General features: G+C 43.6%; 1 protein-coding gene across 1 annotated transcript; it reads left to right on the top strand.

Moving 5' to 3' along the window:
• Positions 1 to 24,866: 24,866 nt before the first annotated feature.
• Osmr (oncostatin M receptor) lies at positions 24,867 to 70,167 on the top strand. The gene is made up of 17 exons (XM_051150930.1): positions 24,867 to 25,285; positions 33,243 to 33,412; positions 38,232 to 38,403; positions 41,486 to 41,764; positions 43,096 to 43,231; positions 43,906 to 44,057; positions 50,231 to 50,373; positions 50,961 to 51,114; positions 55,988 to 56,064; positions 59,345 to 59,567; positions 59,999 to 60,178; positions 61,614 to 61,718; positions 63,466 to 63,639; positions 65,118 to 65,285; positions 68,153 to 68,234; positions 68,656 to 68,728; positions 69,397 to 70,167. The coding sequence occupies exons 1-17, from the start codon at positions 25,213 to 25,215 to the stop codon at positions 69,937 to 69,939; spliced, it is 2,904 nt and encodes a 967-aa protein (XP_051006887.1). The 5' UTR covers positions 24,867 to 25,212; the 3' UTR covers positions 69,940 to 70,167.
• Positions 70,168 to 72,089: the final 1,922 nt, after the last annotated feature.

Here is a 72,089-nt window from a genome sequence, read left to right as displayed (position 1 = left end):
TACCAGAAAATATCTAAATGGGAAGGAGGCTAATGTTCATGCCAGGCTTGATGTTAAAAAGAGCTTCAAATGAACCACCACAATACCATAGAAACGTCAAGCATGAAAGTGGCATGGAGGAGTGGGATAGAAACAACTGCCTGAGTCTTCCTCAGTCATAGGCTAGGATGACACAGTCAAAGGAAGCATCACAGTTAACCCTTTGTGAGGAGTGAGTCAACTGAAGAAAACATTGGGGGAGGTAATTGTTTTCTGCTTTTGTGAGGGAGTTGGGGTGTTTTGTTTTAACATAGTTTCCACTGTGCAGTTGAAGGAAATTTTTAGATAAATAGTAACGAAGCAATTGCTTTCAGGACTGACTTATCTATACCACCTGCACAAGGTTATGCTGAAGACAAGAAGCCATGACAACCAGAAGGGAAATAAAACTCTTTCACAGACAACCCACAGCCCAGCTTGGCCCTACCTGTGGGCACAGTCCTGGGGCTGGCCACTTCAGCTCACTCTGTCTTCTGTCAGGGCTGTGGAAGCTGAACTCTACAGACCCAAAGGAGATGGCCACTCTCCAAAGCTCCTGGAAATACTGAGAAATCATTCTTTAACATAAGAAAAAGAAGCCATTTGAGGCATTTTCATGTAGCACACAAAGTCACAATAAGCTTCTGAAAGGAAAACTAAATAACTAAAGTTATTTGCAGTGTCAGTACAAAGCCTTGTGTTAACCAAATATTGGCTTTTAGAAAGGCTAAAGCACATGCACTGAAAATGATGTGATAGTTTTACCAAGATCAGATGCCTCCCTCCCTATGTGTTGACTTTAAAAGGGCTCATAAACATTTTAGAACTAATTCCCTGACACAGATTTTAAAGGGGGGGGGAGGGTGGGAAATATAGGGAGGTAGAAGGGTATCTGGGGGAACTCAGTGAGGACCTAAGTTTATTCTCCAGAACTCGTATTAAAAACCAACAACAAAACAAACAAAAAGTCAGCTTTTTTTTTTTTTGACAAATGAAGAGAAGATAGAAAAAAATTTCATTCACAATAAAATTAAAAACACACTTATCCCCTGAATAATGTTACAGCAAAGGAGTTGTGGAGTGAGATACAAAAAAAAAAAAAAAAAGTCACTGAGGTTAATACACAACCACAGGCAGGGGGACTTGGAATTCATAGAGCAATGCTTACACTGCACAGACCCTTTTAACACCGACATTACACCCTTGCCATAGCAAGAAGGGGAACAGTGCAGCGGCCCCAGGCTGCTCTGCTGATGACTCTGACTATGGTAGGACCTAGGATGGCAACCACTTACCTAAATACACTCCTCGCCAGTGACCTCTGTCACCTAAGTGGCTGTGATGTTCATTTCTTATGCGACAGGCAGTTCGCTTAATGGTGCCGCTAAAATGTGTCAGGAAGACAAGAGGGCTTGCCCCTTGGTTAATTATTTTTATTTGACTTTCTATAAAAGATGCTTAAATAGAGTCAATGGCTAGGAATTAAGTTGGCATCTACACCAATTGCAAATGGAGTGAAGGATGTCTGGAGAAGCCGCCTTCTGATGGTGACAGAGGGCGGCATGGCGCTGCAGCATCTGATGGCCACAGAAGGCAGCATGGTGGCTGCAGCATCAATATAGAAGCATTGAGTAACCGGAAGCTACGGCCACCCTCAGGAAGGTGCCCTACCCCCAGGGTAAGTCTAGTCCCCTTCAGTCAAGTCCTCATAGAAATGCTATCATAGAACTAAGCAGAGGAATGTCTCCAGTTTAATCCAGATCTAATTGAATTAACAACCAATATCAGCCATCACAAGCTAAGTGGATCAAGGTGGTGTTCAAACATTTTATACACACACACACACACACACACACACAATTTTACTTCACATTCACCATTTCATAGCAAGCTTTATTAACTAAAGTATCATTCAGGACATCTGCAGCATTTTCTACATAACCCTTGGCAAGGAACGAACGTCTGGGTCTCCCTGGAGTCGTTAGGTAGTGGTGGCCCTTAATCAGACAGCACGGCATGGATGAGGGTGCCCCTAAATTAGAGAAGTTCTGCTGATTACCCTCCATGCTGCGGGCCTTTCCTCTCCCTCGATTGACCCAGGAGCTGAGCGCTCTTGGTCTCCTAAAACCTGCATCCTCCACCATCAGTTTGGCCCGGATACCAAGCCCCTTCTGATGACCCGGGTGTACAGTAGTTTCTCTGCCATTAAGGACATGAGATTTCACTGTGCTGGATGGTGAAACTCAAGCATGCTTCAAAGGCGGCCGCCTCTTTTTGTTGGGTGTGGGGGGGGGGGGACAATGACCTGAAGCCTCAATCACCTAAGGCAGATAGTCCACCCACGCTGGACACTTCTGCACTTTGAAGTTATCCTCCCTAAATCCTTAATCTAGTCAGAGATAAAAGAAGCTCAAATAAGGAAGTAACCGCTTTAAGCATCCGTTCTCAAAATGGCCTATGCAGTAGAGAAATCTTGAACTTTCTCTTTGCAGACACTAAGGTAACTTGCGTGGACCGTGACAGAATTACCCATGAAATCTTTCAAGTCAATAGGCACTGTCTCGGGGATCCGAGGTCGGGGTGGGAGGCGGAGAGGTGGCTCCGCACTTCAGAGTTTTCCCCACTCTGGTAGGAGACCTGACCTCGGTTCTCAGACCCCACGTCTGTGGTCCAGCTCCCAGGACCCAGTGTGTTCTTCTGGGCTTCAGAGGCACCAACACCCATGTGGTCATGGACACACAAAAATAAAACAAAAAATTAAGTATTTAAAATATAATTGTTGATTTTAAAGATGATAACAACCAAAAGGGTTTGTTGTTGTTTGTTTGTTTGTTTGCTTGCTTGCTTGCTTTTTGTGAAGAAAGCTTATTCATTCTTAGCAAGCACTGGGCTGGGCCAGCTCTGTTTTCTAGTCTTAGATTCTGTCTCTGGGTCTTGTATGTCTGCTCCTCTGCCTAAGAGTTAAAGAGAATTCTCCAGAGGGTGGGCTGTGGCTCCCGACAGCCCATTTCACATTAACTTCTGCTGAGTGGAGAAGTACCATCTGCCTCCAGGCTTGGGGACCGACCATAGCACTGTCTGTGCTGGGATGCTGTGCTCCCCTCAAATCTCAGAAACTACGTTTTGATCTACTATTTATAAACAGTTATTCTGATAAGCACCTGTCTGCATGTGAACACTGTGTTTTGTAACTATGAATGCCTGTTAGCCTAAATCTCCAGTCAGCTAAGCAGCTCTTTGTTTCTGAGAACAAGGAAATTGTTCAGAAGAAAATAAAGCGCTTCTTTTGGGGAAACACTTATGTCTTGATTCTTATGCTCCTGCTCCGATGACTTCTAGGAAGGCATGTTCTTACTGTTAACAGGGAAGCAGTGTTCCAGTTTGTGGGCGCACATGGTCTCGTAAATCAAAGAAGTTAAAAACAGACCCAGAAGGAAGCTCGAGGGCCATCTTATTAGTATTTGAGAGAGAAACCACAGGGCAGGGAAGCTACAAATCACTGCAACTGCTGGAAGGGGTGTGGCTAAGAAGAGAGCCAGGTCATACTGTTTTCAATTAGGGTCCAAGAAAAACAGGCTGGTTCCACAGTGGAGGTCAGTAAGCCTGGGCTGTATGAAGAAGGTGGGTGAACTTTACAGAAAAACTGAGAGCCAGGCAAGCAAACATGCTCAGATTTTGTCTTGTGACCATGAGGGGAAAAGGGGGGAGGGGGAGGGAAGAGTTGCCCTTTTGGAGTTAGAACAGGCAAGTTTAGTGGAGACTGCTAAGCATTGAAGGGGGAGCTAAAGTGGGGAAGAGTACATTATGGAATTAATGGGATAATTACCCCTCTCATCTCCTTGGCGTGTTACAGGTGAATGAGCTTCCTTGAGGGGTGGTGGTCTTATGGCCAAGTGATTGATGGCCACAGCTGAGTTAGCGCTTAAGACAGGGGACAAACATAGGCAATGCTAAGAGAGATCAGGCCACAGGAAGAATTCAGTTTTGTTGTTGTTGTTCGTTTTGTTTTTGTTTTTGTTTTTGTTTTTTTTTTTTTTTATGAAGATGTAGGTTTCCCTTAATGAGCTCCAAGAAAGCCCTAATGTCTCCATCTTTTCCCTTGGTGTCAAGGAGGGGCAAGATTGATGGTAGGGGAAAGTCCCTCCTCCGTGCCACACCCCTGGCTTGCTATTGTGTGCTTAGGTGACCAGCATTATGGATACTTATTTTTGCAAGACCTAGGAAAATCGATGGCACAGCCTTCCTCTTTCTTGGGTGTGCCATCTTTGCCTGTTCCACACAGAAATTCTAAGGAACACTTCTCCCCAGCAGGTTTCTCACAAACTTCCCTGACAGAATGCAGATTACCGGAGGGAAAAGCATCACGTGGCAACAGTCTCTGCGGTCACAAGAGTTGCTGCTGTGTTATCATCAGATAAATGAGGCTGATAAGAAGCCACGGGGGGGGGGGGGGGGGGGGGGGGGGGGGTAGGGGTGGGGAGGTGAGGGTAGGGGTGAAAAACTTCACAAAGTTTGCATTTCAGTCTCCTAAATGGGATCACAGAGATCAGGTGTAGCTCACTGTGACTCTCTTAAACACTGTTTAGCACTCCCACAGAGTTCAGAGGGGGAGATAGGAGCACACTCAGCACTTCTTTATTTAAAGCCCTCCCCTTCCAATACAGTGCTAACACATACTAACCCTACTGCAATGGGCTTTTTAGTCATAACCTTATGCAATGTTAGCAGATTTTTATTTGGTTTGCTCTGATCTATTTCCATATTTAAACACAGGGTAAATATATTCTGATGTTTGAAAAAGAAAGAAAAACAGCTGAGGCTATTTCATGCTACAGTTTGAATATTAACTGTTCCTGAAAAAACCTATGCATTAAAGGCTTGATTCCCACAGTTCTGGGGGGGATTGGGACCTGTAATAGTCAGTGATCTGTAGGAAGCCTTCTGTGCACTGGCCTTGAAGGGGATAGTGGGGATAGTGGGTCTCTCTCTCTCTCTCTCTCTCTCTCTCTCTCTCTCTCTCTCTCTCTCTCTCTCTCTCTCTCCCCCCCAGGGAAAGAGGTTTCTTTAGTCACATTGCTATCATGCATGATGTGTGGCTTTGACACAGGCCTATCATCAATTGAGCCTACAGATACTAGGTTAAAATATCCGAATCGTTTCTCTTTATAAGTTGACTCTCAGACTTTTGCTACAGTAACAAGAAACTGACCAATGCTAAGTTAAACTTCGTTTTAGGGGGAACTCTAACCCAGGAGAGGAAAGAGCAAGAACTCACAAGAGTATGGAGGAACATGCCTCTGACAACTGAACAGCTCTGTTAAACTAACCATCCCATAATAACATGGAGCACAAAGAATTGTGTTTACATAAAATAGGGGCACTTTAAAAGGCACTGAAGAATGACTAGCGGGCAGCAGATTGTGAACAGAAGGCTACATCTGACTGAAGGAAAGATGAGAATGAGTTTTCCACACTCAGTGCCTTATGTCTGAGGCTAGCCCAAAATAGAGGGGGTGGGGGCTCATTTGAAGAGCCAGAAGTCAAAGGGCTCGACAGCCACAGCTCTTATAGTGTGAAGGGACGTCACAGACAGGAGAGAAACAGAGAAGAAAAAAACCTGGATTTCGTGTTTAGCCCCCTTGTGTTGTCTCTGAACAGTGCTGCTTCTGGGTCTACTCAGGAAACCCAAGTCTAGAAACATAATTCAGATGTGAGCTGTTTCAAGCCTGTGCTTTGTCTCACCTTACTAACTGACCACAGCGAAAGTTGATATTATGGGAGGAATACAACAGACCCACCATCTTCACTCACATGATGTATTTAAAGTCCAAATGGCACTCCAAATTATTTGACAACCCATTAATTAATTAATTACAAAAATATAAATGTGACCCTTTCTCATAAGAGAAGCACGTGGTGGAGAACACGCCCCAGATGACATAAATGGTAGAATAACCAGGCAAGCCTTTAAAAGTAGTAGCTGCAATAACTGTGCTTAGTGAGCTAAAGGAATATATGAACATAGTGAGTCAAAGAGCCAAATTGGTAGATAAATATAAAAAGCATTTTCCAAAGGTATTTTCAGTTCTGAAGCAATAGAACCTCTGTGGCACTGGACTTACCAGATACAGTTAACAAGAGAATGACCATGACAGAAGAAATGAGGAAACTTAGTGATAACGCAATAGAAATTATCCAAGCTGAAGGGCACAGAGAAACGGTGGAAGCGTCAAACTCTCTGGCCATTTCGATCTATGCCAAGGATCCTACCAAATTTATAACTGGAGTCTAGAAAAAGAAAAGAAAGATGAGTGGGCACGAAGTGCTTCTGAAGATACCCTGACTGAATTTTCTCAAGTTTGATTTTAAAAGAATAATTAAATTTAGAAACTTAAGATCAGCAAATGTCAGTCAGGATGAATAAAGTAACACGTTTTAACTCCTTAAGTATGTCAGTGACCAATAGTGACAACTAAAGATGCAAATGAAATATGGAAAATGATCAGAGAAAATAGGATACATTTAAAAATATATTATTTATTACTTGTATAAGTGTGTGTGTGTGTGTGTGCGTGTGCGTGTGTGTGTGCATGTGCGTGTGCGCATGCGCAGATGAGAGCACACCAAGATGTGATTGCCATGATGCACATGTGGACATGGGGATGTCAGATGACGATTTTTGGAAGTCCTCTCCTTCCCTCTTGTTTTCAGGCTGGCTCTCCATTCCTGCTGCGTACTCTAAGGCACCAAACTGTAGAAAAGTCAGGACTGCAGATATGGGCACTCACATCTAGCCTTTGAATTGGGGTTTTAGGTACCGAACTCAAGCTTTGTGTCCAGGGCTTTCATGCAAAGCCACTTCTCCAGCCCTGACACATTTTTTACTCTGTGCAAAGATTCCAGCTCTAGCTGGCTTCTCCTTAGAAGCAACACGGTCCAGAAAACTGTGAAATTCTTTAAATAACTGAAAGATAAACACTATCAACTCAGAATTCTAAATAAAGCAAAGACATCCCTCAAGGATGAAGAGAAACAAACACATCTTCGGGTGAAAGGAAACTCAGTGTACATGTTCCAGCAGATCTGTCCTAAACAGCTGATGCAGCAGCTTCCTCAAGGAAATGGTACTGGACAGAAACTCAGATTTCTGGGACTAGTTTCAGATTATTGTCAAAGTGCATGAATAAACACAAAAGACCAACTTTCTTTTTGACTTGTTTAAATGTGTATTACAACTTTGTGTGTGTGTGTGTGTCTGTCTGTCTGTCTGTCTCTGTGTGTATGTGTGTGCACATGTGTGCATGCATGTATGTGTACAAATTAACTTTGATATTACAGTAATAAGATCTTTGTCAAATTAAACTGCATGTATTATTTCAATAGATGTTTATAAAAGCCCCAACTACATACTATGCGATCTATAACTAACAACTACAAGAGAGACAGATTTTAAAAATTCATTTATAGACCTGTGTTTGTCAGCTTTTCTGTTGCTGGCACAAAATACGGGAGATCAACAACTCGAATGGGAGAAACTTGATTTTGGTTTGAGATCTCAGAGAGCTCAGTCATGACTTGGCTCTTCTAACTTTGAGGCTCTGATGGCACAGTGCATCGTGGTTCTGTGGCAACATGTGGTGGAGAAAGACTATGTTCATCTCTTAGTGACTGAAAAGCCAAGAGAGAGGGGGAAAAGAAAGGGGGAGGGAGGAAGGGAGGGAGAGAGAGAAAAAGAGGGAGGAGAAGAGAGGAGAGAGAGAGAGAGAAAGAGAGAGAGAGAGAAACGGGCCAGGGTCCCAGTCATCCCCTGAGGGCATGCACCAGTGACTTCATTCCTTATACTGATTCCTCCATCTTAGGCTTCCACCTCCCAGCAGCAATAGCTGACAAGTAGCCTTCAACACACGGTCTTCGGGGAGGCATTTTTTGATCAATCACAAATAATTTATTAGGTTTCATAATCATAGGCCAAGAGCTCAAAGGCATCTAAGGAAAGAAATATGTCCAAAAAGTCCTCCATATTACCTTGTTTCCAGTGATCTCCAAAACAAGATGTGAGCATGACTGCAACAAGACCTCTGAGAACTGCAACAGGACGCTCTCCCTCGTGACAACCCACCTCTGCTCTGTTCAGGCCCTCGGACTTCAGTCCTCTGGCTGCCTCTTGGTTTCAGTATGGATGTTTTGCAAGAAAGACTGGAAGTTTCCATGTGGCCTTCTCCCATCCAGCAGCTTCTTCTATCATTGTGGCGCTCCCCTTTTGGATGTTTAGACTGGTTAGATGTCCCATAGCTAAATTTTATGACGTATGTTACTATGTAAAGATTTGGAGAAAGGCTAATTGGTTTTTCACAGTAGAAAGATACATTGATAAAAATCTTATTTTAAACTCCACTAAGTTTTATTATAAAAAAAAAAAAGTCAAGACTACCACTGGTCAGACATAAAAAAGATACATTGTTAAAAAGTCATATTTTAAGTCTCATTAAGTTTTATTACAAAAAAGTCAAGATTGCCACTTCTATAATCATAGAAGTATGCTCCACTCAAGGTCTAAAGATAATCTATGGGACATCAGGTGTGAAAGCAAGGAATTCTTATAGATGAAAGTAATTATTGACCATCATTCATTGCTGAGTTATGAAGACAGTTATTTTCCTCAGAAAACTCTCAATCAGTTGGGCAACAAATATCACCCAATATGCAATTATAGGTCTTTAAAACAGTTGAAAAGCCATATCTGCATTTCACAATTTACATAGATTTTTATATCATATGAAATATATATATATGAAATACACATATCTCTGTTATGATTTGATAGTAGATCTACCTTTCCTCTGGGAAGTTGAACACAGTAGCTGTCCCTTTCATGCTTGTATTTCCTATATAGCAGCTGCTCATATGTGACTCTGGTGGAGACAGACAATAGGTCAAGGACCAATTGAAAAGATACTGGATTAAGGCTGGACTATTGCTTTAATAATGACTGAAGCTTAGAACATTGACTTAGTGTAAAAGAACCCAGTGAGAAACAATGCTGAATTTGAACTTGAGCATACAGATTTCACAGTAGAAAGAAATTGGTCTGGAGCGCAGATGAAGGAATCACAGTGGAAGAGAATATTGCAGGATCATTGTACCCAAGTGACAGCTGGTGTCACATATGATCATTATGATTTAGGAAACTATGAGGGATGAGGCAAATGTTTGTGGTGGGAAGCATCCTATGATGGATCAAGTTCTTGGGGGCCAGGGAGAATGAGAAGGCCAGCAAGGTGGTAGAGAGAAGAGGACTGGGCATGGTGGTGCATGCCTTTAGTCTCAGCAGAGGCAGGTGGATCACTGAGGTCAAGGCCAACCTCATCTACAGAGTGAGTTCCAGTACAGCCAGGGCTACACAAGAAAAACTCTGCCTCAAAAAAACAAAACAAAACAAAACAAAACAAAAACGGATAGAATGGTCAAAGACACTAGAAATGAAGGTTATTGAGGGGTTTTCTACAGAAATAAAGAGGTAGCCAGAGGACCAAGGAGGACGGGCTAAGAGAAGAGAAATGTGTGGTCCCGCAGTCCACTTATACCAGTGCTAAGCAAGGATGGAGATTTCAACCTTCAGCTTAATAAGCCATGGCATTTTTTCATCTTTTTGTTGCTGCTGTTTTCAGGCCACTTTTAATAACTAACCCTTGGCGTGCAGCCTATGATTGGGTCGCCTAGGGTGCTAGAGCAGTGCAGACTTGACAGCATCTTACTGCAGAGGCCACCTTCTCACATCTCTGGAGGCCAGGAGGGTGAAGCCAAGCTGTTGTTAGCGTGGATTCCTTCTCAGGGGCTCACAGAGGAACTTGTTACACACCTCTCTCCCAGCTTCTGGTGGGTGTCAGCAGCCTTGCCCTGTCAGGCTTTGTCACGAAACAGAATAGGTTCAGAATCTGTCTTCACAGGTATACAGTGTTCACCCTGGAGACCCATTTATATCTTCTTATAAGCATGGCCTTCCGTTGTGGTAATCCACAGTGACCTTGTCTTAATTCAATTAACCCAGAGAGACCACCGATTTCAAATATGGTCACACTCTGGGCTTTGATGTGAATTGGGGAGGATCATACTCAGGTACTGCACCTGAGGTACTGGGTCTGAGGTACTGGGCCTGAGGTACTGCACCTGAGGTACTGCACCTGAGGTACTGCGCTCAGGGGAAGAGCACCAATGTGCAATGTACATAACAACAAGAATGTTAAATAAAGGACACACTTAAGAAGTTAGAATGGGACAAACGTAAATGATTTATATGTAGTCACTAGGTTTTTGTTTGTTTGTTTGTTTTTATTTTTGTTTCTTTGACAGGCTATTATGTAGACCAAGCTGACCTGGAACTCATGGGAATCTGCCTGTCTCCCGAGTACTGGGATTAAAAGCATGCACCACCATTTTGACATTTTAGTCTCTTTCAACAATACTATTAACTGGAACCCAAATTTAGTGGACTTTTATCCAATGAACTCAAAGCCAACATACCACAGAAATCCTTGTATGTCAGTGTTTATTGCATCACTGTTCACAATGCCTGCGTTATGGAACCAACACACGTGTCCAATAGTACAGGAATGGGAGAGGAAAACGTGTGCGCACACACAGTCAAACTTTCTCTCTGACACAAAAAAAAGAGAAATCATGTTCCTTATAGGATAATGAGGACAAATGAAGATGATACTAAGTAAATTAAACCAGTCTCAGGAAGACAAATGTCACTACTTGTTTTGTTTTAATTTGTGGTTCCTAGATTTTATATAGATACATAAAATTGTGCGTTCATATATGACACTGAAGAGGAATTAGAGCTGGCTTAAGAAACACCAGTGGATGAGGGAGGGAGGGGAGATGTGAGGAAGATAATTCTCCAGATACATGCATGGAAGCTAAAAGGATTGTTCTAGCATGCCTCTAGTATGGCATCTGTGATAAGAGCCGCCTCTCTCAGCTGTTGCTATAAAGGAGATACTGACACACCCACACACCATTTTCTTTCCTTAGTTAAATGGAACCAGAAAGCCTTTCTAGTGGATGAGACCTTGGCTCGACAGTGTCCCTGAGACATCACTAATGGACTTTTAAAAACCAAGTAATGAAAGGTGTGGCAAAGGACCATGCATTTATTCACTAGACACATACACCTTTTCCTAATTCTCTTCAAACATTTACTGTGCACTCCACTTTGTGGGGCACCATTGGGTATTAAGTATTGAGAGAATTAGTATCTTTTAAAAACAAAATCCTTTCCTGTAATGTCATTAGGGAGGAAGAAAAAGCATGCACAGATATGAAAATAGGAGCTTTGGAATAACTAACATTTCTGACATTGTTTTGAGATGTCCCATTAACTCAATTATTGATTCTCAGGCTGATTTGTGGATCCGCAAATCCTGATCTGTCACGATTCCAGTCAGCTCCCTTCCATTTCTAACTTTTAGGTGGTTTCCAAAGGTGAACCGAACCAGTGTTAATTGGCCTGGAGCAAGGTGTAGCGTGCAGGTGGGCGGTTCTCCTGGCTTCTAGGCCTGGTCACTGAGGGGAACTTGTTACCACACGTGTCGCGATCGCTTCATGCCAGTTCCCAAAGTCGATTTGGCTGTGGACATTTTATCATGCAGCCATAAAGAGAGACCAAAAATATCTTTCAAATGCCCAGGCAGTAAAGATCGGATGCCACTTTAAGGAGAAAAAGCACTTCGGCTCTTCCTGGACAAAGCACTCAGGTCCATAGCGGCAGGAGGCGTGGTCAGAAGGTGTTTCCATATCCAACAGGGGAAACGAGGGCCATAGACATCTGTTTCAACATGTTTGTCTTACTCTGAGTGCCTAAAACAAGTTTGGCCCAAGAGTTTGTCATTTCAGGCAACTTTCTGACAGAACTCCGGGGTTGGGTCTCTCGGGCATTACAGGTGGGTCCGTGCAGGACACCTGGCACTGGGTATAGGCTCCATGCTCTTCCTCGGGTCCCCCCCCCCACCCCCCGAAACAGCAGGATGCTCTGGGCGCACTTTTTTTCCTTCCCTGGCCTCTCCCATTTCCCTTCTCATCGGTCCCACTCACCCCGTCCCCGGAACCGCGCCCGTCGCAGGGTCCCGGTGTGCCCCCTTCATCCTCCTGGGAGCAGGAGGCAAATTCCTGTGGGTCCCAGGAGTGCCAAAAGTGCTCAGCGAGACGGGAAATTGCAACAGTGCTGCCCCCTCGGCCCTCCCCTGGCGCCTTCCCGTAAACTCCCGCCCCTGGACACTTGCCCCGCAGCTGATTCATAGCCTGGGCGCGGGGCCGCCTCTACTCGCCGGAATAGACGTCCGCACCCTCCGTGAGGCCGAAGACCCGCGGGGCTCCGGAGCAAGTCGCCAAGCGGGTGAGTAGGGGACCCGCGCTCGCGCTGCCTGCCGGTGTGCCCTTCCTTACACTTTGTCGCCAAGCAGCGCTTTGATGCCCCGCAACCTCCTGGCTCCAGCTCTGCGCAGCCTCTGCTCTGTCCAGCGATGATTTTACCTCTGCACTCTCAGAAAAGTGCAACCTACCTAGCGGGTAACTCTAAAAGACCAGATCTTCTCCACCACCAGGCCCAGGCCTGCTTTGAGAGTCACCATTCCCTGCCCCCCTCCTCTCTCTCTCTCTAGTGGTTGGGGAAATGTTTGCTGAATTAGGATTTAGGATTCCCGTTTGTTTAGGCCACTTTGGTGTTTGTCTCCCAGTTCTCTGTGGAAGCTGATGGCTGTCCCATCCCGTTGCTTTCCAATCCTTAACACCCACACCGCCCTGCCGTTTCTCTGGGAGTAAGTGATTCCCTCTCCACTCAGAGGAGAACACTAGCACGCAGATGTGAGGGCAGCGGTTCTGCACAGCTGGAGAGAGCAAGAAACTCTTCTCAAGCTCCCTGAATGGAACTGGTGCCATTAATAATCTCGGACACCAGGCAATGAGGGTCAGTGTCTCTGAGACTAGAGAGGTAGCAGCGGGATGCTGAGATCTGAACGTGAAAACAGATTCCTTTCAGCAGTTGTTGACCCGCCGCTTGTCCACCCCCTCATTCATCCGTGCTTCTACCTGCCTTGTCTGGCACGTGAGTGGCTAGAGGCACACACGTAGGGATCGCTTTCAGACAGACGCTGGATACCCCAGGCGCCTGCAACACAGTGTGAAATCACTTTGAGATCAAGCTATTTCCACATCAGGTCACCTGGTCATGAGGGTGGGAGCAGGCAGAGCAGATAGAGCCGAAAGTGGACGCTAGGTGCAGGCCAGAGGCAGCCTGCTGGCGCGGTGAAAGCAGCAAGACCAGCAGTTGGTCCTTAACCCTGATGTCAACAGACTTGAAACCTGGTCAGGCTACTTTTTAGTTTCAGTTTTCTTGTTTACATAATAATAATGCTTCCTATTACTTTTAACCAGGAACTGTGTACCTTATTTTTAATCAATGAGGAAAACCGAGGTCCAGAGTGGTAAAGTCAAATAAGTTGATGATCACACAGTTAGGTGACAGAGTCGAGTCAAGGTTCATTCACTTCCGAGTCTGGAAACCTCTCTGCTCTACCTGCAGTTCTAGGAGTTGTTGGAGTAGGGCCGGCATAGATGATCCAGCCCTGTCTCTGTCCTGCTCTGCTTTACCTGAGTGAGTCACCGGAGTTTCCCAGTTGAGCTGCATTTGAGAATAATCCTGGGCATTTTCCAACCACACCTACCCTATGGCTGACACGTCCTGGGGCTACCTCAGTACCGTGAGGAATGCTCAGCTGCTCTCGCAGTGGACACCACCAGGTCTATGCCTCCACTTGGGCCTGCACCTTGATACCAGTTCTGTCTATTGTCTCAGTTCTCTCCTCAAAGGCAGTTGTGAAAGAATGGGCCCGGTGTCGAGTGTCCAGAAGGAGCTCGAGGCACATGAGGAGCAGCCACAGTTGATGGCGTTCCCTTTCACTTCAGGGCACAGACCCGAGTGTACCCATTTCTCTACTCCTCAGCCCCCACCCCGCCGTCACCCTCTCAGACCCCATCCCCAGTGCACAGGAGGAAGTCCATGGGCGCTGATGTTTCCTACTCCTTTGTGCTGAGAAATGAACCCAGTTAGGAACCGTGCTGTAGTTCTGAAAGGGTGACTGTCAGTACAGCCTTTGACAAGGCGAAGGTCTGTGCTCTCCCTGTGGGAACTGGCCTGAATGTTTGCTACCTCCGAAAGGAAATCACGCTGTGCATCCTCCCATGCCTTTATGGGAACAGTAGGTTTCGGCCCTCTTCTCTGGACAGGAAACTTTTCTTAGAGAGGTGAAGGGGGGCCTGGGGAGCAAAGCAAACAGCACACCGTGTGACATGGGAAACAAAACACACAGCCTATTAGTATCTTTCTCGAGAAAACCCGCCCGGAAGCAAAAGTACTTAACCCTGCCTGAGGGTTTCTTTCTCGTGGTGATCCTAGCTTCATGTCTTTCTTCCTTCCCTCCACAGTTTATCTCCTGTTTCCCCAAGTTTTACTTCCTTCACATTACATTTGACTTGATAATAACAACAAGCAACTGTTGTTATTCTAACAGGAGAGAAGTGGATGCAATGAAATGCAGTCTTTTATCCTCAATCCTTTGGTAACATGCATTATGGTGTGTTATTTTTCTCTTCGTTGTGATGAATACTGAACAAGAAGCAACTCAAGAAAAGAAAGGTTGTTTTGGCCCGTGGTTTGAGAGGGTATAGTCCACCACGAGGCAGCTGGTCGAGTCGTGTTGGCAATTAGGAAGGAGAGAGAGGTGAGTGCTGTTGCTCTGCTAGCTTCCCACCTACCCACCCACCCACTTCAATTTTGTATGGGACACCATGCCTTGGGATAGTATTACCCACATTAAGGCTGGGTCATCCTTCATCAGTTACTGCTTTGTGTAACTCCCTGAACAGACACACCCAGAAGTGCATCTCTTCAGGGATTCCGGATTCTCTCAAGCTGGCAATGCTGATTAACTGCCGTGAGTGAGTTTACCACTTACCAACTTGACACCCCAACATCACTTTTAAGTCATAACCTATGATAAAGACCACTATCAGAGCATACATATACACACAAGTTTTTGAAGTATGTTTAAATATGTACATTTCCTATCTGTAGTGTACAATTTCCTTCTTTATAAGCCAAGGTGGAGAGCTTTTTCCATATCTGTGCGTAGATCTTTTGTCAAGGGTTTCCTGTTAACTTAAGGCAGAAATAGAATTTATTTACCCTTTCCTTTATTGGTGGCTGTTGTGCTTTTGAGAAATTACTTAGAATTAGCAACAGTTACCTCAGGGAAGATAATGTATTGGTCTTTGCACTTAAATGTAGCGTAGAATCTCAGGAGAGCAGTTCCGGGGGCAAAGGGCTTCTACTTCATAGAAAAGCGTTCAAGTCACTGTGTGAGATTCTGGCACTCCGCACCACAACTGAGGCATATAAATCTGTGTGTGTGTGTGTGCGTGTTCAAACTTGCATAGCATTTTAATTCAGATTTTGCTGATTACTACTACAATTTAACATCTCTATATATTTACAAATCACTTGTGTTCTATAATGGCTAGCTCATACCTTTAGTCATTCTTATATTGAGTTATATTTTTCTTATCTTTAAATTTTCTTTGACTACATTTATTTATTGACATTGGGGCCGGGCAGGTTGTTCATGCTACAGTGGGCAGGTGATGATCAAAGGAAAACTTTGGGGAATTGGCACCCTCCTTTCACAGTGTACGCCCTAGGCACCTTCAGCCACTGAGCTTTCTCTCTAGCCTAGGCTTTTTCTTATTTTTATGCATTGTAGAGACTCTGTCCTGCCTCAAATCCTGAAACTCTGTGTGCAACAGACAATACAGCCACTTCTACCATAATGCTGCCATTTCTCATTTACCTACATTGTGGGATAGGACACATGTCACAGCAGCTACCATCTTAACCATGTTACATAGAAAGCGTGGTGCCGTGGCATGTGCGCATGTATCCCCAGTGTGCGGCTCTGGGCCTCTTTCCACTTTGCAGAACCAATCATCACCAGTGCCCTCTCCCAATCTCTGCATCAGCTGGTCCACCTCCTGTCTTTTTAACTGGCCTGATGAAAGCCCCTCCTATGAGTGGGATCACACGGTATTTGTGTCTTTGTGACTGTTTCACTTAGTGTAACACTTTAAAAAGCCCCATTGTAGCAGCTATTAGCCATCTCTGCGTGTTTGATACTGGCAGCATTCCTCTGTCTAAATACCCGACTGTCTCACTCAGATGCCTTTGATGTTGCTTTCCTACACTGCACAGAAATTTTAAGAACTTGTGCCATCAACACAATTTCATGATTTCTGGGCTTTGCCTAATTTGGGAAAATTTTAGTCATTTATAAGTTAAGTTGTCTTATTTTTGCTAATATTTTTACTACTTTGGTTTTTATATCATAACATCACACATCACATTTCTAAGAAAAATAAAGTGAAGGTAAAGATGCAATTAATTTTTTTCCTAAACTTTTAGTTGGTTGGTCCATTCATTTGTTTAATGGTCTGTAATTTGAACTTCAGCTCAGTACATAACCCACACTAGTCTTCAACTCAGCTCTCTAGCCCTCCTAAGTGCTGGGATTACAGGCATGTACTGTCTGTCACACAAGATTAAATTTGGTTTTCATCACAAAATCAGTTCCTCTTCATACTGGGCCTGTTTCTGGCCCGGTTCTTTCCAGTGATCTTTGGGCCTCTTTTGCGTCAACACCATGTCGTTAAATAATGCGGCTTTAATAGTATGTTTTTAGATTAAAATGTGTGTTTATACTTTTTTCTAAACAAATTTTAGCAATGCTCCGCCCACATTTTTACTTTTCTTGTAAAGTTTCTAACTTGTCTAGTTTAATAAACATCTGCCAGAGTTTTTGGCTGAGTTTGCAGTGATCAACAATGGCGTCTTCCTCACTGCCTATTTTAATATGAATCCCAAACACAAAGGAGACAGTGGCATACAGGAAGGGGTTGGTGTTTTGTGAGTGACTCACGCGGTCAGGTTGGCTGTGTCACAGGGCAAGTTACCTTGATCTATTTTATTTACCCTTCCCATCCTCATCCGCCTCTGGGGATTGTAACAGATGCCTTCACCAGGCTTTGGGAATGTCAGCCTCCACTGTGACTCACTTCACAAGGTCCCAGTACGCGCCGCCTGTGTTCATGTCGCATTTTGCTGAACACCCTGCTTTGGGCTGTTCCAAGAGCCTCGCTGATGGTGGGAAACACAGGTATGTAAAGACTGTTGGATGTAAAACCGCACCCCCAAACATCCACGTGTTGTGCAAGCACCCGAGGATGTGGCTAACTTGCATATTTGGATTTTTCACTCCTAACAAGCAATCACATGGTTTCCATGGTTTCTAACAAGCTGTCATGCTGTGGAGCATATAGTCTTTCCATGCAGTTTACAATTACATTGTGAGTGTCACACTTCCTAGGTGTAATATGTGTGATTGACACGAGGTATATGTTGTTTTCTTTGACTCTCACATGGTAACTGCTGATGACATAGCTCAGCCAATAAAGTGCCTGCTAAGAGAGAGTGAGTGTTTGAGTTTCATCCTTAATATCCATGTGATGTAGACCAAACAAAGGGGGGAAACCTCAGCAGGCTGGCAAAGGCTTTTAATTCCAGCACCGCAGAATTGAAAACAGACAGATCCCTGAGATTCACTAACGACCCATCTCAGTCTAAATCCTCTGGTTCTAAGAAGAGACCCTGTCTCAAAACAAAAAGGTGGACAGATCTTAAGGAGCAACACCTAAGGTTAGCCACCGGCCTCCTCATTCATATATGTAACCATGAAAACACACACACACACACACACACACACACTTATTACATGCTAAAAAACTATATTAAAATTGTTTAGATTAATTTAGCTTCACATATCCCTCTATTAGCATCTATTAGACAGCAGGATGGCAACATGTTTTTCCACTCAGGATGCTGGTTACTTGTTGCAAATGGAATGTATTATTTAGTATCTGCGCTGAGGGTCTAGTAACTCACATTTGCTAAACATAACAAATGACACTCTCCTAGGCTTCTCCGGGTCCTAAAAATTGTTAGCCTCTTTCAGATCTGCTCAGTTGCCATGGTTTAAAATAGAATCAGAAAACAACGTTAACCAGTCAGTTCTCCTGGAGTATATGGTGCAAATATAAAAAAAAAGTAGAATTTTCACTGCTTTTGCAAGTATGAACACATGTGTGTGCAAACATGTAGGCACACACACTTTAAAGAATGCTTTATGTTCCAGGACAATGTGACTCAAAAAAAGATGTTTATAATTTTCTTCATCTCCGTGCCTTCTTTCTTCTGTCCACGGCTTACATTTGTAAGTGTGAGTAGATAGGTGTTTCCCTCAGGATACTCTGGATTGTTTAGTTAGAAGACTGAAAGGTGGTAAAGAGTATACAGAACATGTATATATATTCATGTGTATATATGAATGACAGGGCAGAATGGTGACAGGGCTGTCAGACCAATGCGCGCCTGACACCTGTGCAGACAGGGAAACGGAACCGTGTGAAGGAGCGTTTCCCACCGTGGTGTACTTTCCAGAAAGCCTTGGCTAGAGCAGGGAAGAGCTGTTGAAGTTGCTTATCAGAGGAGTCCATCTCAGGGGCGAGGCTTAGTTTCATTCCCTGACGTTGTGACTAGGAGGATGCTGTCAATCCTTGTCCTCTTGTCAGGTCCTTTAGGAAGGAGCTCTGAGCAGGCCTGTGGCACAGGTGGCCCACTTTTCCTGCAGAGATGCTCCTGTGCGCACACCATTGCGAAAGGTCACTTTTCCAGTAAGTACTTCGCAACTGTCCTTCATGTCAACACATAGGTCTACTTTATTCTACTCAAATACTGTGTATTTTCCCTTTGTGGGAATGCATAGTAATTAAATTTTCTGGTTCCTTTGCATGGGCATTGGATATATTTATATTATCTGCAGGGTAAAATCCTAACAATAGGCTTGTAATTAGTTCTGAATCAGATAAAACGCACACTGAAACTTAACAGATACAGTCAAACACACTTCTGTACGGTTTCTCCTTTGATTCCTAATGACTGGTGATGCTTTTTTCATGAAAGCTTACTGGCGAGGGTGAGCTGTGTTGAGAGTACTTTTATTTCTGACAATCTGATCCTGTTTCAGACATTTATGTATCCAATTGCCGCTTTGGTTTGTTACTTGTAACTGTTTTGAGACAATGTCTCACTGCATAGCCGTGGCTGTCCTCTTATGTAGATCAGGCCGGCCTCGCACTCACAGTGGTCCTCCTGCCTCTGCCTCCCAAGTGATGGCATAACAGGCAGGCACCACATAACTGTTTTAAATTGACTTTTACTAATTCATAATAATCTTTCTTAATTTCTTTTTCTTTCTTTCTTTTCTTAGTATGTGCATTTTCTTCTTTCTCTTGAATTATATAGTGTTTTTCTAAAGCAGTTTGCATTTTAATCTTATTTTAGCAGATTTTATATATTGGGAAGGATAAGTCTTTGCCATATATTTCTAGTTAGCGTCAAATGGTAGGCATGTGTTTGTGGTTAGGATTTGTATTTGTCTGGAATGTTCTTTGCTGGAAGGAACAGAGCAGTAGCAATAATGGTAAGCCTCATTGGATTTACTACATGAGCCCTCTCTTGACCCCAATTAGTTCCCCTGCCCCATCTATGCACTGAGATAGGCTCTTTTAGTCTCATTTACAGAAGAGGTAAAATAAATAGCCATAATGTGCCCATACAGCAACTAACTACAGAGTGGTGCTTGGCCCTAGTAGTCTCCTATCACTGCCCAGCACACATCAGTTAGCCCTTTCCTGTGATGCCCAGGTTATTGCTCCAGTATCACATACAGGAACGGTGTAGCTCTTCACAGCTGACTCCGATACCACCTTTAGCATATACTAAATTTCGGCATCTCTTTTGATCAAGACTATCACTTGGATTTGGGTTTTCCATTTCTTCTTGTGGCTTCACCTACCACTTAGAGACTAAACTTTAACTGAAGCTGGGGCCACACGGTTCAGAAATGTTCAACTGAACGTTGTTTTCAAATAAAATCAGTTATATGGGATCTAATTCAATTCCTTATGTCAAGATTCGATTCATGAACTTGGTGGCCAGATGTTGTCCATTGGATAGATGCAAAGTGGGATGGGGAAGAAGTGCTGGAACCTTCGGGGGCATTTGTCCTGGTGGTGGCACCTGAGAAAGGAAATGGAGGGAAATTGTTGGGCATCAGTTTTATTGAGAAATAGTGGGAACACTCCAAAGGGGCTTCCAACCCTTCAGTGCCCTTAAAAAAGGAGAAGATGAAGAACTGCCTCCTAATGTAAGCTGCTCTGCACTACAACACGGAACTTTTATTGATTTCTAGTTTTTCCTCGTTGAGGTTGGAAACAGTTTTTGCTATGATTTCAATTTTTAGAAATTTGTTGAGACATGTGGTCTACCATATAACCTCTCTGGGAGACTTCTCAGTTCTAAAAGCAACATTCTTACACACACTTACACACACACACACACACACACACACACACACAGGGAGAGAGAGAGAGAGAGAGAGAGAGAGAGAGAGAGAGAGAGAGAGAGAGAGAGAGAGAGAGAGAGAGAGAGAGAGAGAGAGAGAGAGAGAGAGAGAGAGACAACTCCCTTCTTTGAAATGTCTTTTGCATATGATAGCAATGGGTCACCCAGCCAGTTTTTAAAAATTTGGCAACACACCCAGGTTTGGGGAAGCAAATGACTGTTAGCATTGCTGTGTCTCATGAGGATTATCAGTGGTAGAGAAACTTCCCAGGAATAAATATTTTAGTCATGGCTAAGCAAGAACTTCTGGTAAGGAAAGGCCGACTACGTGCATCTCACTAAGAGGGTAGCATTCAGGCGGAAGCAGAGCATGCGCAGTGAGAATAGGACTTTGCAGATAAGGTTTAAAGAGCAGGTATGACAAAGAAGACAGTGAAGCAACAGGACAGAGCCCTGCAATGAGGAAAGACTTGGAGAGGCAAGAGAGATGGAGGAGGAGGAGAGCATAAATTACAAAATGAGTAGCCGTTTTTCTCTCCAGCTCCCCAACCGAGTGTGTGCCAAAGGTTATAAACTGGGTAATAGTTGGTGAAAAAAAAAAACAAAAACAAAAACAAAAAAAAGAATTGGTGTTTTCATTAAAGTAAGTCGAAAGCAAAGAAGAGAGAGTGAAAGAGAACCTGTGTCCCTTTGTCTTCATTTTCCAGATGTTCCCTGGGCAGCAGCCATGTCCTGGGACTGTGATGTGCAGTGACTCAGACCTCTCTAGCGGCACAGGTTCCTTCCACAATGATAAGAGGCAGAACCAACATAACTAGGGAGGACTCCGTGGTGCAGACATGCCCACCCCTCTGCCTTCCTTTTTTCCCCCTGGAAATCGGAAGTAGACTGCTGCTAGCTGAGAGCCATGGAGCTTCTAAGCCTGCTGGGAGAATCTGAGGCTGTGTGCCCTGAGCAGTGGGAAATGTCTGTTCCATAGGAAGGTACTCGCCCCCCCCCACACCAAAGCCCTCATCCTTGAGAGCGCTGTAAAGTCAGGCCTACCTTGCCCTCTACTTTCACCTGGACTGTTGACTCTGACTCCATCTCTCCCTCCATTCCTGCCCCCTCCCGTTTCTTTCCACATGTCTGACCTCTGTTCTGTGTGCATCAACCCAGTAGACCTCCGATGCTTTCCAGTGCTTCACTATGGCAGCCCAAGTTATTCAAGTTTTATGCCCACTCCTTCTATTCCGCTCTCCACAAACCCTGTCTCGAGCCCAGGCTTTCTTTCCTGGCCATCCTCTCCCCTCAGCCACATCTTCCTCCTCCTCACTCTTGAATCCTCTGGGCTCTCATCCCCCTCATGGTCCCATCCAGAAGCAAGGTAACCAACCAGAGAAGGCTCTCTTATGTTGATAAGGCCATCCCCCCAGGGTTTGCAAGCAAGTGATGTCTGTTTCTCCACACGTTGTCAGCCTCTGAGGTTTCTGAAGAAAGGCTCCACACAGCCACTGAGATATTACAGCTGCCAATTCCTATTCTGCCCGTTTTCAAAAACTTTATTGGTTTTGCCAGGGGGATTCCAGACAACAGCGAGGACTCATAGTCCTGCTGCCCACAGTCCTCAGGTTGATGGTAGTGGTCAAGTGAAGTCACTGCAAACAATGCAGGGGTCCTCTATGTTTGTGGAGCATGTGCATGCACAGAAGATAAATAAATAAATGTAAAAATATGTACATTTACCAATTGTTTCTGGAATTTTCCCAATTGTATGGTCAGACTGTGGCTGTCTGACGAGAACCAAATGTGAGGACAGTGAAACAGTAGAAAGAGGGGTTACTGTAGCTTCTGAACTCAGGTGAGGACAGTGACCGCTGGGTTACAACTGTTACCTGTCTGCTGTGCATAAAGTGGTGGGTGTCATCTCTGTGACAACTTGGAGACTTATGACAGGGTAGGCTCTTGGGAAGATATGGGGGCAACCCAAGCTGAGACTCCTGGTAGCAGGGGTCATGGAGACAGAATACGCCACCCTCTAACTAGAAAAGACTCCTAGTGGAGAGAGGGGAACACCAACCCACTCACATAAACTTCGACCTGAAATTTACCCTTGCCTACAAGATATACAAGGGTAAAGATGGAGCAGAGATTAAGGGAATGTCCAACCAATGCCTGACTCAATCTGACACCCACCCCATGGGAGAGAGCCAACCCGTGACACTATTAACAATACTCTGCTATGCTTGCAGAGGGAGACTGACATAGCTGTCCTCTGAGAGGCTTCACCCAACAGCAGATCGAAATATGCTGAGACTTACAGCCAAACACTGACATTGGGCAGAGTGCAGGGAGTCTTGTGGAAGAGTCGAGGGAAGGATCGAAGGGCCAGAGTTGACAGGAGCTATGTAAGACCAACAGAGCCAATTAATCTGGGCCCAGGGGGGCTCATGGAGACTGAAGCACCAACCAAGGACCATTCATGGACTTGACCTAGGCCCCATACACAGATGCAGCCAATGGGCAACTTGGGCTTCATGTGGGTCTCCTAATAGGAGGAGCAGTGGCTTTCTTTGACATGGACTCTGTTGCCTGCTTCCCGATCACTTCCCACTGAAGGGGCTGTCTTGCCTGGCCACAGGGGAAGAAGATGCACTCAGTCCTGCTGTGACTTGATATGCTGGGTGGATTGGGGTGTGTGTGGGGGGGGGCTCCCCTTGGCTGAATAATTGGGAAGGGGGGAACAGGGAGGGAGGATGGGACTGGGAAGAGAGGGAGGAGGGGGCTACAATGATTGGGATGTAAAGTGATTTTTTTTTTTGTAAAGTGAATTTTTTAAAAAGTGGTGAGCCTCAGGTAGATGGCAAGAAATCAGAAACCCTGCTGCCGTTCTTTCCCAGGATTCTCAAAGGCTGCCCCCCCCCCCCCCCCGCTGACATTTCTGTCTTTATGATTCCTGAAGAGTCTCCTGTGAGACCTACATGGTGGCATTTATGCATACTTGTGTTTTCCAGTTGCCTTACCTGGTGACCTTTAACCTCTGATTTCCGTTTGCCATGACTTCTGATTTCCTCTGCTGAGTATTTCTGTGCCTATGGCTTTAACTTTGTGGGGGTAATGGATAGGAACGTTTTAAATAGACCTGTCATAAACAAACCATTTGATGTGCGTACCAAACTTGTGATGTGTGATTTCCTTCCTGCGGTAGTCCCTTTGTGTTCCAAGAGTGAGGAGGAGGAGACGCTGGTAAGTGCATGGACCCAGGACTTAGAGACACCTCCCATGAGGCCTGTTCCTTTGCTCCTTCAGTTCTGCACACACAGCTTCTCCTTGAGTTAGTGCTCCCGCTGGTTCTGGCCTTCAGTTAGACCGTGCAGTTGTAAGTAGAGACCAGATATGAATGGAATGATGTGTTTGCCAAGAGTAGGAAACAATGCTGACAGGACATGTGAGGAAAGGCTGCCCGCTGCTTTAGCACACAGGCACTGTTGACCACAATAGTGTCATTTATTTTACCCAGTTCTTGTCTCTGGTGTGGTTCAAGTTTGAAAACAATGTGGCAGTGGGAGCTCATCAACAGGCTAACAGAATTTCCAGCTCTGGATGAAATCTGAACAGGAGGGAAAAGGGGGAAAAAGAGGAGGGGCGGGGTCTGCGAATCTCTGCTGACTCAGCGTCCCAAGGAGAAAAGTGAAGCTAGGTGCTTCCCCGGACTAAAGGGTTTGCTATTAAACTCAGAATGAATTGGTCTTTTTGGGGTCGTCCATTCTTATTCTCTCTGCCCTGAGACTGTTCTCTGATCAAAGCAATTTGCAATTCACCTCAGATCAGAAAAAAGGAAGGAAAAAAAAAAAGGGAAAACGAAAATTATATGGAACCATGAAAATGACTGTTTCCTGGAATATGCTGACTTTTCCAAGGTCAAATTTCAACAAGAGGGAAGGAAAGAGTGGAGGTGGCTTGGGTGGGTGCTTTTTAAAAAAATTTATTTGTCTAAATTTTTTTTAATAATTTCTTTATTTTACTGCTTGTGTAGTTATTTTGCCTGTATGTATGTCTGTGTACCTGTGTATGTTTGTGCCTGGTGTCCACAGAGGTCAGAACAGTGTGTTGGATCCCCAGACCTGGAGTTACAGATGGTTTTGAGCCACTGAGTGGATGCTAGAAACGGACCCCAGCCAGGTCTTCGGCTAGGGTGTCAAGGCCTCCCAATCTCTGAGTCCTTTGGAGACTCTAATCAGCCTTTTCTTTTGTATCAGTTTTCATTTTTAACTTAGAATTTTTTGCTTTACCAGCCTTGCTTGGATGAATCAAACGAGCTGGAAAGTGACTCAGCTCTCGTCACCTGGCCCCAGCAAGCCGTAGTTGGAAGTTTTCATGGCCGACACATGGTCCCATGAGGCCTAGGCTTCGGACTTGTTCACCGCCAGCTGTACTTCATTATGACCTGAGGAACATTTCATGGGACAGGGAAGTGTGAATTGTTCCTCCAAAGGCCGATGACAAGAGACATGGACACAAGGGGAGGAGAAGAATGAGAGACACAAGGCGCACCACTGACCACAGCTGGCCCAAGAAACCTACCAGGAGTTAAAGTGATATATAAGGCCTTTTCTTGCACTTATCTTTTTCAGATACTCAGACCAATGGATTTCTCTAGGGTCCTTCATCAAGCCTTCCTCTTGGCAGTGCTGTCCCTGAGGGCATCCCAAAGTGAAGGTAAGAAACCGAAACAGGAGAAAAGAACACATAAAGACGAACCAACTGGTGCTTTGGAGAAAAGTTATGCAATTTTCCTGCCCTTGGAGTTGAGGATTAAATCACAAGAGATGTGGTAAATCTCTGGAAGCCACAATTGCTTCATGTGTGGCCTCCCTCATCCTTGTGGCACGTTTAAGAAGCCCCCTCGTTAGGCCTGGCTTCCTGCTTCCGTGCTCTGCTCACTGGTGTGCTTGTGAGTGGACCTGTCACCACAGAGGGTCATGATTGCTCTATCTTATCTTGACCGTTGCCAAGGTGCTTCCTCCTGAGCCCTGCTGGGCAAGATGAAACAGCCCAGACTCGTTCTGGCTGCTGAGTTAGAACAAGTTCTGGTGCCCCTTAGCCACACTTGGTGAGAGCTGTTAAGAGTTACAAAATATGGCTGAAAGCAACCAAAGCCTGCAGAGCAGTAGAAACTCTCTGGAGCACATGCAAGGTACTATCTTAGATGCTGTAACCTGTTTAAAGAGAAGTAATGTTTGCCTCCCAGCTCTCGCCAGCAGACCACTTCGGTGGTTTGGAATAAATCAGCATTTGTAAATGCACATGAGCATAGAGACGTCATCAAATGTGTATGGATGCTTCATTACGTTGAACTAACTTAAACACAGATTCTCAGACTTGAAAGAGTCTCTACGGTCTCAGAAAGTCCCCCTGTATTTGTCCTTACTGTACAAAACACTACATTTTTTTCTTCCTGTATTAAATCTTTGCTGTATTTGCCTTTTAACAAGGAGTAAAGATACCTGCCTTTCAGAATGACCCACCGAAGTTCCATACATGGATTTGTGAGAATGACACTTGCAAAGAATATGTGTAGAATTCCTCATTTATCTCTTAAAACTGCAAGAAAAGATATATTTGAAAGGGGGGAGATTTAGTTCTGTGAGGAGCTTAAGTTCTGCCCTGAATCTTTTAGGTCTAGGTTTAGTTTGGGCATATGGGAATATACTATTTTTTTCTGGCTTCTTAAACGTCAGTTAACTGAGGTCTTCCATAAGCTGGAGCTGCAGGGTGCCTTGGGCTCTCTCACTGGGGGGACATGTGTAGCCCCCCTCGGTCTGTCTTGCCTGCTGGAGTGTAAGTGCACATGCAACACGGAGCATGCTCTGGCCAGGATCCAAGCCCCTGATTCTGAGACTACCTAATATACCATGTCCTCATGCTGAGGCCCTCCCAAGCATTGAGGAGCTCTTGCCACATCTTATTCCCCTAGCAAAGTTGCCTGATGTGACCAACTGTCCCTGGCGTATCTTCTACCCGTGAAACATACTGCTCTGCATATCTCAGCGTCTGCAGTGGCTCAGGTGCTATTGTTTAGACTGAACACGGTTCCCTAACTTCCTGGCGACCAGTTTTGCCTTTCTGCTTCCAACTTCCTTTGCGAAACAGGGCTTCACTGGCAGGCCCCTGTCTTCACCTGAACTGTGGGGACTCCCACAGCCCCTGCACTCCCGACTAGCTGGCTCACCACTTACTCAGCTAACCAGGATCAGGTCAGAGACTGTATTGCAGATAACCCAGCTTCTTCCAAGTAATAGGACAGATGTATGACCCTTCAGCTAGCCCCAAGGCATGTCTCCGTCAGCCAGCAAAGTTGACGTGTCACAGTTTGATGTGTTTTTCTGTCTTTTGGATATGCATAGAAAGAATTGTAAATCCATGGTGATTTTCAACTATTTTAAAAACACTCATTTAGTGCTTATGTGTGTGTATACATAGGTGTACTGGATACACATTTCACAGTACATGTGTGGAGGTCAGAGGACAGACTGTGGGAGTTGGGTCTCTTCTTCCACCAGGTGGGTTTCAGGGATGGAGCTCACATTGTCAGGATGGCATACAGAGCCACCTTGATGTCGTCCAATATACATTCTAACAATGGTTAAATCATGATATATAGAGAAAAACATAGTGACACATATGTATATATACAAACAGAGAGCAATCTGTCCCTGTCTCCAGGGATTTTTTTTAATTCAAGCTTAATTGCTTTCTTAATTGAAAGATGAACGTTTCCTTTTGATGATGAAAGTTCTTGGAACCACATTGTTTTAAACACTGTTACACGGTCTCCCATTCTAGGAAATAACCACATATTATTTCCTCCAGAGGCAGTGGGGCGGGTCAGGGAAACTGTGGGGAAAGCGGGAAGTGCCCATGACTAAGCCCAGGAGGGAGTACATTCCAGTTTCATGGCATGAGAGCTGCCCTGGGAACCAGAAGCCCTGGGTTGGGTCTGGTTTATAGTCTTGGCACAGCCATCCACCCCCAGCTTTCACCTTAACTAGCTTCTCTGAAAAATCAGTGTGATTGGGTTTATTAATCTCCATGGTCCCTGTGATCTCCAAGGCTTCACCTTGGAGGTTTTTTTATTCACACACACACACACACACACACACACACACACACACACGTGCTATTTCTAACTGATATTACTCAAAGACCTGAGTCATTCTACACTTGCTGATAACATATGTTAATTTCAGGAGCCTCCTTTCTGTTGAAGCAACACAGGACAACTGGGTAGGGCTTCCAGAAATAAGAGTGGCCAAGGAGGTGACTTGCTCATTCGCCAATCAGCTGTAGAATGCTTACGCTCACTCTGAGTTATTGATCTCCAGCTAAGTAAGACTTAGCAACACGCTTGTTTCAGTCACAACCCACATCAGAAAAGCTTCCATATGATCAGGAGAAAGAAAAAAAAAAACCAGCCATGGGTCAGGGAGACGGAGAGAGGGCGTGGGGATTGTTTAGTTTCAAGTCACTATGACAAAATACTTAAAAAAAAAAAAAAAAAAAGCAGCGTGAGGAAGGGCTTGTTTTGTCTCACAGTTTGAAACACCGTCTACCACAGCAGAGACAGTGTAGAGGCAGGGCCCGTGGTGTAGATGGTCACATTGCATCAGTGCTCAGGGGCTTGGTCCTTTTTATTCAGTCTGAGCTACAACCCTCTTGATGTTGCTGCCCAGGTGTATCCATGGGTTTTCCCTTTTCAGTTAAGCCTTTATGGAGACACCCTCATTGACATACCCAAAGCTGTGCTCCCATGTCACTCTAAATCCAGTCAAGCTGACAAAATGAACATGGGTTATTAATTGATCCTGTCCAAAGGCAGCCTTGGCAATGGCTTCCACTAGGCCCTGCCTATCTTCTTTCTATCTATCTATCTATCTATCTATCTATCTATCTATCTATCTTTCTATCTATCGTTTTTAATTGAAATAGAATCACATCACCACCAGCCCCTATCCATTTTTCCTCCCTTCAACTGTTCCCATGCCTCTACTCTCAAGTTGATAGCCAATTTTCCTTTAATTACTATTGTTATATGTGCACACACACATACATATGTGTGTACACACAAACACATAAATACAGTGTGCTGTGCCCGTTTTTGTTGTTTCTGTGTATGGTTTCAGGCCTGACCACCGATAAGGGCCCTCATTCCTTGGAGAGGCTAGTTTCCTGGAAGTGGCTAATTCTCCTTCTCCCAACAGAAGGACAATTAGTTGCCTGTAGTTCTTGGTGTAGAGGTAGAATCCTGTGATAGTTTTCCCCTTCCACATTAATGTATCCAGTGGTGTTGCCGTTGTTTTAGCCTTGTTTGTGCAGCTGTTTCTAGCAGAGACTGTTCCACCACGGGCTTCCTGGTGTTCTGCCTCTTACAACCAGTCTACCCTTTCTTCTCTCGGAGCCATGGGTGCAGAGCAGTGATACAGATGTAGCCATCAGGGCCCGGCTCCCCAGGATGCGTTTTTCCATGAGGGTCTTTCCTTGCTATAAAGAGAGGCTTCCTAGTTACGAGATGGTCACGACACTTATCTGTGGCTATAAGGCTATGCTTTAAAATGTAATAAAGAATTACATTGGTCTAGCAAAGAGGCAGCCATAGATTATTTCCTAAAGTCTGTGACTCCACTAGCCCTGGGAGGCTGGCTAGGTTTCCAGTAGCACCTGTGAATTGCCATCTTGTGAGTGGGAAACCAACTGTCTGATACCAATTGGTTTCCATCGGTATCTTAGTTAGCCTCTACATCTTAATGGTTCTACCACCTTTGGTCATACTAGACCCTAGCTTCCCAGAACCTCTGTTGTACACTCAAACCATATACAAACCACAGTAACTTGGAAGAAGTCAAGTCTTAAGCGTGACAATGTAATGAGAGTAGAGCTGACAAGATTCTAGAAGCTCAGCTTTTTGTTTGTGATCATGTGCTTTGATGCTTTTTATTGAGGTGACATTCACATAACATAAAATTAAGTTTTCTTATGGTTACAGTGAGGCAGTCATCAGTGACTTTTAATACTTCGTAATGTTACTTTAACCATCCTGATGGGAGAGAAGACATTCTAAATTTGTGCCTCTCCCTTTATCAGATTATTTCTTCCCCCCAAGGAATTAAAATTTTCCTAGGAGTCATAGGGCAGAAGCAGGGGTGGGGGTGGGGCAGGAGAGGAGGCTGAAACTCAGTGTCTGCCAGAGGATGGGCTTGTTTCCCAGAAGAGATTTCCAGTTCTAAAAACTTGTTTGAGCACCTTGCAGGAGAAGACTGGAGCTGAGACAGTGATGCCGGGGCCACACCTTGCCTGGGGTCACTTATTTGTGATGACGCATACCTCTTGCCTTCTATCTAAACCTCGCCTCATTTCAGGATAGACGTAGAGAGACACGGGACCTCTTTGTTTCTCTTGCAGTGTTGGCAAATCGAGTAAATCCTGCTTTCTGTGCTGCACACTAGCATCCGTGTCCTTAGTAGGCTCATTGGAAATGAATGGCAGAGCTTGCTTCGTAGAGCTGCCAGGACACAGGACACCTAACAACTCCAGAAACACAGCCTCTGGCTGCGGGAAACAATAACGCTTATTAAGCAGTGGCTCCTGATCCTCCTCTACCCAATGCTGGCAACTACCAGACCACTTACTGTTTCTATGGATTTGCCTATTCTGGATATTTCGCATAAGTGAGGCCACACACTATGTAACTCTGGATTTCCTTAGCTATTATACTGGTTTTTACTTCCCTCCAGATTGTAGCATGGATCACCACTCTACCTCCTTTTTACTACTACTGAACAATAGTCCTTTATATCTAGAAAGCCCAACTTTGATTCTGCATGCCACCCAGTGACGGTGCTACTCGAGGCATTCACGGGCAGACGTTTACTTAAATTCCTGTTTCATTTGGGAGGTGAATTCCTAGGCCTAGGAATATAATCACTGGGTCTTGCTATAATTCTATTGTAACTTTCTGGAAAGGTATCAAGATGTTTTCTACAGTGATGGGCCATTTTACATTCCACCTGCAGTGCACAAGAACTGCAAATTTCTTCACACCCTTGTCAGTACATGTTATTTCCATGTTTTTAATTATTACTGGAGCCTCCCTTGAGAGTGTGAGGTGGTATCGTATACCATCCTACATTTGATCTGTGTTTTCTTAATGACAAATGATAATGAGCATTTTTTCCTGTTGCTTTTTGTTTATTTTATTTGGAGTAATGTACAGGCCCTAGGTCCATTTTTAAACTGAGTGCATTGCTTTTCTGTTACAGATTTGTAAGAGCTCTTTATATTATGTGTATTGTATAGTATGAATACTAGAAACTTATTTAACATGTGACTTACAAATATTTTCTACCTCAGGAACAGTCATAGGGGAGGGGAATAATGGGAAAATGGGGGGCGGGGAGGAATGGGAGGATACAAGGGATGGGATAAACATTGAGATGTAACAAGAATAAATTAATAAAAAAAAGAAAACAAACAAACAAACAAACAAACAAAAAAACCAAATATTTTTCTACCATTTTGCAGTCTTTTTATATTCTTAATAACACTCTTCAATGGACCAATTTTAATTTGGATGAAATTCCATTTATTTGGTTATTTTCCTGCTGTTGATGGTGTTTTTCATGTCATGTGAGAGGATCCACTGCCAAATGCAAAGTCGAGGTGCCCACTTTAAGCACACTTATCCTTCCCACTCTGTGTTTGTGGGTGGGCACTCTGTCGGTAGCTACTCTATCTCCTTTGGTGGGAGTTCCTATTAGCCTCACTTCTGAAGACCCTACATCTGAAACTAAAACCTTCTGCCATCTGAGGGTAACAGCTTATCCGGATGTAAAGTCCATCACTGTGGAAAAGAGGCACACGATGGCACTTCGTTCTCCCCTTAACCGCACCCAGAATTTCATTCTGTCATTCACATGGAGCATACGTCTCAGGCATCCCATCCCGTGAGGCTGTGGTTCAGACAATGGGTCCTGTCTTACCAGTTGTGAAACAGTATAAAAGGAGGCAGCACATGTTTAGATATTAGAGAAGTTACTGTTACATTTCACAGAGCTTTCTTAAGTTATTTAATCTCACAGAGCTTTCATTTCCGTATCTATAATAAAAATTGCCTTATGGTTTCACAGTGTTATGTGACACAGCTATCATCATGCCTAGGAAACAACACATGCTCAGGACTGTTAATGCTTCCTCTATGAGAAAATAGCACGTGTGCATTGGCAACTTAGGGACCCTTCAAGTTTTGCAGATTGCTAACATTTTTTATTAGGAAGATAAACCTTTTACCTTTGTGTGGAGGAAGGTTACAGGGGATCGAACCCTGGGCTTTATTCATGTTAGGTATACATCTTGCTACCAAGACACTCTTTTCTCTAATTTCTTTCTTTTGAATGTAGTTCAAGAGGCTTTCAGATTACTAATTTTTGTTTGTTTGTTTTTTGAGACAGGGTTTCTCTGTGTAGCCTTGGCTGTTCTGGATTTACTTTGTAGACCAGGCTAACCTCAAACTCACAGAGACCCGCCTACTTCTGCCTCCCAGTGTGCTGGGCTTACAGGCGTGTGCCACTGTGCCCGACTCAGATAACCAATTTCTAAGATACTAGAAAAACAAATACCGAGAAGCAGGTGTCTGTTATATATGGGTCAGCAGAAAACAGCTGGTTTTATAAAGGGAGACTTCATCTGTTCAAAACCTTTGTAACACCCCCTCACCATTTACATGAGACCCCTTTAACAATAGTTGGAATAGTTGAATTAACAACACAGGGCACCTTTTCAACTCTATATGCTGTTTCTTTCAGGTGGAAGTCATAATTTATTATTATCCGCTGTAACCCAAGGGGGTCCAGGCCCATCCCCTCTCGTGTATTAGCTGATGTTTCTGTGTGCAAGCTCTGGCTGTGATGTTATTTAGGGCTTACTGAGAGTCTGGGAGACACTGGGCACTTCTGGGGGTCAATGGCCAGCACAAATCTGTTCCTGGTTGAGTCCCCGTTCCCTCTCAGGCTCCTTACACTGCCCCCTGCTCTAAGCTTGCAATCCCAATGATTTCTATGACTTTGCTGTGTCTCTCTAATTCGTCTCTTTCTCTGATTGGGGAGCCTTGTCACAGTGTTTTGTTTTCACACTTAGTGCCTATAACTATCACTGTCTCATCCAAAGAGTTCAGAGAATTCCTGCTGCAGGTGTTTAAGCTCAGTGCATTGAAATACATGGAACCATATCTAGATGCTTTCATTTTCTAGCCTTCAAATAAGATGTGGAACCCTGAATTTCCAAAAACTCATTTTAATTTTAGAATATGAGATATTTAGGGGGAAATCCTCTTTGTCTCCATTATGAATTAAAATCAGGTTACCCAGTAAAGACACCTTTGTGCAGCTGTTTACCATCTTATTAAAACGCTTTGCACTGGCCAGCAAGCTCTTTGCTCCATCGGGATCTTAATTTCTCCCTCCGATGATGTAACTTCTAATCTCTTCCCAGCTTCTCTCGGTATCGGACACTAGGATGCATACACAAATACACTTCCCAATGCTCACTAGTGAACACGCAGCAGTGTCTCTACTCAATCGTGCCCCCATTGAGAGTTATTTTATACCTGTTTTTGGTCTTTCAGTCTTGAGTGAGCCTCTCCAGTTGACTCCTGAGAGAATTATTGTTTCTGTCCAGGCTAAGCTTCAGCAAGTGAGTTTACAATGGACTGTTCCACACCTTACTCATAAAGAAGTAAATATGGTATTTCAGATAGAGATCAGTAGAATTAAGACGTCCAACATCATCTGGGTGGTAAGTACTTTTTGACTTAATATCTTAACAATTCTTTTCCCATGCTAGGATTTGTCTTTTATACTATTCAAGAAATATTATTATTCAAGAACATTCCCCTCTCAAAACAGGTTTCCTAAACAATTGCACCTTGTGTTTTTAGTTAAGAAAGTGGTTCTCAACCTTCCTAATGCTGGGACGCTTTAATAGAATTCCTCGTTTTGTGGTGACCCCCAACCTTAAAATTCTTTTTGTTGCTACTTCATAACTGAAATGTTGCTACTGTTATGAATCACAAGTAAATATCTGTGTTTCCCGATAGTCTTAGGTGACCCCTGTGAAAAAGTCATTCAACCACCAAAGGGGTCGCAACCCTCAGGCTGAAAACCACTGAGTTAAGACAAAATAATATGGCTCACTGGGTTTGATGGATTCATTAAGAAAATAGATTATCTCTGTTCCTCTGTGTTCCCAAGACACTCATTGGGTCTATCCTTGTAAATACTGGATCTGCATGTCCTGTGAAGGTCAGTTCTCTCACTCTTCCTCCTCTCTTCTTCTCTATCCACGCAGGATTACCCAGGAAAGTTGGGTTGTCCCGAATAAGATAGAATGACTTACCAAAACTTTTCTCATGGTGAGCCTTCCTGGGGGTCTTGTTGACTTGCCCTGTGCCACATGCACAGAGGAGCAAGTCCCAGCACTGGCCAACACAAAGGTTCTCATGGACTGTACGGGACAGTAACTCGGTCCTATGTTTCCTGGGGCTGTGCATTTGCTAACAAATGAATTAAATGATTAAATCCTTTTTGAGAGATCAGACGATCCAGAAGATCAGGAGTTCAAGACACTCTGGGCTACAAAGTAAGTTCAGGGCCAACTTGGACTACATGAACCTTTGTACCAAACCAAATGAAAGAACGCCTTTCAATTTTCTTTCTGCTTTTAATTATTTGGGGTATCTTCTCATGCATCTTGATTCAGATCATGGGTGTGTCTAACACGGTCTCATCTAAGAGCACATTGGACACAGGCATTAGAGACTGCTATGAGATGTTTAAGGACAATTTGTCAAAGCACTTTAGAAATCTTCTGGACATAAGGACAGAGATGAAGACCCATCAGATTCATTGAGGTCTTCCTTCTCCTGGGCAGCAGATGCTTGCCTTAAAGGGACCAAAGATGTCTGCCCTTTCAGTTAAGCCTGCCACTAATGTTAAAGTCTTCAGTTAGTCTCCATATCCGTTACCATATATGTCGTCTAAGCAAGTGGCCTAAGATAAATCAAATCTGACTGAGTGTATTAGGGCTTACTGCAGGTCTGTCACTTGGGTGCCTTTTCCCACAACAATAGTTGTTGAATGTATGATGGCACCTCTGTAATGCATATGTGTAATGGCTAGATGTCTACTTTCCCCCATCAACTATCCCACCTCACACAAAGTGTTATGGTTCTGATTCATATTGGTTGATCGGTGGTTTGGTCCTCAGGAAACATTCAACAAAGATCTTATTGGACCAAGAGTCCAACAACAGAAGCTCGCGAGAAGTGCTGGAGGAATTTTGGAGCATTAACACTTATCATTATAACAAAATAACATTAGTGTAGATCAAGGGAATCTTATTCTGCATTTCTCTAAAAGACAATTCACATTAATTCTCTTATTAGGACAAGTGGATTCCATTCTTTGTCTTCTTATATCTGATTTCCTACTAGATTCACAAAACGTCTCTTTGAATGGGAAAGCAGCACATGGAAATCATTTCTCTAACTTTTGAGGGGTGAAGATCCCAAAGGGTTCATGATCACACCATCTACTTATTTCATTGTGCTCAAAAACATGCAGCCACAGCCTCAGTACAATAGTGACAAAAACAAGTGCCCAGATATTTGTGTGTGTCTCAGTCTGAGAGTGGCAGGGAGGTGTCCCCTGCCTTCACCTCCATGCCTAGACAGGGAAGATGGCATGTCCTATGGCTAGGAGATACTCTGGTATGACTCCTCGTGTACCTGAAATCTGGGAGAGATATGAGATCTTCCTCAGTTAAGGAAGAGAACACACTTCCTTCTGGAAATCTTCTTTGCTTGGGCAGTTGCTAGTTGCACAAGCTAGCTGGAAACCCCATCATCACTTATGCTAATGGGGCAACTTAGCTTCTCATCATTCATCAAGCTAGAGGAAAGCAGGTTAACTTAGAGCTAGGGGCTTGCATTTAGAGCAGGACACCTCCCTGGGAGTGCTGGCCACACAGAGCCCTGCTGACAGCCACACTACATGATGCTGCCCCCAGCCAGGCTTCTGATCTTCCCTTTAGGACATTTGTTGTATTCATTTGTCAAAAGCAAAAGAAAGCTCAAGCTTGGAAAGAGGCCTGTGGTGTGAGTCACTGAGGGGTAAGACTCATGCCTTAGCAATGAGTCAGTGGCCTCAGATATATTTCTAGGTCTGTGTGTACGCCAATTCCTGTGACCTACTAATATCTGTAAGGGCTATTGCCACTTCAGTGGCTGAAAACAAAACAAAGAAACTTTATTACATTTTTAAAAATCACTAATTTGACTGATACAGTCAAAGTTTATCTTCTTCATTGACAAGGCTACCAAGACCACAGAGCATAAATTGAGGTTAGATAAAAGTCACACAGTGTCTAGGGAACATGCCCCACTGCATATTAATGCAGTGATTAAATTACTCCGCTCAGAGTGCTGGGCTGTGGGCCTGCATGAGGCATTGTGCAAGCTGAACACACAAATGGGATGCACTGTGTGTGGGGTGTAAGGGTCACTAGTGAATGCTGGGGTTAGGCCAAATTTTTTCCCATAATTTAGATGGAAGATTCTTTGAGCCAAGATATGAAAGAGGAGTTGAAGTTACTTTAGTGAGAAAGGGAACAAGATCTCCGGGAAAACTCAATGGGAGCCATTAAACCTTGAGAGGAAGGTGCCAGGAGCTGCCAGAATTGAAGGCAGGTCACAGTGTGTGTGGCTTAGTACATATGGAGACAGATTGGGGCAGGCAAGTGCAGGACAGTTCCCACTCAAAGCCATGGGTGTTTATTCAAAGGAAGGGGAGTGGCAAGATGTTTTCTATTTTCTTTTTGTTGTTTTTGTCTAGTATTTACTTTAGACTTAAGACTATTCAAATGTAATGTCTCCAGAATGTTCATTAACTAATGCAAGTTTCATGAATCAGAACATCAAAATAGACAAACAGAAGTATGTTTTGAAATTTAAGAATAAAGCACAATAATGATATAAAGTACTAATATTTTAACAAATTCTGCTTTATATAGAGTAAAGAGGAGGCACAATTAAGTGTACCTGGGTGGACCATGGTGTTCTCATTCTATGGTTGAGTCAGTTCTGTTGTATGTACATGATTTAAAATTGGTGGTCAGAGCAGCGTAAAGACATAAGAATTGATGCCAACAAGTGTGACGCGAAGCTACTGTGCTCCATAAACTGAGGACATGCTGTTTGCACCAAGGTATATGGTACAGACTCACACCAGCTTCCCCAGGACATTCAAGGCGCTTGATGTCTCCGTTTCCCAGCTGTAGGAAGACTGTATTGGTTAGGGGGACTATTGCTGTGATGGAACACTGTGACCAAAACCAACATGGGGAAGAAAGAGAGTTGGGTTTTTGTTGACATAACAATATCTATCACAGACTTGGAGGCAGGGCAAGGCGTCTGGAGGGGCACACTGAGGGAGATGAGTCCCTGGAGCTATGGGGGGGGGTGTTCAAAGCAGAAATAGTGGTCTCTGCTCCTTTGAACCCATGCCAGCATCATAGGTAAATTCCAAGAGGGCTTTGCAGTAGGTTGAGATGGGAAGAATTTAGAGGAAAGAGCAGGGAAGTTTCTAGGAACCGGGGGTGCAGCTCTGCAGGAGAGCTCTTGCTGAGCATAGGGGAGGCACTGGGTTCCATCTTCAACACTGAGATGTTTTAAGAAGGCATCATGAATGGGGATGGAGTGTGCATTGGGCTTCAGTCATGCAGCTAATTCCTAATGAAGAGGCCAGTGGAGGACGCTGAGGAAGCAATGCCTCATGAACAGATACTGAGATGCCCAAAAACCCTCAAAAGTGTTGGGTAGAGAGAAGATACCTCCAGGTTAGTGGGAACCAGACTCTGGAAGTCTTGAAAGGTAGAGGAAGATAGCATGGCACCATTGAAGTGATCAGATTTGAAACTAGAGATTCCAATGTGTGAGAACAATTAAGATCCAGTTCACCTTGAACAGGAGCCTCAAAGAACAGTATAAGAAATGGTGTTTGATTGGCATCTCTAGTGCCTAAGGCTCTGACAGCTGGGGGATGTAGTTTCTCTGGCCACCACATCTGAAAAGGACAAGAGAGAAAAGCAAGGGACACTTCTGGAGATGTTGGTGTTCCCATGGTGCCGTGAAAGACTACCTTGTTCTCTCAGATTCAGCTAGTCTGATCCAACCTTGACCAAAATGAATATTAAAAAAAAAAAAAAAACCAATAGATATTGCTTACTTATAAACATAGGTACTCAACTATCTAGATTAGTGAGTTCTATGTGACCAGCCTGGTTGAATATCTGTCTCAGATCTTTGATGCAAGGCTTAAATGATTTCTCTCTTCTCTCTCTCAATCTGTATGGATCCCTAGGGAATGTGACAGTCATAGGGAGACAGGAGGCCATAGCTGCCACTGCAAAGACATCAGAACAAGGGAGTGATGGGTTAGAAACAGACTTCACTTAGAAGCATAGTGAAGTTAAGGTGGGGTAGAAGTTTAAATTCAGGTTGACCTATTTTTCAGGATTGTAACGACTGTATATTTCCAAACACTTGCGTTATTTTTAGGAGAACTTTAGCACCACTGTGAAGCAGAACCAAGCTCTGCATTGGATCTGGGAGTCCGAGATCCCCTTGGAATGTGTAAAACATTTCCTAAGAATAAGGGCTATGGTAGATGACGCCAAGCACCCACCACAGAGACCCTGGAGCAACTGGAGTCCCTGGAAAGAAGTTAGTGGTAAGAATGAACTGGTCACAGGCTTTAGTGCCAGGACAGGTCCTCTTCTGTCCTCCGGGCATCCACGCACCCTGTGCACCAGGCCGGAGTGGAAGAAATAAAGCTTAGCCAAGTGGGTAGGTTAGCATGATCTTGGTGGGCAGTGAGCTCAGCAGAAACAGCCTTCTTCGAGGTGGTTTTCAGTGAAACAGTTCTCTTTATTGGGGGGTGAATAAGGACTAGATAAACCTTAGGGAGTGGGAAGAGGTATTTGGGGTGAGTGTACATTATTGGCTGGGACCAAAGTCCTGGCAGCATTTCACTTGTATGAAGAAGAATTCCAGGTCTTAGCTGGACATGCTCTTATAAGGAAAGAGGAGGTTTAATGTGAAACCTGGCCACCAGGCTATGCGACTATTTCTAAGGTGGCAGAGGAGGGTCATACAGGCTATGGGCAGGCCTAGAGCAAGGAGGTAGCGCTCCTACTCCTGCCATTCTTAGGACAAGATTTTCAGTGTTTGGATATGATCTGACTCTTTCTTTGGACTGGCTCCCTCAAGTCTCACTGCTCTCTGGCTCCACAGTTTAGTATAACTCAGAGATCATTAATACTCCATTCCCTTTCAAAGACTCTGAGCTGACACAGGCGTTAGTTTCCTTTGGTCATAATAGAACTAAAAAGTGGGTTTGAAATTCCCCATGGAACTCTAGATGTCTGAATTTTTACCTCTGAATATCTTCATGGAGGTAATTATGCAATTCAGATAATTTTGTATTTATTTTCCAATTATGCAAAACATGTTTATTTTAGAGTTGTGCGTGTGTTTTTATTAAAGCAGCACAGATACACACACACACACACACACACACACACACACACACACACACACACACGGGACAGATATTGGGAACGTTTCTGTAAAGGACATAACAGTCTCTTTTGTGATTTTAGCACTTATGTCTTCAGAAAGTAGCCTTAGACAATGTGTATACAAATGAGGGCAGCTGTGTGTCAATAAAACTTTATTTATAAAAATAGATGGCAGGCTTGGCTTAGTTCATGTCCTGTGCTTCACCAATCCTCGATTTAGAGGCAGGGAGCAATATGTAGAGAAGGAAAGCAGTTTTTCATTGCAGTGACAGAATTGTGGACAAATAACCTTAACGATCCCTTAATTTTAATTATTGTACATTGTTGTAGGTGAAATTTAACTGGGCTTTGTCATAGCTTCTCAGCTTTCATTTGGCTGCAGGCCAGATATACAGCAATAGCATTTCTATTTCTCATTATATTATATGAAATTCTACCAATATAATCATTCCTTTGCCATGGATTGATGAAAACTTATTAACTCCAACTGGCACCCTAGTAATCCAGGCATGGTTTAGTGCACACACTGATAATAATCAAAGTCTATCTACATTCTATAGTTTTAAATGCTAGACATTGCTTTAGCTACTATATTGATACTAAGGAATAGGCTTTATTTTTATTCCAACTTCATAGATACATAAAATGAAGTTCAGGGAAAGTAAAGAATCTACATAAGCAACGTACTTTACAACTGTATCTTACTGCTGAAATATTCAGAGAGATAGTAAGAAATCCAAGCCTTTTGGCATATATTATCAGTGCTCAGGAGGCTGAGGCATGCGTTAACGTAGATTCAGGGTCAGCCTGGATGGTCTATATAGTGAGCTCAGTGCTGGAAAAGAGTGAATAGTGAGATCCCATCTCAGAGCACGCAAACAACAGCGAGGAAAAGAAAGAAACATGTTATAAACAACTTTGGTAAAATTGACTAGACTTCTCAAAACTGTAACTGTAAAATCTGTACAAGAGTAAGTGGAAACCCTGGCTCTTGAAGGCCTGTTTCTCAACCATAAGTGTTGAGTAGAATCATTTAGAGATCTTAAAAGCCTTCAGAAAAGCTTTGCACTGGTGAGGTCAGCGATAGCAGTATCTAGTAGCCTGATAGGTGAGCAGCCAGGCTACATCAGGCTCAAGACAGAAGTGAGGTCATGGGGCCTGAGTGGCAGATAGGGGCAAGTTTCTGCTAGAAGGCCACCTAAGAGACACTAAAGAAGGTGGCAGGAGGGGAACCTTCCTCTAAGAAGGAGAGTCTTAGAATTTTGATAAGTCAGAGGTCACATGGAAGAAGGAGAGGAAGAGAGGGAGGAGGAAGAGAAGGAGAAGAGGGGGAGGAGGGGGAAGAGGGGGAGGAGGAGGGGGAGGAGGGGGAAGGAGGAGGGGGAGGAGGATGAAGAGGGAAAGAAGAGGAGGAGGAGGAGACTGGAGTTGAGTGAGCGGCCTGTCTGGGAAGAAGGAGGATATGTGGCCTAGTATGGTAGAGAAACAATGGCTTTGGAGCTAGGCAAGATTTTTTTGTTGTGTTTAAGGAATGTAAGGGTGAGTTTGTTTTGGTTCTTAGTTCAGGGGTACAGTCTATGACAGCAGGGATGTTCAGGTTGGTAGCGGCTTGCAGCAGCTGATCACATCTCACCCACAATCAGGAAACAGAAATGCTAGCACTCAGCTCTCACTCTCCATTTCCTACAGCCCAAGATCCCAGCCAGGGACTGGTGCCAGCCATGATGAGAAGGTTTTGATTGACCTAATCCATGTGATCACTCATAAACAAGCCCTCAGATTCAAGTTGACCATAATGGAGGGGCTCCCGGGGATTCTGCATCTCAGGGTGACCATCACAGAGGCTTACGAAACCTCTGTGGTTTTTCTACTGACAAGTTGAGCCTATCCTGATGCTGAGAGGTCCTGAGAATGACTCAAGATAAGGAACCCGGACTCCTCATGTAGGACTTCCCACATGGTGGGAGCTCCACAGAGAGCAGCTACAAACAACAGCAGCACCACAGCAACCAGAAGTAATGATAGTGATGTTATTTCAGCTGGGACACTATAACAAAAGGTGTCACGGTGAAGAGGGTGGATTTGCCTCCAGCAAAAGTCAATGAATCACACGTAAACTTAGGCTGTTACTTTCCCCAGAAGGTAGAATAAAATGATATTACCCACAGGGAGTGGGAGGGGATATGTATTGAAATCTAAGTAAGATTCTAACCAAGGCCTTTTGTCTTGCAGAACACGTTCCAGTTGAACCTGATAAAATATTAGTGTTTCCTGAAAACAAACTGTTGGAAGAAGGCTCCAATGTCACCTTCTGTTTCATGTATGGGCAGAATCTGTATAACGTGTCCTGTAAATTGCAAGATGAACCAATCCATGCAGAACAACTTGATTCACACGTGTTATTAGCAAAGTTGCACAATGTAGCTTTCTTTAGCACCGAAGGAGCAAACATGTATTGTCTAGACATGAATGATGCTACAAAAATATTTGGTACCATTCTCTTTGTCTCAAGTAAGTATTAGGGTAGTGCTTCTCAACCTTCCTAACGCTGAGACCCTTTAATAATATTGTGGTGACTCCCACCCATACAATTATTTTCACTGCTACCTCATAAATGTAACTTTCCTACTTTTATGAATCATAATGTAAATGTCTGATATGCGGGATATCTAATGTGCAATTCCTGTGGGCGTCATGACACACGGGTTGAGAACTGCTGTATTAGAGTGTTGGGTCTCCTTCCTTCTCATTCCCTACCAAACACCTTGGGTCTCATTTACCAGAAGGCAAAGAAACATGTTCAACATGGTTATAGTTTTCTTTGATTTCACAAGTCTTCCAAAAGAGGTTCTGAAAATAATATCCTCTAACAATACTCCCAAGATGTCCATATTGTCTACGGACTCTTACTATCAATTTTATTCTTGCAACCAGCAGAATTAAAGGAGAGAGATTTCAGGATATAACCTGGACCATCTTTACCTCAACTCAACTGAGCTGGAATTCTCTCAGAATCATGGAGAGAGGGGTGGTGCTGTAGGCCAGTCAACCACAGAGAAGTGGTACACAGAGACCCAAAGACCTATGTTGGCGATGTCTCCTAGCTAGGCCTGTCCTTTTGGTCATTTCTGTGGATGGCATAGTGATAGTTTAGAGAACCCGTGAATATGGGTACCTTCTAGCCTCAGCGTGTTAGTTCGACAATGGTGGCCAATAGTGTTCTTAACCGAGTGGCCTATTTCAGTGGAGGGAGAGCATGCTGACTTTTCTGTAGGTCACAATATGCATGCCCTAGATGGCCTTCTGTGTGTGTTCTCAGATTTCCATCAGCCTAGACCATAGGATGGCAGCTCAGATACCTCTCTCTTCTGCTAGAGGAGTTAATTCCAGGCCTGGTTGCTTCTGCCATCTTAATCCTTTACTGTAGGCTCTGGGAACAGAAGTGACTCTATCTTTTTGGAGGAGCTTTGCTATTCCTGGGACTCTACTCCCCACTGTAGAAGCAAACCAGTTCACCATCTGGCTAACATCCTAGGCTTTAATGGAAGCCACAGAATCAAAATGGAACACCAACCCTCCTTCAGATAGCCACAGTGCCAGTCTCTGGCACAATATTGACTACTCATCATCAGGACTTCCCAGGATGGGGAGAGACTAACATGGAGAAGCACTTGACTCCGAGCCTCTCTGGGGCTATTGATCTTCTGACTTCCATCTCTTCTCTTGGTCCTTTCATTGTTTGGGGGACTGTGACTTCCTACTCCAAACAGAATTTTCTTTTCGACTTGTCATTCAATGAAAGGGGTTAATTAGATATTTCATCTTTTCTTTTATATGGACAGAAGTGCTTGAAGAGCCCAAGAATTTTTCCTGCGAGACCCAAGACTTTAAGACTTTGAACTGTTCGTGGGAACCTGGGGTAGACACAACTTTGGGTTGGAATCAACAACCTTCCCAAAGTTACATTTTATATGAATCGTGAGTATGCTCTGGCTACATCGTCTGCAGGTCCTTCCTTGTTCAATAGTCATATGACAGGAATTTTCTCTTAGAGAGGCACACACCCTTAAAGAAGGCACATATGCTCTTGGGTGTGCCTTCTAGATGTACTTCTAGATGTACTTTTTTCTCCTACTCTTTATATTTAAGCCTATGTTAAACTGTCTTTAGAAAATGTCCAACTCTACCATATAAAAAATAAATGGAACACAAGGAGAGCTATACCTAGATATTTCAGAAAATGTGTACACATATTTTAGAACCACTTGCTGGGATCACAAGAAAATCTTTTAGTGTCTACAGGGATATAAAACCTTCTACCAAAAAGAACCTGTTCCCAAAAGAACATGGACAACAAAAACAATTGATTATGTATCTTTATATTAAAATAGTCTTATCTGTTGATATGACTTTGCCCAATTTTGATAAGATTTTAAGACTATCCAGCTAGACTAATCGATGCCTATACCACACACAAGGAAATTTCATCACATACAGAAATTCATTGAAATATTTTCATTATTGGTGTCCATTGCTGACAAATCAATGAAATTATGATTTAAAAGTCCCAAGGAGTCAGGATACATCTGCTCTGATGTTTAAACCCTGTTTGAACCCTGTCTTTGCTATCTTATCTTGTTTCATTTTTTAAGGTTCTCTGGGAGACTTGAGCGTTCTGAGCACAACAACTTGCATAACTGGAAAATCACTGATGATTCACAGGAAACGTATAACTTTACACTCACAGCTGAAAACAAACTAAGGAAAAGAAGTGTCAACCTCATTTTTAACCTGACCCATAGAGGTGAGACAAATGCCTCAGCCCCTGGTGCCCACTAGCATCCCGTTTTATACAGTGAGACCCAGCGAATGTGCTGTAGATGTTGGCCTCCCTCGTTCACAGCCCAAGTGAAGCTAATCGCTGTACTTCTATGTGCTCACATTTACCTTCATGGGTGTGTGCACTCCTAAACACTTGCTCTGATCGTATTACAAGTATCAGTGAGCTCTCTAACAACCTTTAAAACTAGCATTGTGGCATATACTTGTAGCATGGTCTATCCCAGAACCCCTTTCTCTACTCTTCTACCAAACTTGTCTACGGTGTTAAGTTGTGTACAGGAATGTGGGTATGTTTTCATTTCCTATTTGTTCTAAGCATCTGGGAAGTGTGGGCCTATTGTATATCAAGCCTTCTAAAGCAATCTAATAATTCTTTTTTATGTACTATTAAGTTGGCATGATGTTTGTTCTGGGAACATCACTGTAGGCTCCCCATTGGACTACTGTCTAGCACTTCCTGTAAGTGGACACTATTTTATTCAATCATCTCTTTCAATGTCTTACCAGTTGCATCATATTTTGCTTGGGGTAGAATTTTAATTAATATTAGGGTTTTACTTGTGCTTGTACACGTACACTTTTTTTAAATATATATTTTTCTTCTTTTTTTTAAGGGCAGTTCTTTGACACCTATATAGTAGTTTATTTATTTTATGTATGTAAGTCCTCTACTTGCATGTATATGTACAAGCCAGAAGAGGACATCAGATCACGTTATAGATGGTTGTGAGCCACCGTGTGGTTGCTGGGAATTGTACTCAGGACCTCTGGAAGAGCAGACAGTGCTCTTAACCACTGAGCCATCTCTCCAGTCCCCCACTTTCTTTTTTTTTTTTTTTTTAGTATGCACCTAAGAATGGAATTGGCAGAGACACAGTCTGCTTGAATGCCTACCTCTCAAAGAATGTTAAAGTAATTTTCCCAGTTACACACTCATTCTATGGATTTTCTTATTCTCCCCAAGGTTGTAGGATTGCTTTTTTATTTTTGCTAATTGAATTGGGAATACAATGGTATTCTTGATGATTACACATCCCTTTTCTCTTTTATGATGTCCTTGGTCTCACTGTTCATTCGTTCCACTATGTGTTGCTATGGTTTTTCCATTGGTAAGAGTTTTTCAGACATTCTTAATGCAGAACCTTTGTTATCAATTCCTATGTTGCCATTTTCTTCTCACAGTTTGTAGTTTTTAATTTCATAATGCCTATTGACAACAAAAGATCTCAATCTTAATATACAGAAGTGCACTGATTAAAGAAATCCTTTCCCATTCCAAGGTCAAGTTCAGAAATATTGTCATTTATAATTTTTTTTACTGAGTTGTAAAGTGTTTTTAGAATTACATATCTCTTCCATACAATATTGAATTTTACATATCAAATGAAGTTGGGATGTAACATTGAGGGCTTTTTATTTTTTTAGAAGAAACACGTGTCCAGTTTTTTATTCTTCAAGTAGCTCTTCTCTCCCTGCTTATTTAACATGCCAACTCTTACTATTATGACACAGTATGTGTTAGAGTCACAGACTTCTAGTGACACTGGGCAGTTTGTCTCTGTCCATGCTAATGCCTCCACTGGTTTAGTGCACCTCAGCTGCTGTGGGTCCGGGTGATGCTAAGTCTCCTTGCCCTTTGCCAGGTGGGTTCTTGGCATTCTAGTTGTTATACTCTTCTGTATAAACCCTGGGACTCACTCATCAAATTCCATGAAAACCTCTCCTGGTATTTTTTTTTACATAGAATCTACAAGTGCAACTTGCATAAATCAGTGTCTTTGTGACACTGCATTGTCGTTTTATATTTATTTAGGTCTTTGTTCATGAAGTTTTAAATTGTTCTCATGTATATTCCTTGTGCATATTAAAAACAATGATAACTCCAGCAATTTCTAAAGCTGGCTTAGGTTTTAAGGACATTTTTTGATTTTTCTTCCCTCTCATTTTGCAATGCATGTTATAGTTTCCCTTTTGAAAGCATTGTTGGATCTTTTCAGTTTATGAATAACTATATTTTAATGTTCACCATTATTTCTCATGCTAAAGTTTGTCTATACATGTTGGCTATTTGAAGTTGTCTCCCCAGGGTGATTTTTAGAAATGGCTGATGGAACAGTAGTCGCATCAGTCCTTGGCTCTCTGAGTTGGATGCTCACCTTTGCATTTCAGTCAGGTTGAATGCATATAAACTCATTGAACACTTCCTGCTGCACCGCCCACTGATATAAAGAAGGCTGGTGAATGCTCACATAGTATTGGCCATGTGGGTCTTTCCATTGCTAAACCCTTTATCTTTTTGCCCAGTTGCCACAGAATGTTTTTTTTTTTTAAGTGCAGCAATTGTACTGGAGCTTGTCATTTTAGGTAAATATTTTCAGTAACATGGTACATTCTTTCAGCATGTAGTTCTGACTTTTGTAAAGATCTTTGACTCTTTCTTGGTTGGGGTTCTATTTCTGCTCTTGTTATTCAATTTTAGCAAAATTGAGTGATGGTGCAATGGACAGAGCGTGTTAGTTCAGGATGTTAGCTGTGTCCTTCAGACCTTTATACTCATGAGTCTGCCGATCAATCCTCCATTACACACTATTGTTTGATTTTTCATTGTATTTCTATAAACCTTTGCTTACTATATCATGAGGATCTTGTTTTGTTTTGTTTTTTCAAGACAGGGTTTCTCTGTGTAGCCTTGGATATCCTGGACTCACTTTGTAGACCAGGTTGGCCTCAAACTCACAGAGATCGCCTGTCTCTGCTTTCCAGAGTGCTAGGATTACAGGTATGTGCCACCATGCCCGGCTTATCTTGAAGACTTTAAAAATCAGGTTTGCTACATGTCCGATATGCCAATAGTAAGACTTTCTATAGCTTCCTGAAGTTTCTTGTGATTATTGAACGTTCTTGGTCTGATTGTTCTAAAGCACTGCTGCTTTGCTTTGCAAGTCACTTTGTTGACTTTCTGTTGACAAGTTATGGGGCTCAGGTGCCTCATTACTACAGGACATACAGACTTGAATTCCTCTGCAAGCATCTAATGTGTTGTTGGCCCACAGATGTCAGAAGGATGTGACAGCAACCCTGGCCTCATCAGCTCAAATCCTAAAGTGAGAGAAATTTGAGGACTGTAATCAATCACTCTTCTCTGTGGCAAACAGACCATCAGGTTAAGTTACACTCTCAGCCCCAGTCCTTCTATCCGCATGTAGCAAGACAAGATGGCATCATGTGACCATCACCACAGCCTGTAGTTTTGACCAAGAGCTGATTGATTGTCCATCCCCAATTTTAGTCAAAAGATTGCCATCTACTGGCCAGATGGCAGCCATGGCCCTCATTCTGGTTTCGGTTTGACAAAGCTATCAGTAAAACTTGCCAAACGGTCAATCAGTAGGTTTTAGATTCTCCACAGAGACTTGGGAAGAGCTTTAGCATCCCTGACGGTTGACTAAACCTTCTGGTAACTGAGACATTTGTCCATGGGGTAATTGGTCCCATCTTAAACGCACAATTTCATTGAATAATTATGCTCTGTAAGCCCGGTTCCATTTCACTGCTGGAATTTGCATGTTTTCAAGCAAGAACTGGTAGTTCATGCCATAGTGGCACATGTCAAAGTCTGGTTATATGATGCCTGGTCTGAGAACAGTGCCCACCAGCAAGCAAGAAACTGCTGATACCAGCATCCCAGCAACTTGGAAAGCAAAGACAGATGATCAAGAGTTTGAGCCTAGCCTTCGTAACACAGTGAGACCTGAAATGCAGGAAGGAAGGAGGATGAATAGGACAGGGCTTGGGGGGCGGTCAACGCATATGCCCCAAATCTACATATATTCTATACACCCCAAATTCTATATACCTGGTGGCAGTTGTGCTCATACTCTCTGCTCAGCATACTGGGAGGTTCTGGACGTTTGTGACTTCATGATGCTGGCAGACTCTGAAGGTCCTGAGAGCTGAGGGTGTGAGGGCTGGACCATGACTTGCTGTTGTACGAGGTGTTGTTCACCATCTTGATGAAGAGGGCCAAAGTGATATGGAGGGTGTGTGTATGCTGTCTTGGAAGAAACGTACTTGTTACTTAACTCCTTATTATCGGGCCAATGAGGCCAACCAACTACTTCTTCTTACAGGATATTCTTTTGGCTTTCAGCTTATATGTCCTGGCATTTGACATGCTATAAAGAGTCTGCTCTTTGTCTTCATGCTCAGGATAGCTTTTTGAACAGTCAACTTGGCTGTCCCATGGTGACAGGGTTGTTTGGAACTTTTTTTTTAAAATCTGTGCTAAGTCCCATATGAACAAGACCATGTCCTGTTCTCCACTCCCTATGCAGGACAGTGGTTGCTGAGCAAACTATAACTTAGATAACAGGCACTCAGCTGTGAGTGAGGGGGACACTCCTCAGACAGAGGTAACATTGTGTGCTAAGAGTGGTGCATATTCTTCTGTCTATAATGTGCCCAATAACAAAAGGGTCTAACCCAGAAGCATGTAAGCAGATGAGGACCAGGGCTCACATAAGCAGATGAGGACCAGAGCTCGCATAAGGAGATGAGGACCAGGGCTCACATAAATGGATGAGGACCAGGGCTCACATAAGCAGATGAGGAACAGGGCTGACATAAGTGGATGAGGACCAGGGTCACATAAGCAGGCGAGGACCAGGGCTCACATAAGCAGATGAGGACAAGGGCTCATATAAGCAGATGAGGACCAGCGTTCACATAAGCAAGCAAATTAGGACTAGGGCTCACTTTTTGTTCTTTAACTGCTTGAAGTCATCAGCTTTATTTTTCCTTCAAGCAACTAGGAAATATTGTGTTGTGGGCTCCACTATCCAAAATCACAACAAAGTCTGAGTTTTCTGATTTTTCCATGTGATGCTTACAGCCTGTAGCCATTCTGTGTCTTTACCAGCTAACTCCCAACCTGGGTTTCATTTCCCATACTGGACTTTCTGGTGTCAAACTTTTCATTTGGTTCTCCTCCCCTCTTTTTTCATATTATTATTTGGTTTACCCGTCATTCTACACAGTAGTCTATGATCAGAGATGTAGACATTTAGAGGCAATTTGATACTATGTTCACCTCACATAATTGTTCTTGGCCAGATTTGTGGTATAAAACATGTGTTTTCCTCTGTGTTGTGGCACAAATCCAAACATGAAGTTGTTGGTTACCCCTACAGTATTCATGCCACTATGGCCTCTATAAGCAGCTTACTGCACTGGCTCTAGGTTCACAGTTAGTAAGGTTGTTGACTGACTCTCTGCCCTCACACAACAGTCTGTATAGCACCATCTAGAAAGCTGTCTAGCAGCAAGAAGCTTTCTGGTCACTACTGGCTTGATTTCCCCCATATCCTATGACTAACATGTATTGTACCTTCAGCAACATGGTCTTACCAACTAAGGACGCTTCCAAACATACTTAGTGCTAGTTACCTCTCCCCGGCCCCTTCCTCAGCCATACTTCAGCATTCCTCTTCTTACTTAAACCTACCTCGGCATTGTTCCCCCTTTCTTTTTTCCTTTTATTTGTTTCAGTTTCTTTGCTGAGGACTGTTTTCCTTCTATGCATTTCAACTGTTTTGCTTTGGCTCATGGACCTATTTCAAACTCTCACAGAGCTGTTCTCTCATAGCAGTTTTATCATATGGGCCATTTGGAGGCTACCATTTGATTTGTTAATGGTCTTTTCCTTTGGCAATTGGTGACAGTTCTCTGGAATGTTTTGAAAATTGAATTGTTTTTGGTCATTTCCTTGACATTGCTACTATTATTTTAGTTGGCCTTAGGTTGTATTATACTCTTTCTCTATGGGCTGCTTTCTTTAAGTTTTGACTCTTCTCCTGACTGATCACACTTAATCTTAAGAGTCTGTGTATAGTTACTTTTTGTATTCTATTTCCATGATTAACACACTAATGATATAGAAGACAATTAGCGAATGAGAAAGATTGTATACTTGACACAATACACATTGTCAGCAAACCCAGTGTTGTTTGCATTTTTTAAAAGCATAAAGCAAAAAGCACTGCTGAACAAATTGCTGGTTCACTGAACACTGTTTTGGATCTGCTTGAGTTCTCCTTTTGTTTCTTTTTGTTTCTTCTTTTGTTCTTTTGTTGACAGTTCATCCAAAGGCTCCTCATGATGTCACCCTTGAAATTATAAATGCTACAAAAGCCAACATGACCTGGAAGGTTCACTCCGGTCCGGACAGCTACACACTTTTGTGTCAAGTTGAACTCCTGCATGAAGAAGAAGTGATACATGTAAGAACATTTTTGTTTCCTATTTTAAAAATGTCTTGATTTACCTAAACAGAGATAGTAGAAGAAGCTTTGTTTCAGCTTGGGTGGCACACACCTATAATTCTCCATTGAGGAGGCTAACTTAGGAGATCACAGTTTAAAGCTAGCTTTAGCTACATAACAAGATTCCATCTGCAAAAACAACCAAAATACAAACAAAACATGCCTTATTTCTGATCAAGCATAATGGTGCACACCTGTAATTTGAGAGGCAGAGGCAGGAGGATTACTACAATTTGGAGGGCAGCCTTATGTACACAGTAAGTTCCAAGCCAGGCAGGGCTGCATTGCAAGACCTTGCCCCCAAACAAAAAGAACAATCCAACAATAAGAAAATCATTCAATCAGGCCTTTATTTCAACATTGATGATCTGTTGAAGGGGACACTGAAATTGAGCCAAACATTTAGCATGGAAAAAATAAGAAAAAAAATTTCCCTTGAAGAAGACTTGATCTCAGTCCAAATTAGAGATTGCAGAATTCTGATTTGGCTTTGCAACACAAATGCAGCTTTAGTTCTTTGTTTTTCCTTCACTTTCTTAACTCAGGAGCACAACGTTTCTGTCCACGTGACCTCAACTTACCTCTTCAGTGATCTGGTGCCAGACACGGAGTACAAGGCTCGTGTACGCTGCGCAGGTGCCAACCATGTCTGGAAATGGAGTGACTGGACTCAAAAAGAGTTCATCACACCCGAGACTGGTATGTGTGGCTCGCTGGCAGTGACCTCACAGGTCTAAGCCTCAGGGTATGGGTTGACTTCCCTCAGAGCTTTCATTTGTGCCAAATGCTGAGAAGAAACTGTTGAAACAAAGTGGATGTCATCCTTTAAAGTTGGACTAAAATGCCTAATGAGCAAGGCATTTGATAACTGTTACTTGTAATGTTCTCGCAAGTCGTTTCTTTGCTGTTCCTGGGTTGGATGTGGGTGTGGAGCTTTAACTCAGGATGGGGGATGTCAGTGCTGTGGAAAGCACTGGCCTCACTCTGCACAATATGAGGCTGTCTTTGGGAATGTCATGGTCTTTGGGACAGTCATCTTTATTAGTAAGTGACTCTTCTCAGTGCTGGTACACTGGGGTCCTCTCTAATGGTCCTTGTTAGTTAAGGTTTCCTCAGTCCTGGGTGTGTATGGTTATTTCCCAGAGAACTATGTCCTGGGACTTAACCGGAGTCAGAAGATGAGATGGCTCGGCCCAGCGCTCAGACCTTTCCAGTACAAGATAATAAACCATGGCTGCTCTCCATTTTCTAGATGAAGCAGCTTGTACCCAAGAGCTGAAGGGACTTGCTGATTGTTGGTCATGCTTTGTGCTCCTTATTACGTACGCAGCCGTGGTTCTTGTTGCCCTGTTATATAGGAGACCACTAAAGCACAGCGACGGACTGCCCTGGCACTTACTCCCAGCAGCCCGGCTCTGGAGCACCAGCACTGCAGGGAGGCCCTACACTCTCCCCTTCACTCTCTCTTGGTTGTTTCATTACAGCCTTGCTATCTGCCTGACTGAAGCTATAGCTATGTTACTGTCAAAGGAAAGTTTGTGTGTGTATGTCTGTGTGTGTGTGTGTGTGTGTGTGTGTGTGTGTGTGTGTGTGTGTGTGGTCCCTTCTTGTTCCCTGTGTGTAGTCAGTAGGGCTTCTGAGGAATTCTAGTGCCATTTTAAAGGAGTGAAGAAAGGCAAACGCTCAGCATCTGTACATGAGATGGCCATGGTAGGGGCCAGCCTCCTGCTTTCATCCTCTGCTTGCTTCCTACCTCACACCCACCAAGAATCTGATCATTTTGTGAGGGGTGTGTAGACTGCCCAAGAAAAGCTTTTGTGGTATTTACCTCAGATGTTGAATTATTAAATAACTTCAATTTTAATGCTGTCATCTTGCTTTACTCCTGTGCACATTTTCCCCCAGTGGTATAACTAAAGTGTTGTAAAAGGAAACACCGTAAAGGGGAAGACAGACTTTGGCTTATAATACAGCAAATACAAAAACATGTCTGCTTTCTTTGGATGGTAAGAACATGATGTTAGGGTGTGAGAGGACGCCTCGGTGGGTAAACATGGCTGCCACCAAGCCTGACTTCCTTCCTCCTGTTTCATACCTGAGTTTTGTCCCTGGGACCACAAGGCAGAAGAAAACCAACTTTATCATGTTCTCCTCTGTCCATATGTGCATCAAGACACTAGCGCATGTGCGCGCGCGCGCACACACACACACACACACACACACACACACACACACACACGAAGCACATACAAATAAGTAACAAAATACAATTTTTTAAAAGACAGTGAGATGACTCTACCACCAGCGAATCTGTAGATTCACTGTCATCTGTCCTTTTTCTAAGTGCTGGAAACACCAGCATTTAAGCGGACTTTAATAATGTGAAATTGCACACATGCAGTAAATACTAGCATAGTAGAAACTATAGAAATGATTCTATTTAAATATACAAGAGGACCAAGTGTATGAAGCACTTTTTTTTTTTTAAAGTAATGATTTACAGCCCATCTCAAGACTTGGGTTTGGGTCTGATGCGGTGCCTATTTCTCAAGCTGTTTGTCCAGCAAGTTAAAAACTGCTCCAATTGTTTAAAGACATACACGGTCACCTTGAAGTTTTGTCTTAAGTGTTAGGAACTAAAAGAATCAATGAGCTGATTATTGATGGCAGTCAGCCATGGTTTTCTAACTGGGGGGTAGATTTTTGTGGGCTGTGCCCTGTCATGCCCTCTCGCAGGCCTGCTTTCATCCAGATGTTTCACATCACATCATCAAAAACCAAAAAAGACAGGAAGGTATAAAACGGTGAAGCAGCCTCACTTTGTTAAATTGTATGAATGTGTGACTGTTGATGTAACATGTCCGTGTTAGTTTTAAAGACGTCTTTCCGTGAAAAAGTCAAAGTCCAACGAGAGTAGCTATAGTCTGACTTCCTGACTCAGCTGAGATTGAATTTTAGCACACTCACAGGTCGACTGTGGAGACTTTTTGAGAATGCATTTGAGTGTGAGTTGAACCCTGAGGCCTCACTGTACAGTGAAGCCACCCCTGTGAGCCTCCATGAACAAGAGAAGAGGATACCAGCTGTGCTCTCAGCAGATGCGCCTCCCCGGAAGCGCCTCACCGGAAGCTGGGAGGCCTGTGTTTTCTGTTTTGACAATTGTTCTGTTCTTCCACTCGTGTCAAAATATGACTGTAGAAAAAGATGGAAAATTTGGTTCTATGTAGAATACACAGTATTATGAAAGGATCAAGCAAAATGAAAACTAAAATCTAAATACCCATGTTAGTAACACTTCCATCCATTTTAAAAAGTAAAAGGCAACAATGAAAAATACATTTTCAGAAGTGTAAAATAAGTCCCATTGGTGGTATTATTATTATTATTATTATTATTATTATTATTATTATTATTATTATTATTATTATTTTATCACAGAAGCATGCTTGTGAACATTTTGTTGAACTTAGGCCTGCAACGCAAGCCTGAAAAGTGACCAACAATTTCATGGCTGAGAACCTGTCAATCAGGAGTGTCAGCGACTTCATTCTCCCTTCTGCATGCTTTGAGCAACTAACTTAGTCTCTCTGAGCTTCATTTCCATTTTTGAGAGTATGGAGTCCTTAAGGAGGACAGCACTGTAGGAGAGCAAGTGAGCAAATGCATGTAAAATAGTTGGAATGGACATGGCGCCTAATTATCCTCCTATACATTTTACCTACGGTTCTATATGCATCAGATTTGCCTCCAAATCATTTTAAAGGAAGGTACTCAGAGTGGTCTTGGGTTAATAGACTGGTTCAGCTGCCTGGGGATTCAATGACATGGGTTCAGTTCCTAGCACTGAAAAAATACAGACAGGGGCTAGAGATACATCTCAGAGGTTAAGAGCACTGCTTTTCCAAAGGCTCTGAGTGCAATTCCAAGCAAAGACGTGGTGGTTCACAACCATCTATAATGAGATCTGGTGCTCTCTTCTGGTGTGCAGGTGTATATGTAGGCAGAACACTGTATATATAATAATAAATCTTTTTAAAAAAAGAAAGAAAAATACAGATAGATTGATAGATGATAGATTAAAGGTGAATATAGATGATAGATGATAGATGAAAGGTAGATAAATACATAGATGACAAATTGATAGATAGGTAGATGATAGATTGAAGGTAGGTACATAGATGATAGATACATAGATGATAGATAGATAGATAGATAGATAGATAGATAGATAGATAGATGGTAGATAGACAGACTTGGAAAGAGAGTGATTTTTTTTCCTTCTAGTATGTCAATGGAGTGAGCACAGATGCAATGAAAATCAATGCTCAGTTTAGATAAATTTCTGAACAAAGGTCAGAGAGGAAAGACTGGGATATTTAACCAGGTTGCTTTCTGGGCTTTTATTTCACTTTTCACTCTTCATTCAGTGCTTCTCGAGCTTGCCCTACGACTCAGGCCCAAAGCCCAAAGCTAGTTTTCAAAGTCAGATGAGCCAAGGCCCAGATGCTGTGATGCCTTCTTCCACCATAAACTGGACTCTTGGAAGCAGTTTATGGTACCATGACTTGGGAAGCAGGCTGCAGGTCCACCGTGTGCCCAGAGGAGACAGCTGACAGGATCAGGAAGTAGAGGGGACAAAGAACTTTTTCCAGGTTATGACTCCAGTGAGGGGTCAGCCAGAGGAAATCATAAAAAGCAGGAAGGGCCCTGGGCTTGCTGCCCAAAGGCCTAGGTTAGAGTAGCTCCAGCCTAGCCTTGCTGCCCCAAAACTGACCTAACTCCTCTTAGAATTGTTCTGATAAATAAAAGTTCTTTAGTGGCCTCCAGAGCCTCCTGGACTGACTAGTAGGTTTTGAGTTTAATAGTGTGTTCAGGGGCATTTGATCCTCATTATTAAAGTCCCTACTATAAATTTATATGGGAATGTTCTTAATGTATTGTGTTATCATGTACACTGAATATAGACAGTGAAAATATTTCATGGGGCTGGAGAGATGGATCAGAGGTTAAGGGTACCACCTGTCCTTCCCAAGGTTCTGAGTTCAATTCCCAGCAACCACATGGTGGCTCACAACCATCTATAATGAGATCTGGTGCCCTCTTCTGGCATGCAGTGGTACATGCAGGCAAAAAAATGTATACATAATAAATATTTTTTAAAAAAGAAACAAAAAAAATATGTCATGCCAGCACTATGAGTGTCTAGTGAGCCATGGACCCGTGGATAGAAGTGGATAGAAAGTGAGAGGGTTGGCTAGCAGGCCCCAAGGAGCACAGGCAATCACCATGGCTTAGAATAGCAGTTCTCAACCTGGGGGTCATGACCGCACAGAAGTCACATATCAGATATCCTGCATATCAGATATTTATGATTCTAAGAGTAGCAAAGTTACAGCTTATGAAGTAACAATGAAATAATTTTGTTGTTGGAGAGGTCACCACAATGTGAGGTGCTGTATTAAAGGGTTGCAGCGTTAGGAGGGTTGAGAACCACTGGCTTAGGAGAACATGGGGATTAGGGACCGCTTCCCACACATATATGACTTGCAGACTTTTCTTTGGTTATTTTCAGCCCCCTCAGAGGCTCCTGATGTGTGGAGACAAGTGTGGTCACAGAACGGAAGTCATTTTGTGACCTTCTTCTGGAAGGTAAGGGAAGCCGCTTCAGAAGGTGTCACTTGCTGCTTCTGAATAGTAGTGTACTCCTCAGTCAGAAGAAATGGTGGTGTCAGCCGGAATAGCAGTGTCCTCCTCAGTCAGGAGGAATGGTGGTGTCAGCCTGAATAGCAGTGTCCTCCCCAGTCAGGAGGAATGGTGGTGTGAGCCTGAATAGCAGTGTCCTCCCCAGTCAGGAGGAATGGTGGTGTTGTCAGCCTGAATAGCAGTGTCCTCCCCAGTCAGGAGGAATGGTGGTGTTGTCAGCCTGAATAGCAGTGTCCTCCTCAGTCAAGGGAATGGTGGTGTCAGTCTGAATAGCAGTGTACTCCTCAGTCAGGAGGAAGGGTGGTGTCAGTCTGAATAGCAGTGTCCTCCTCAGTCAGGAGGAATGGTGGTGTCAGTGTGAATAAAAGTGTACTCCTCAGTCAGGAGGAATGGTGGCATAGTCAGCCTATATAGCAGTGTACTCCTCAGTCAGGAGGAATGGTGGTGTCATCAGTCTGAATAGCAGTGTACTCCTCAGTCAGGAGGAATGGTGGTGTCAGTCTGAATAGCAGTGTACTCCTCAGTCAGGAGAAATGGTGGTGTCAGTCTGAATATCAGTGTGCTCCTCAGTCAGGAGAAATGGTGGTGTCAGTCTGAATTGCATTGTACTCCTCAGTCAGGAGAAATGGTGGTGTCAGTCTGAATGAATATCAGTGTACTCCTCAGTCAGAGGAATGGTGGTGTCAGTCTGAATTGCATTGTATGCCTCAGTCAGGAGGAATGGTGGTGTCAGTTTGAATAGCAGTGTACTACTCATTCAGGAGGAAGGGTGGTGTCTTCAGTCTGAATAGCAGTGTACTCCTCAGTCAGGAGGAATGGTGGTATCAGTCTGAATAGCAGTGTACTCCTCAGTCAGGAGGAATAGTGGTGTCAGCCTGAATAGCAGTGTACTCCTCAGTCAGGAGGAATGGTGGTGTCAGTCTGAATAGCAGTGTACTCCTCAGTCAGGAGGAATGGTGGTGTCAGTCTGAATAGCAGTGTACTCCTCAGTCAGGAGGAATGGTGGTGTCAGTCTGAATAGCAGTGTACTCCTCAGTCAGGAGGAATGGTGGTGTCAGTGTGAATAGCAGTGTACTCCTCAGTCAGGAGGAATGGTGGTGTCATCAGTCTGAATAGCAGTGTACTCCTCAGTCAGGAGGAATGGTGGTGTCATCAGTCTGAATAGCAGTGTACTCCTCAGTCAGGAGGAATGGTGGTGTCAGTCTGAATAGCAGTGTACTCCTCAGTCAGGAGGAGTGGTGGTGTCAGTCTGAATAGCAGTGTACTCCTCAGTCAGGACGAATGGTGGTGTCAGTCTGAATAGCAGTATATCCCTCAGTCAGAAGGAGTGGTGTTGGCAGTCTGAATATCAGTGTCCTCTTCAGTCAGGAGGAATGGATGTGGCAGTCTGAATAGCAGTGTGCTCCTCAGTCAGGAGGAGTGGTGGTGTCAATCCGAATAGCGGTGTACTCCTCAGTCAAGAGGAATGGTGGGGTCAGTCTGAATAGCAGCGTACTCCTCAGTCAGAAGAAGTGGTGGTGTCAGCCTGAATAGCAGTGTACTCCTCAGTCAGGGGGAGGGGTGGTGTCAGTCTGAATAGCAGTGTACTCCTCAGTCAGGAGGAATGGTGGGGTCAGTCTGAATAGCAGCGTACTCCTCAGTCATGAGGTATGGTGGTGACAGTCTTACAGGGCCAGTTACAGGTAGACGGAACCATTCCATACCCATGTCCTTATGCTTGGGCCACAACTTCCCCGTGCCCAGCTGATGGCTGATGGTTAATTCTGACTGGTAGAACCTTTTCTGTATGTTCTACTGAGGCCCACCGTAACTTTTGGAAGGCTGACTACTAGGAACTACATCTAGAGTCATATACCCTACTTCTAAGTTATAAATATGTAAATACAAATGTTTTGAATCAAGCTATTAAATTATAATAGATAATCAGCATTATCCTCCCACATGGCCTGTTACCCTGTGTGACAATCTGGAAGGCCAGCTTTGTTCTCAAGGCTGTGAGAATTCTCAGTGTCTCCAACTAAACCATGGTCATAGGAGATGGTTGGCCCATGGTCACAGTCTCCCCTCAAGTTTGGCACAGTCTTCCAAGTTTTTGTATATATATAGCTCTGCTAAGCCTATGTCTGGATTGTGTCCACACCCTGAAGGGGCATCTGCTGCTTGATCTGAGATCTTGGGCTACACAGAGAAGGACACAGCCTGTCCCAGGAAAAGCAGACTTCAGAAAGCACAGATAGATGCCGATCTGGAACTGTGAAGGCAAGGACTTCTCTGTGACCCTCAGCATCTTCCAGAAGAGGGAGTGTGGGCTAGGTAGCAGAGGTCAGGGTGAGACAAGACTGGGTAGGAGGAGGCCAGGACCCAGGATCATCTAAAATGGTCTTCTGGGTGCTGGTCCCACTCTTGGATCTTTTCTCAGCTGCCTTCCAAATTTTATTTTCTCCAGAGCTGAGAGTCTATATTCCTCTTGACTTTTGACTTAGACTTTGCTCTCTAAATAGGCTTTAAATCTTTTTCTGTTTTTTGTGTTTTGTTTTAAGGCAGGGTTTCTCTGTGTAGCCTTGGCTGTCCTAGACTCACTTTGTTTTTTGTTGTTTTGTTTTTTAAAGATTTATTTATTTACTACTATGTATAAAGTGCCCTGCCTGCATGTACACCTGCATGCCAAAAGAGGGCATCAGATCACATTATAGATGGTTGTGAGCCACCATGTGGTTGCTGGAAATTGAACTCAGTACCTTTGGAAGAGCAGCCAGTGCCATCTCTCCAGCCACCTAGACTCACTTTATAGAGCAAGCTAGCCTTGAACTCACAATGATCCACTTGCCTCTCCCTCTCAGAGTGCTAGAATTACAAGTGTGTGCCACCACACCCAGCTACACTATTAAATCTTTAATATAATCTCTAAGTGATTTTTGTGTCTGCTTCCTTTAGTTAGATTGAAATGCAGGATTCTAGGCATATGTGCTTGCGTTGTGAACATGCACATATCTAGACATATGTGTGTCTTAATATGTTTATATGTGTGTATGTGTGAATGTGCTAGTATGTGTGTGCACATAGTTGTGTGTATGTACATTGAGTAGATATGTTCTTACGTATATGTGGATTGGGCAACTAAGAGTATGGAAGAAATGAAAAAGTAATTTCACAGTAAAACTCATTTTGAAAGGATTGTCTTTTTTTTTTTTTTTTTTTTTTTTTTTTTTTTTTTTTTTTTTTTTAGCCGCTATTAAAATCACAGGCCAATGGCAAAATCATATTCTACAATATAGTTGTAGAAAATCAAGACAGGCTAACTAAGTCAGAACACCACTCTGGCCAAGAACCATCCATTTGCATAAAACTGAACCTTGACCTGGGTCCTTACAAGATTCACATCACAGCCAACAACAGTGTGGGTACATCGCCCGAGTCCGTGATTGTCCTCACTAATGATTCTGGAACTGGTGAGTCCGCATTGATCAGTTTGCCTTCCATTCTTGAGAAAACCATTGACGATATTTCCAAGTAGTGACTGACAAATAAACCATAACTTGAGGCAGCCATGTGCTGTTAGGCACTCTTCCAGAGCTGGAAGTATCAGCAGGTTGCAATGTGACAGTGCAGTGGGACAGCACACTCTGTCCCTGGATGCTTCCGCACACTTAAAGGTTATCTAAAATTCATTTGAGTAAATACCATCCTAGCAAGGTGTGGTGGTGAATCCCAGAGCAATCATCACTGGGGCCAAGGCTTTAGGCACAGAAGTAGCTGAGAGACATTTTAACCCAAAAGTATAGACAAACAGTGCAAGTGTTGGTTTATTTTCTTCTTTGGAAGTTGTGAAAGAAATAAAATGAGCTGAATCAGAAATATTATTCTATTTGTTTCTGCACAGAAGAGGTCCATGAGAAAAGAATCAACGGTACAAAGGATGGATTCCATATTTCTTGGGAGCCCATATCTGGAGATGCTGTAGGCTATGTTGTGGACTGGTGTCCACAGTCTCAGCCCCAGTACTGTCATTTGCAGTGGAAGAAGCTAGGCCCCAATACCACAAGCACCATCATCACCTCAGGTGAGAACTTGCAACACTCATCTATGCATATCCCCCTTTGCAGCGATGTCAACTTAGACTTCAGTTCTGAGCTACAGGTCCTTTGTGAGAGGCTAACAATTTTGAAATGACAAATTCAACTTGGTTGCTTGGAAATCCGATTCCATGAGTGTGGATTCTGACCTTAGAGCTTAAAATCTACTACAGCAGAATATGTAAATGTAGGCCCATAGTGCAGATTGTAATACGTTTTCCCCCTGTGGGAAGGATTGTAAACCTTGTCGGAGGTGAAAGCAGTCTTGGTGGGTTTTGACCTTGGACACACCATGGATACTCCCTGAGATTAACCTTGAGATAGACCGGGTGGAGCCATCCTGGGCCTGGAATTCAGGAAGCAGTCTGGGGGACTCTACCTGGACTCTTAGGTTTTTAATCGACCCTCAATGGGAGGAGGAGATCGGCCCTTGCATGCGAGGATAGGCAGGAGGGGAGGATGAGAGGGGCAGCAGGTTCAGACCAGGCTTGAGCACACGTGGATCGGGAAGAGGATCAGCAAACAGGCTGGACCAGCCCACAGGCCAGAGACACCTAGGGACCTGTCCCGTGGAGCGGATACCGGAAGGTTCACTCTTTTTTCCCTTTAACCTTTTCCCCCTCTTGTGTAAACTAGTTGGGTTGTATAATAAAGTTTAATTGTTATGAAACAGAGCCAACATCCCTCCCTCTAAATTAGTGGGACATTGGAAACTGCTTGCAGAAGCCTTTACAGATGCAGAGAACAGTGCACACTTGGGACATTTAGGGCATAGACTTGATGGAAACAAGAAAATCAGCTTTCAGTTCCAATAACCTTGTAGGCATGAACATTCCCCTCCCCCACTGAATCTACAACTTGAAGATGTCCGTGGTTTTAGGAAAGTCAAAGGAGCTCATGTCAGTGGCTGAAGGAGGTACAGTCACCATCTACTAGGCTGAAGGACTCTTGTGGGAATCCTCTAAATCCAGAAACTGATGGAAGCCCCTGAAGGACTCGGTGCCTGAGGGCTCTGCAGGCAGGCTGCAGGGCTGCAGGTGGAAGAGGAAGAAAGGAAGGGAAGACAGACATTCAAGCCCCCGAGTTATAATGGGAGTGAGAAGGGCAAATACTGTAAGCACGATCCATGTTAAAAGCAGTGTTGGAGTAGCATGGGAGTCTGGCTTGATTCGGTGCCTTGTTATATGTATGTAGAAGACAGCAGGCAGAGGATCCTGGCTCCAGAGCACATGGCAGTCTCTGTAGACTTAGGAGACAGCACTATGTTCACAACATGGAAGGTTCTGAGGCCTTGTGGAAGGAGAGAGGTAGGAGAGGGGAAAAAATGGAACGATCTTGAGAAAGACAGTATTAGGAGAGTACTCACTCATGATCCATCCTTTTCAACTCATATGATGTCATTCTGTCTCTTCTCTTCTCTAGAGGATTTTAAAGTGGGAGTCCGCTACAACTTTAAGATTTTTGAAATGTCTACGCAGCAGACTGCTCAGTTGCTAGGGAAACAAACAGGATACATCCAGGAACTGGGTAAGTGGAAGGCCTTTGGTGTGCCTCATGAAGACTTGTGCTGGGCTGGCCATCTGTGTACTCATAGCTCCGTGTTTCGTAAGAGTTCATTGCCATACTTATTTTTCTGGTCCCATTTATTTTAGGAATTGCATGAAGCTTTTAAATCATATAAACGAAACATCTTCGTTAAAAGAGATGACTCCACACACACAAAAAAAGAATGAAATCATTGAACACCCAAAAAGGCAATATCCAGTTAGTTCTTATTGTACACTGATACCTATGTCTCTATACTGATACACACTTTTAAATAAAAAGGAGATCTTACTCCACAAAGTTTGTTAACCTCTTTCTTGATCAATGTCACTAAATATTATTTGACCACAGGGCTACTTCCATAACTGCCAAACCACCCATTGTTGGACAATTTAAATGACTGCAAGGACTTAGAAGCTAAAATTTCTCTTCAAGTACTGTGTAGCTCCAACTTCTCCTTTGCTCTCCACTCTCTTGTGTCCAGTCTGAATTACTTTCAGTTTGGCTGTCTTTTTTTATCTATATCCATAATCGTGTGTGTGTAAGTGAAGGTGCATGTGGAGGCCAGAGATCGTTCTTCGGGTGTCATATACCATGATTTTTTTCAGTCTGCCTTTCAGACTATGCTTTCAAGCAAACACCACTGATGATTCTCAGATTATTGCATATGTTCTGAAGATCAAACTCAGGCTCTCGTGCTTAAAAGGCAAGCACTTTACCAAGTGGACTATCAGCTCATGCCTACAATGACTTTTTTCTTTTTCTTTTTTTTTTTTTTTTTAAGATTTATTTATTTTATTTATTGCATATGAGCGCTTTATCTGCAGAAGAGGGCATCAGATCACATTATAGGTGGTTGTGAGCCACCATGTGGTTGCTGGGAATTGAACTCAGGACCTCTGGAAGAGCAGGTGGCGCTCTTAACCACGGAGCCATCTCTCCAGCCCGGTTTTTTTTTTTTTTCTTAATTGAATCCTAGAAGTAGAATTCTTGGGTCAAAGGGCTTCAGCTTCTGAACTACGCTTATCATTTGTTTTAGAATTGTTGGGAAATCTCCTCCTGTAAGCATTTACCCCTATCCTACCCACCAGAATGGAATGTCCACTCTTCCTACTGCAGTGTTTGGCATCCCGGTCTCTGAAAGGGGGTGGGCTCCTGGCTGTCTCCCCAGTCCGACTCTAACCTCTTCCTTTGGGGAAGCTGATCCAGTATGTCATGTTGAGTGAACGTGTCTCAGTGTGCAGACACTGTGTATAAGTGTGGGTGTGTGTGAGTCAGGCACAGGAGGGGACTGAGTGCATTCCCAGAGTGTCTGATAACATGCCTGGAACTGGGAAATGGAAGCTTCAAATCCCCTCTCATGTTCCTTCATCTTCATGTCTGTAGGTTCTCTGGTTCAGAAAATATTATTGAGACTTCAAGGGCAGAATCAAGTCTAAGATAGGCCTTTTATTTTTTAACTTTTCTTCCTATGACTTTTCTGCAAATTATTTGATCTCTCTAGGGATTTACGTTTTCATGTATGAAAAGTTTGAATGAGATAATTGCTCAGCTCCTTCCCGCTCTCATAACTGTGTTTTGGTACACATTATGCAAGCAAAGAAAGAAGGTTCCTTCCTGGCACAAGCTCTTGGTGTGCAGAGCTGCCTGTGGTCTGTGTTTAGTTTGCATAATGTTCTGAGACCGTTCCCAGATCGTGGCTTGTTCTCATCCCATCTTCCTCTCTTAGCTGATGTGAAGAACCCAGAAGTGGACATTATAAACTTGACCTCCAACTCCTTCTTCTTGAGCTGGCAGAATTACGACAGTGACTCCCAGTCGGCTTTCATAGAAGGGTACTATGTGTATTTGAAATCCAAGGAGATGCAGTGCCACCAGAAAGCAGAAAGGACCCTTCTTTCAGGTGATGCTTACTCATCCACGTGTCCACTTAGACCATTTGGAAAGTGATAAAAGCCATGCTGAGTCCATCCCATCCCCAGAGTCAGGAGAAAGCACAGAAAAGGCTGTTTATGTGACAGGGACAGGCTGGGGATCAGGCTGATGCTCTTCCTACATTTTAGAATCAATAGGCAAAACTAAAAGGGGTATGAGTAGAGGGAGAGGTATTTTAACTCACTTCAAAAATAATGGCAGGCCTGACCATCAGCCCCTAAAGAAATCTTTCCACTTAGAAAGCCTGCTTGCTTTTCCAGACCCTCAATTAAAACACACACACACACACACACACACACACACACACACACACACACACACACACACAAACAAAAAACGTTTCCAAACATTATTATGTTTTAAATTTTGACTTACTTATATGTTTGTGGTGCTAAGGACCAACCCCATGGCCTTGCACATACTATGAGTGAGAAGTCTGTCTGCAAGCCGCATCTCTGGCACCAGTGTACTTGACTTGCCCTGAGCGCGCTTCCAACAGCTGGCAGAGCTGTGCCTGTATTATTGCCATTCCCTGCTTAGGGGATATTTTCTTTATTGTGGCACACCTTGAAAATTAGCGAAAGTATAATTTGATTTGGGGTTGGCTTAAAAAGGCAGATGGTAGCGAGACAGCCAGGCTATCCATGCCTAGCTCTCCTACAAGGTTTCCGCCACGCTATTTTCTTTCTCTCTTTTTCCTTTCTTTATTTCTTGAATTTTCTAACATGACATGCCAATTGTTATCCCCTCCCTCTTATCTTCCCATCCCCACCTTGCCTCCCTCTTCTGCCCTCTTCCCCTCCCCTAGACTTCTGACGGGGGCAGGGGGAGACATCCTCCCCCATAGTCTGATCACAGTCTATCAGGACTCATGAGGAGACCTTTCTCTGTGTGCCCAGAGGCTACCCTGCCAATGAGCAGTGATCAAATCGCAGGCACCAGAGCTCACATCAGAGATGGTCCCCGCTCCCCACACACATGGAGAATGAGCTGCCCATCAGCTGCATCTGAACAGGGGGTCTAGGTTCACTGCATGCATTGTCCTTGGTTGGTGCATCAGTTTGTGCAGGCCCCCTGGGTCCAGATTCTCTGGTCTTGATGGTCTCCTTGTGGGGCTCCTGACCCCTCTGGGTCCTTCCATGTTCCACCACTCCTCCATACAACTCCCAGCACTCCACCCACTTTCTTTTTCTTAATAAGTCAGGGTTCCATGGACCCTAGGCTGGCTTGCACTCACCACATAACTGAAGATGACCTTGAACTTCCGTTCTTCCCTCTGGGATTACAAGGATGGGCCACCATGTCCAGTGTGTGTTGCCTTGGGGATTAAATCCATGGCCTGCCTGTGCATGCTAGGCAAAACCCTCAACTAACTGGCCACACACAGGCCCTCTGCCACACTCTGAATATGATTTTCTTGATGATAATATTTCTTTTCAATTACAGATAAATCAGTGCTCTGTAAATATGACATCAACAACCCAGAGAAAAAGACATTTGCTGTGAAAAACCTTCGGCCAGAAACCCTTTATGAGTTTTTCGTCACTCCATATACCAGGGTCGGCCAAGGACCCAATGAAACATTCACAAAGGTCACGACTTCAGATGAACACTGTGAGTGTCTCCAAATCAAATGGTTTCCGCAAGGTTAACTTCTTGAGCTTTGTCTGTATCAGGGCGTTTCTATAACTTTGTCTCCCCAGCCCTGTTTTCTCTCCATCACACATAAATGTTATTCAGAACCCTGTTCCTGACGCCAGGTACGAGAGGCAGTAGGCTGACCCACTGATCTAGAACCTTCTTCTGATCTTTCTCCCTGACCCTAGAGGCCTGTCTGTGGGAGCCAGTCTCAGGGTGACCTGAAAATCACAGCATGTTGTAGAGCTGACATGAGAAGTGCTACCGGCTTCTCTCTCCAGCCTGCTCTGGATGGTGGTGGGTAGCCTTCTGCCTCAGTTTCCTGGGCTGACGGGAGGCTTTCTGCTCTGCTAGGGCCTCTGAGGATAGAGAGGGCCTGGCAACATGCAGTTATAATTTCAGCTCTGTGATTGTGGCGTCTACTGGGGAAAAGATCAGGTAAAGAGATGTCTTTTTACAGTGTACTTGGCTTGAGAGAGAGACAAGGAAAGGAGGAAGGAACTGTATTTCTACCACAAACTCCCGCAGCCCTTGGGAGGAAGCCATGTATGCTCTGCAGAAAAGTGTAATCTGGATAGAGGATACAGGGGAGAATGCCTTGGCATGGTTCTCCTTAGCGACACCCACACCCACGTTCTTGAGTGCCTCTTACTTTCTTTCTTTTAATTCTAATTCTTAAAACCTATAATAAGCCCTCTGTCTTCCAACACCGGCCCCCCCACTCTGATCTCCACCTTCATTTCTCTCCTCCCACACTGTTCTTGGGTGGGTTGGTGGTGATGGTGGGGCTCCCCTTTTTTGAGGAGTAGGGGAGAGGGAAGGGGGGAAGAAGAAGGGAGGGTGGGACCAGGAGCAGAGCTGGTTCATCCTGAAATTGTCTTTTGGTGTGGTATCAAGGTTCAGCTTTGAGCGGTCCCTAAAAGACTAAGGGGAATCTTGCTGGAGGCACGTCTAAGCCCTGTTTTGCTGCACCAGAATCGACACTAGGATTTACAGCATTTTACAAGTGTGTGTATTGTGTGTGTGTGGGGGGGGGTTGATTTACATTAAAGAATTCGCCAAAGGGCCAGGCTGAAGAGACCTTGAAGACATCTATCTTTGAAAAAGAATTAGGTCCAAGATGGAAGATCTCAGTTTCCTCAACATGGCATCTAGTCACAGAAATCTGAGATGGTGGGATGTGACGGTCACACTGGTTAGGACACTGGTCCTGGATTACCCTAACTGGTGTCACAGACACATAGAGCTGCGGCTGCAGGTAGTAGTGACTGCCTGAGAGACTGATGTTTTCAAGCCTATGTCCAGAATTCAAATCAGATTAATATTTGAGCCAATGGTTTACATTATTTGAGCACTCTTCTCACTTTGAAGTAATTTCATTAGATGGGAAAGTGATTTTTGGGGGGGCGGGGAATAAGGTGTCATGTAGGCGAGGGTACATGGCTGAGGGTAAACTTGAACTCATGACCCCCCTACCTCTACCTCTGCAGTGCTGGATTTGCAGGCACGCCTTATGATGACTAACTCTAGAATACGTTTTAAATTCATTTCTATATTATTTTTCTTCCACCTTTTGAACTTACTTGTTTTCTGTGAGCACATGTCCATACACATCACACAAAATGGTAACTTTATATTTTCAAGATTTCATTAATCTTTGTGGTAAACCTTATGACCTTATCCTTATTAATTATACTGTTATTAATAAGACAATACTTCAATTATTTACAACTTCCCTGATAGACACTGTGTCCATTTTTAAATAGAATGTTATAGGACTCTGTTAGCGGCACCTCAGCCCTTGTTAGGTGGGGATGAGAAATACTTGCATTTGCTAGAAGCAGACTGCTATGATAAAACAATAAAAAATGATACCTACAAGTAGAACATTATGATAGGCAGATTTGGGCCTAGGGGTCCCGCTCAAACTAAGGCACCAGCCAAGGACAATACAGGTGGTAAACTTTAAACCCCTACCCAGATCTAGCCAATGGTCAGAACATTCTCCACAGTTGAGTGGAGAGTGGGATATGACTTTCTCAGGTACTCTGGTGCCTCACATTTGACCATGTCCCCTGGAGGGGGAGACCTGGTGGCACTCAGAGGAAGGACAGCAGGTTACCGAGAAGAGACTTGATACCCTATGAGCATATACAGGGGGAGGTAATCCCCCTCAGGAACAGTCATAGGGGAGGGGAATAAGGGGAAAAGGGGAGGGAGGGAAGAATGGGAGGACACGAGGGATGGGATAACCATTGAGAATAAATTAATAATAAAAAATTTTTAAAAAGAAAAAAGAAAAAAAATGAACAAAAATACCAAACATTCCAATGACAAAATCACAGATTGTTTTGAATTTTGCTCATTATGGTCCCTTTTTCTTTGAACAACGACTAGCTTGGTAAGTAAAGATCATGAGGCAGAAAGGTCGGGAAGCCTGGTAAGCGGCCAGGAGCTCCCTGCACTGGCTGCTGTTTCACACAGCCTTGAGTTCCCTACGCGGTAGCAGATGGCGTAGAGCTCCTGTCGACTCTGCTCTCCCTGCTGTGTTAGGAGTGTTACAGGTATGCACCATCACACCTGGCTTAGTTGTTCTTTCCTCTGTCTAGTCAGGCAGAACTCAGATTGAATTTTCCCTACAAGTCCCATCTAATAATAAGACTTATTTTTGTAAGACGTGATTTCTCAGTTTTAAATTTATTAAAAACTCATATTGAGTCTTGGATATATATGGGGAGCAATAAAGAGGGAAAAATTCTTCACCCTCATAAACTTTCATTCCTTTAAGGAGGCCAATTCGTATGTGAAAAAGATTACTTTCTTTTTTTTTTTTTCTCCTTTAGCCTACATGCTGCTGCAGATCATATTACCCATGACTCTCTGTGTCTCTCTCCTCATCGTTGTGTGCTACTGGAAAAGCCAGTGGTAAGTGGAGAGGAAGCCTTTTTTTCAAGTTAGAAACAAAGTGCATGGCAGAAATGCTATGGAATAATATGAGGAATGAATGACGGAAAGGAAAAGAAATGTAGGTGAGCAAATGTAATTTAGCTCATTTTGCCTTATGGCTCAGTAAACGGGGAAAGGAAGATCCATTTCAAAAGTTGCTCCATAGCCATAGCTAGTATTTATGCCACCCTGTGCTTGGCAGCATTCTACATGCTTCCCTCATGCAGAATGAGCCAGGGGTTGCCTGCAATAATATGGTGCTGTAATTATCTTCCTGCATTCTGTGAGCTAATTAAAGCAAGGAAGAGTTGAGCTTGCTTCACAGAGGATACTTCAGAGCTCTCCCTCCTAACTGTTGAACTGAGTTGTGCATTCAATCTTACTGTCACCATTCTTCTAGGGTGAAGGAGAAGTGCTACCCTGACATTCCAAATCCATACCGGAGCAGCATCCTGTCAGTGATAAAATCCAAGGTAAATGTGGGGATGTTGTGTGTGTTACACACCTGTGAAGGACTAAGCCTGGCATGGTGGCACGTGCTTGCAATGGCTACCTTTGGGATGAAAAGGGCAAGTGGCTCTCTGTGAGTCTGGGGCCAGTCTGGTCTATATAGTTAGCTCTAAGCCTTCCAGGCTACATAGTGAGACTCTCAAAAAACCCAAAGTGTGTGTGTGTGTGTGGGGGGGATGACTAATTTTGATTTGGGGCTCTATTAATCAAGCTTTCTTATACCTCTTCAGGAAAAGATAATAAATTAGAAGCATAAACACAGCCATGCAACCGGTGATTGGATAGACTAGGGTACAGCTCAGTGGCAGAACACTTGCCTAGCCTGAGTGAGGTTGCGGTTTTGATGTCACAGACCAAACAAACCTGTGGGCTTACTTATGCACCTTACTCATCAGGGGCTACCAGAAAAGTCAGTGGTAAGAGAGGAAGGCTTAATCCGACTGAGAGTCAGACACAAACTCCTAAGATGGAAACATCCGTTCTGTCCTGGTGAACCATCTGGCTTTTGTCACCACTTTCAAGTTCACATGTGGCCAGGAAGGAAGGGGAAGCTTTGGGAGTCCATGATACACGATACACCTGGATACACCCACATAAGCCTTTATCCTCCGTATGTTTGATTTCTTTGCAGAAGAACCCTCACTTAATAATGAGCATCAAAGACTGCATTCCAGATGTCCTTGAAGTTATAAACAAGGTGGAAGGCAGCAAGACACAGTGTGTAAGCTCTGGGAAACCACACACTGAAGATGCACCCACTACGCCAACAGAGAAAGGCTCCTCTGGCCCCACCTCCTTCTTTTTTGAGAATCTTACGTATGATCAGTCGGCTTTTGATTCTGATTCTCATGGCCTTGTTCCGGGACCCCTAAAAGACACACCACGTCAACTTGGACTATTGGCCCCACCTGACAAGTTACTACCTGTATTAGACAAAGACTACATTAAGTCCCTGGTTGAAAGCCCAACTGAAGAAAGTAGCTTGATTTATGTGTCCCAGCTGGCTTCACCCATGTGTGGAGACAAGGACAGGCTTGCCACAAATCCAGCTATGCCAGCGCACTGTTCAGGGTACAAAAGGCAAATGGCAGTTCCAGGGAGCCTCGTATTACCTCCCCTGAGGGAGAACAACAGCCTAACCTCAATGATCCTTTTAGGCCAAGGTGAGCAGTAAACACCAACTAGCACCAACCCACTTCATACACTACAGGCACTTTTGAGGATGTAGCTGGTTCCATGCCAACACTGCATGCTCTGGCCCTTGATTCCAGGAGTGTTCATTACCTACGGTGCTGACTTATGAACGTCACTATAGGCTGACAGACTAAAGACCAGAACTATGCAATTTGCCATTTGCTCTGCACACTTCCTTAGAAATAATAGGATCATGGAGCATGCTGACCTTATTTGTTCCAGGCTCACCTTTAACACAGTACCCTTGACCTTGACGTAGGGTATGCCTTAGCCATTTCACAGACCCTACCAGTATGGTGCCAGGACTGTTCAAAGTGGCTGTGGTCCTAGGATTTTGGCTTGCAGTGAGAAAATACCTTTGTAAACTTAACCTCATGCTTAATATTTTAAGGGTAAAGTGACTGGATCAGATGCTTTGGTTAATGCCACAAGAGATTTATTACTTTTACTGTATAGACTTGTCACATTTGGTGGAAAGGTTACAAAGTAGACTTTGAATGAGAATTTGTAGTCACTGATAAAGTAAAAACAACTCTCTTGGTGTTTATACTGAACCTAACAGGTAAGATGTACAAATGGGACAGGAGAATCTTGACAGGTTTCCTGCTCTCCAGCTTACTGAAGTAAAACACGATTGCAAAAAGCTCTAGACTTGGTGTTCAGGTGACAGGACCCTGTTCAGTAGACTCCTGTCTTCTTCCTTAGTACATGACTACCTCAGAATAGAAAAAAAGTACATTTCATACACTGATTTCTTTCACATATAATGCCCCCATTCACAAAGCTGTATCTAAACAACTTATTTCCACATACTAACCTTTGAACTCTTGATTGTCTGGCTCAAGAGAACCGTCTCACATTCCTGTCATGCTAAAGTAACAGAGCCTCGGTATTGGGTATAATTTAGCTATAACCTTAAAATGTTCCAGGAATAAAAACTTGGTTCTGTGTTGGCCTCAAAGCATGTCTATAGGTTCCACATTAAGATTCAACCAACTTCAGAAAAATGATATGCAGGGAAAAAAAAGTCTGCACCAAACCTATAGATTTATCTTGTTATTCTTTAAAGTATTAACAGGGCAAGACATGCAAAAATATCCACTGTACACAACACTATTTCTAGGTGAGGCCTGAACTCCCATGGTAGCAGCATAGCTCCTGTAACCATTTCCTGGAAGGTGCCATGGAGGAATGACTATATTCAACAGCCACACAAATACAGGTCCAACACACCAGTTTCTTCCTCTGATTAGTGCTTGTCACCGTTGCAAAATAAAGAGACATTTCTTTTGTCTTGCTGTCTGCTGTGTGGTGGGATGGCTGTGCACACGTAGGGCTGTTGTTGCCAACACTAGAACAATATCCATATGACATGTGACCCCAGAACCTAGTATCCAGTTAGGCATGTTTGGCTCAAGCTGTCCAGTCTTTGCTTTACATTATAACTGAGCCTTTGCTAGCAAACACAGCTCTGACCCAACCTAGGGCCAGGCAGTACCTTCAACAGTCTAGCTATGAGAAGACATTGGTTAGTATTGCAAATAACTCGTTTATGTTGTTCTATGTATTTCTCACTGGAAGCTTGCACACAGACATGTAAATGACATTGATTTGTAAATACTTTTTTATTTCAATTTTGTTTTAAATAATCCACAAACCATTAACGTTATTTTTTGCTGTTTCAATAAAGTCCATTATTAAAACATTCCATGATCACATTGTTTTAATTCCTTTAATAGAATGAAAACTTTATAGTTACTGAATATAGCCAATAAATCACCTCATGAACCTAACAAAAATGTAGACTGCCCCTCCCCCAACCTGAGGGTCTCTTCAGGGCTCTGGAATCCACATACTTCATCAGTTCCCGGATGCTCAGATACACACCACACTCTAAAGCATCTTCCTTCCCTCTCATGGTCTCCTTCCTATGTTTATATAAAACAGTCATCACCCCAATAACAACAGAATAAAAACTAGGCTTTCGGAGGAAAGGTGACATTTTGCTGAGTCTGGCTTATTTCGTGTAACCCAATAATCTCCAGTTCCATCCATTTTTCTGCAAATGTCTTACACGTTTAGAGCTGAGCAAATTGCAACGTGAACTGTTCCATTTCCTTTGGCCATCTC

Source organism: Acomys russatus, chromosome 9 (assembly GCF_903995435.1).
Source record: "Acomys russatus chromosome 9, mAcoRus1.1, whole genome shotgun sequence".
Taxonomy (NCBI): domain Eukaryota; kingdom Metazoa; phylum Chordata; class Mammalia; order Rodentia; family Muridae; genus Acomys; species Acomys russatus.
This window is presented reverse-complemented; position numbering and strand designations above follow the sequence as displayed.

Bases quoted from the DNA above. Each gene is read 5' to 3' on its own strand.
- Osmr (XM_051150930.1), top strand. From the start codon at position 25,213: ATGGATTTCTCTAGGGTCCTTCATCAAGCCTTCCTCTTGGCAGTGCTG. The intron at 63,640-65,117 runs GTGATGCTTACT...TTTCAATTACAG, and splicing joins AGAAAGGACCCTTCTTTCAG to ATAAATCAGTGCTCTGTAAA. The intron at 65,286-68,152 runs GTGAGTGTCTCC...TTTCTCCTTTAG, and splicing joins CACGACTTCAGATGAACACT to CCTACATGCTGCTGCAGATC.